This window comes from Lissotriton vulgaris, chromosome 12 (assembly GCF_964263255.1).
Source record: "Lissotriton vulgaris chromosome 12, aLisVul1.2, whole genome shotgun sequence".
Classification (NCBI taxonomy): Eukaryota; Metazoa; Chordata; class Amphibia; order Caudata; family Salamandridae; genus Lissotriton; species Lissotriton vulgaris.
Window position 1 is genome coordinate 309,593,393 of NC_141700.1, and position 72,089 is coordinate 309,665,481.

Genomic DNA, 72,089 nt, shown 5'->3' on the forward strand with positions numbered 1-72,089 from the left:
CTGTGCCAAGTTACCAGAGGGTGAACACAGGTTATCTTTGAGTGTGCATCTAGCTTACCCTGAATAGAATGGTGGTTTCCGCCTGGGTGCATCCCTCAGCAAATCAGTAGATCCATTTCTAACAAGTATAGTGACCAGGCTGCTCTCACTGGAGGTGTGGCTAGCCTTCTGAGGGTGTACACCCCCTTGACTAACTCATTTCCCACCTGTCCGGGTGTAAATGTGCCTGGGGCAGAGGGAGAGCTGTTTCCTTCCCTAGCAGACAGCCCTGATGCAAATCAAAGGGGGTGCAGCTTTTGAATCACACCACCTTGATATGCCACTTCACTAGCCTACTTGGGAGGAGGGAGGTGTGACCTCCGTCCTGCCCAAGCCTTTGTTCCTGACTCTGAGCAGTGATCACACTGCCTGTCAGTTGGTCAGAATCCTGCCTTGGTGGCAGCAAGCAGAGGAAGCGTGAGCTGGCCAGCCCGAGCACAGAGAAGATGGGGCAACCAGCTGGGCAACCTTTATGGTAGCCACCTGGGTGCATGCCACATCACCTAAGACACAATATTTTTGTAAGGAGTGAGAAGGCACATTGTTGCTACCAAATCTGACATATTCCAGCAGTGCCATAAGGGAGCTGACAAACTCGAAAATGCCCAGGTGCCAGCCTATTTTATCCTATGGACCACTAACACTTATGGTAGTTTTCGATGGGAAACCACACTATAGGGGCACAGAGGCTTTCACCTAAATGGCCTCACCTTTAATATACTGCCCCGGTCTCCAGGGTTCAGGAGGCCTTTCTTATCGGTGTCCGACATATATCATAAACAGTGTACTGACTGTGCCACATATGGTGAGGGCACAGCCGAGTTTGAACAATTAGCAATGCTCATGCAGTCTGCAATGGCAGTTCTGTTGTCAGTAGTTTACTTGGGGCACTCAGGGTGGTACAGAACTGTGCTGCTGCCCTAGAACCCCTTTACCACCTATATCATAGGTACCCATGGTGTCATATACCATCAAATCGGGGCAAAAGAGTGGGGGATCGCTGCAAAGAGCCCTGTTTTCTTACAGAGTTGAAGATAGCAGAAACCCTGAAGTGCTGATGCAGTTGCAGCTCTACTGATGAGCACCTTGCATACTATGACACAGGACTAATCTCACTTTTCAGGGGAACATGATTTGTAGGGACAACTCTTTGTGTGTGCAGATTTGATTGCCTCCATCTTCCCAGGGACCCTCTTAAATGGCCATGTGGAAGGAACCCTCTGCACTGTGCAGCCCTGGCCATGCATCCGTATATTACACCTGAGAACCCGAGGCCCAAAGTTTAGGAACTCTACCTGGCCACCTGGAAATGACCCTGGTGAAGGATTGTATTTAAGAACTTCTCTGCCACGCGCTATCAACTCCTAGAGGTGTAAAATGAATAACTCGTGCTGGGGTTTAACACACAAGTCTTTCCCTGGTGCAAATCAATCAACCAATTTTTAACGCAACTCCAGTGCAACCTGTATTATTAAAAGGGGTTTGCTGGTGTCACAGCAATGCTGCAACACGATTGCGCTCCACTGTCTTCAACTATGGGAGGTTGTAAAATTAAAGAGCACATTTAAAAACTTGTTATCAAAAGAGGATGAACTAAAACATACTTTAGACTTGGAAGTGTCCCAAATTACGGCATACACCACAACACAGAAAATGCATAGGTATTAACAATCGAAAACCATGTACATCTTACTTATATGTGATTCTGACTTCCGAATACGAACATTTACGTTTTTTTGCCAGTCTGTTTATGACATTTACAATTAATGCAAGTGTAGTTTAACGCCATGCGTTTACGTCCATTTAATGCATGGGCATGTTGTCTAGTCTTTCTGCTTATGTGGATCCACTCAATCTGCGGTGCTTGACTATTCAGGGATATCCCAAAAACGTGCAAGCAATTAGTTGCAGAATAATTTTCGGCCCATTACATCGTCTACATTTTAGCAGTGCATATGTTGCACAGTGGCAAATTGCACCCTTTTTGCCTCCAAATCCCTACACATTTTCTCACTGTGCCAGATGGGTAGCCGTCTATTTGAGGCGCCAAAAACAATTTAGGTATTGCCTTAAACGTCCATTTTGTATTTATATTGCAACATGTTTGACCGACTTCCAAGTCATTGGAATGAAACACTTGAATGTGATTGGTATGTATTAAGAGATGCTTATCGTTGATTGGCGGACAGAGCTATATCTAAGATGGCACTGACTTTTATTCTTTTTCTTTTTTTCCGGAACTGTGTAAGCAAAAAACGTGAACTTCGCTTACTAAAACCCAACACTGCCTGTGATATGTGTAGAGAGCAGACCTTTGGAAAATAGATGCAATGAATTACGAATGGCCGTCCATGCATTTCAGTCCTAGAATGCAGCTTCACTAATCTCAAAGCTTGTTCATCGATATCCCAACGAGGATCGGCGACAGTCTCAAATATTCATACTGTGGGTAAGCAATGTTTTGTAGCCTGTTTGCATTTAAATTAGAACTATCATAAATTATGGTGACACCACAACCACTTGATTGGAGTATTTGAACAAAAAATCGTGTTTTACCGTGAAAATATGCATATATGTAAATATCTCCTGTGCCCTTGTTTTGAAGTGTAAAGACGTAAGTTTTCGGGGTGGACCGGCTATAAAGAATTATGCGGAGTATCCTTTTCTATGCAGGTATGGGACCCGCAAACGGAGTAAATTCGATAACCCTAGGAAACTGTGCAGTATACATTTAACAAAACAATGATTCATTCGGGGGAGAGGAGTCGAGGGTGAGGGGAGAATTAGGAAACAATGTTGCAGGAAAGTTAAAACATTGTTACCAAAAAACTAGGCCTAAAGAATAGAACAAATCGCCTGCTCTTTCTGCTTTTTCTCCATTTGGTGCCTTACCTTTTATATTTTTACATCTATTACTTTTGAATGAATGGTTTGCTATATTCTTTTGGTCCTCTTTCTTTTCCATGCACAGAGCCATCAAAAATATAAGTTCACCCTAAGTGATATGGCAAGAATATGTTCGCTTTTTTTAGTTGACTCAGGTGATACAACAGATTGCTGTCAGCATAAAAGCACCTCACAAATTGAAAATAACTGTCGAATTGGAACAAGTCAGCGTAACAAATGGCCTGCTCTGCATCGTTAGTACAGCTACCATGTTGCAAGTATGGAAAAGGTGTGCCAAAGTGAAGAAAGTGTGCCAAAGGGAGGACAGTGTGCCAAAGGGAGGAAAGTGTGCCAAACTGAGGAATGTTAAGCTTGCACAAGACTATGACTTCTTTCTAATCACAAAAGTATCTAATTAATATGACTAATGTGCAAGTAAATCCGCACTGGACACCATAGCCCAGAAATTGTACATGTTACTGTATTGTAATACAATTGCATGTGCAAGGTCAAAGAGCATATGCATCCCGGTGCTTACTTGACAGAGCTTTACTTACTGTGTTGTGCACAAAATACACATCAAAATGAACTCAGAATGAGAAGATGGAGGCAACACCCATCAAGAATAGAAATGTACTTTAACCTACTCTACACTACTGTTACACTCTATGCTGAACTCTTCCATCTTCCATCTGTCTCCTGACACCCTTAGTGTGGCACACAAGCAGACCATGTGGTATTAACTCATTGATTGGGTGAGTACAATGTAAGTCGTAGATAGCAAACGGCATGTGAATAAGAAATACACCAGTATGCCTGGTAGTGGAACTGGATCACTTTGCGGACTAATAGGGGGCTCTATCTTAGTTGCCAACATACTCCCTTGAGTTAGGTATCTCGGACCGGCTACCACTGCTTGGTCTTTTTCCGGTTGACAGCTAGAGACGCCATTTTGGGCAGTGTGCTCTCTAGTTGTCAAAGAAAGAAAGAAAGAAAGAAATATTATTTATAACGCGCAACTATGCCCAGTGGGCGTCAAGGCATATCCCCATAAGTATGCGCACTGCACAGACGCCAGTGCCTTGAGGGGTTTCCTTCTTTGTGTTATTTTGCTTCTTTGCACATGATTCTCTGCCTATTTGCATCATAATTTTGCCGCCATTACTTTAACACTATTTTAATCCGGTTTTAATGTATTATTGGTCAATTACTGTTGTGCTTATACATTGTATGAATTTGATGCCTAAACTCTAATAGGGCGGCTCTATCTTAGTTGCCAACATACTCACCTGAGTAAGGGACCTCGGACCGGCTACTACTCTTTGGTCTTTTTCCGGTCGATAGCTAGAGACACCATTTTGGACAGTGCGCTCTCTATTTGTCAAAGGCATTTCCCTATAAGTATGTGCACTGCGCAGACGCCATTACCTTGTGGGGTTTTCCTCTTCATGCTATTTTGCTTCTTGGTACATGATTATCTGCATATTTGCACCTTAATTTTGCCGCCATTATTTTAACACTATTTTAATCCTTTTTAATGCATTATTGGTCAATTACCATTGCGCTTATACATTGTATGAATTTGATGACTGAACTCTAATATGGGGCTCTATATTAGTTGCCAACATACTCACCTGTGTTAGGGACCTCGGACTGGCTACCACTCCTTGGTCTTTTTCCGGTCGTCAGCTAGAGATGCCATTTTAGGCTATGCGCTATCTAGTTGTCAAAGGTATTTCCCCATAAGTATGCGTGCAGCGTGGACGCCCGTGCCTTGAGGGCCTTTGCTCTTCATGCTATTTTGCTTCTTTGCACATGATTTTCTGGGTATTTGTCCCTTAATTTTGCTGCCATTATTTTAACACTATTTTAATCCGTTTTTAATGCATTATTGGTCAATTACTGTTGCGCTTATACACTGTATGAATTTGATGCCTGAACTCTAATAGAGGGGCTCTATCTTAGTTGCCAACATGCTCACCTGAGTAAGGGACCTCGGACCGGCTACCACTCCTTGGCCTTTTTCTAGTCGACAGCTTGAGATGCCATTTTGGGCAGTGAGCACTCTAGTTGTCAAAAGGCATTTCCCTATTAGTATGCGTGCTGTGAGGACGCGTGCAGCAGGCATGCCTAAAGCAAGCCTGTCTGCGCCCGTCAGTGCCCCTGAAGTGGCCGGTGCCAGCCATGCTGCCTGTTTTCCCACCATAAACCTAAAGCAGGCTGATCTATAGTAGCAATGAACTGTGGAGACTATGCCTGCGCACCTGCTCCTATTATAGCAGATGGGAGGTGTCAGTGGACCCCTCACCTGTCTGCCATAAAACCAGCTACTGCGTGAGTTCTGGTTTAGTCTGCTCCTCTCAGCCCAGTTCTTTACCTTGCATTGGTAAGAGGGGGACCTTAATCCATGCTGCCTTGATTAACACTTGCTCATTAAGGAAACACTACCAGGACATATCTGACCTCCTTTCGGACAAGCCGGTTGATCTCCTGTTCATAACCAAGACACAGCTGAATGAATTCTCCAATCCAATAATTACAATGGCCATTCCAGAAGGTTATAAGATCTTTAGAGCAGACTGCACAGTCAGCAGAGGTGGGGTGTGGTAGTTATCCATATAGATAAGTGAACATTCCACTGTGGCAAAACTTTATTGCTGGAAGATTGTGAAGCTCTTGATTTCAGCATCTGCATTTCGTCACATTTCTCACTGGGAGGTACTCTGGCCTACAGGCCCCCTGGGCCAGAAGGGGCTTTTTTAAAACATTGGAGGAGGTCATTGTTCCCCATGCCCTACGGTTCTCCCACTATCTATTTCTGGGGTATCTAAATATCCATCTAGATCAGGTGGAAGCTGGGGATTCCCGGGAATTTCTAGATGTGTTGAACCTTGCCCAGCTCACTCAATGGGTTAGCCTACCTACTCATCAGGGTGGCCATATTCTGGACCCCATTTGCTCTAACTACCCCATTATGGTGGAGAACCCTCTTCCGGTGCCTGGGTCTGACCACTTCCTGTCCTATTTTTCCTGGGTGGGGTATGGAACTAACACACCGGGCCGGATGGATCAAAGCCCTGCCCCTGCTAAAATTGACCGTCTTATCTGCAGTCATACCCTGGCTAGCTCACATCCAGCACTTTCTAATGACCTAGAGGGGGTGATCGCTAAGTTCACCAGATGGATCTCGCAAACAATGGATCTCCTTTCCCCCTCGACCTTGCACAGGCAGTCCCGGAGACTCACCTTCAAAGTCCTGGTTCGTGCCTGAACTCAAAGAACTTAAACAGTAATGTAAGAAATTGGAGCAATTGTGGTGCAGGGAATTTTGTCCTTGGCAAAGCTTATTCTGAGGAAAAAAAACCAAATCTATTATACCGCTACAGCCCATGCTAAAAGCCTTTACTACACAGATCGCATTGATCCAGCCAGAAATAACTCTAAAGACATTTTTTATATTGTTCAGAGCTTTCTGACCCCAAAAGCTCAATCTACTTTGCTCCCTTCTTCTAATGCCTGATACGAGAAACGTTCAAGTTTCTTTATTGTTAAAATTCGCACTATACAGGCGTCTTTCACTACTTGCAGCAAGGCCACGGCCGCTACCTTGCCATTGGAAATTTATGCCCATTGATTTGCCTAACTCACTTACGGTCCTTAAGGCTTTTGAAATCAGGCTCTCTGTCCGACCCTTGCGCAGCTAGACTATTGGCTTCAGTTGCAGAGACAGTCAATCCAGAAGTTAACAAGCTTTTCAACCTGTCTCTCCAGGAGGCTCTTATTCCATCGTCCTGGAAACAGGCCAATGTTTTGCCACTGTTTAAAAAGACACAGCTAGATCCTCTGAACCCTGTGAGTTATCACCCCATTTCTCTTTTACCAAGTGTGGTGAAAGTTTGTGGAAAAGTTGTCAAAGCACAGCTCTCTGACTTCGTTGAAAGTGCAGGCCTTCTACATCCCGCCCAATCTGTGTTCAGATCCTCCTACAGCACAGAGTCAGCTTTAGTGGAAGTTTCTGAAGCCATACGGAAATACTTCGATTCTGACAGAAGGGCAGCTTTGATTTTGCTAGACCTCTCTGCAGCATTGGATACCATTCACCACACTATGCTGCTAGCCCGTCTGGTTGATATGGGTATCTCAGGTACTGCTTGGAGCTGGCTGAAATTATTCTTAGCGGGACAGTCACAACAGGTTTGGCTCCCCCCGTTTGCTTCCTCCCCACAGAGGGTGTCTACAGGTGTTCCGCAGGGATCCTCCCTGAGCCCCCTTCTTTTTAACATCTATGTTACCCCCTTGGTCCAATTGGCTGCAGATCTGGGGGCCAAAATTATTGCATATGCCGATGATACCCAGCTTTTGTTTACCTGGGGAAAATCTGAGTGCGACACCTCCTCTGCAAAAAACTGCCTGACAGCAGTGTTTAATTGGCTGTCCACTGCTCAGTTAAAATGTAATGAGGACAAATATGAAATCCTCCTTTATGGAAGTTTCCCCCCTCAGTTTAGGCATACTCTTTGGCTGGTTGACTATCCACCAAGAATCTGGGGATCTGGTTTGAAGAGAATCTTTCCTTTTCCACGCAGATCAAGAGGCTCACTGGGAATTGCTTCAGAATCCTGAAATCCCTCAGGAGATCTCTCCCTCTTCTCCCTAGAGCAGCTAAAGAAACTGTTAACCAGGCCTTTCGCTTATAGATTATGCCAACGCTTTGTACATTGGCATATTGGGCTACTTGCTTACCAAACTGCAGGTAGTCCAGAATGCGGCAGACAGACTTCTGTTTAACATCCCAATCAGAAGCAGCATAAGATAGCATCTGCGCTCACTCCACTGGCTGCCCATAAGCGAGTGAGTTAAGTTTAAAGCTCTGGTTATGGCACATCATGCCCTATATCATTCTGGCCCAATCTACCTGCGGAAACCCTGTATGTTCTATACTCCAACCAGACATCTGCGTTCTGCCTCTCAACTCTTAGCTCATGTTCCTTTCTTTCATTTGCAAAAGATGGGTGGCAGTTTTCTTGCTTTTAAGGGCTCTCCGGCCTGGAATTCACTTCCCTTGCCCCCTAGTTGCATCCAGGACCCCTCCCTTTAAAAAAAATAAATCTGAAAATGTACCTTTTTTTAAAATCCATTTCTCTTTCCCCCTCAAGGCACACGCCAGGACACTCTTTGGAGTATCTGTGTGAGGTACAAATTCCATTAACATAATAAAACATAACTCATTTCCAAAGATCGGCGCATCATCAACATCACGCACCCTCACATGCTGCATGGACTATCTGTTAAAGAGACATGGCTCATAAGACCAGGGAAGGATAGAAACTAATGCAAACCTCAACTTATACCTGCTCATGTGTCTGCCCATGCAAACAGTGTTACATCATCTGATTAACATGCTCTTCAACTTGACTCATATTACTGGGTTTCACTCACAGTCCTCCTCATATTTTCTGGCACAATATTATCTTACTACCTGCCTCTTGCTTAAAATGGTAACACATATGCCCAATATAACAACCTCATCAATAAAAAAAAAGACCATTGGGAATACAATGGACACATGTAAGATCAACCAACATACTGGATGTGACGATTGTATGACCTGGAAGGGCAAGAAAATCCAGAAAGACCACACACAAGTCCCAGATATAAATAGTTGTGCATGTTCAATACCGCACATGCTTCACACATATGTCATGCAAAACCACATTCTCATCTTCTAAATAACATCTTCTGAACTTATATCACTTCTCTGAGTCCATTTTTGTTTTTAAACATCATGGGCCAGATGTAGGTAGCCCTTTACCAATCGGAATCGGCCGAAAATACCGATTTTCGTCCGTTTCCGATCGGTAAAGGGCTAGGGAGATGTAGGTGCACATATTCGGTAATTTTACCGAATCGTTATTATTACCGAATCGGTAATAAGTACCGATTCGGTAAAATTACCGAAAATGCTATGTGGGTAGCCAATTTTCTATTGGCACATGGCTTACAGAATCGGTATTTTACCATGGAATACAAATCCATGGTAAAATACCGATTCCTGTGTACATGCACATCTGTGCATGTACACATGTGCCATGTGACAGACAGACGTGCCCTTAGGGCATGTCTGTGTGCCACATTGCACACATGCCCGTTTTGGGGGTGCTAGAGGGTGTCAAAGTGACACCCCCTGCACCCTTGGGAATTCTTTAATTACCGATTCGGTAAATACCGAATCGGTAATGCCTAATCATTCCTATGGGCTTCAAAGCCCATAGGAATGAATGGGCATTACCGATTCGGTATTTACCGAATCGGTAATTAAAGAATTGTTAAGGATTCGGTAACGAATCCAGATGTTGGGACCTACATCCCATTTACCGAATTTGAAATACCGAATCGGTAGAATTCGGTATTTCCAAATCGGTAAATGGGATTTACCTACATCGGGCCCCATATCGTATATTTTGTTTTCTGTCCTCACAGAAATGCATGCTCTTTCACATGCAGTTATTCACAAATCTGCATTCAATTGCAGATCGAGTGTTGCAACCACAACTGCCATCTACCACCACATTCATTAGTTTTGTTGGTAGTGGTACTATGCTACCAGTGGGTCTGGCCACACAGACTACCCAACAAATAGGTTATAGGGTTTCTGAATCATGTTTGATACATCCGATTCCTGCCTATAATTCTCATCATAAATTAATTGTGTGCTAGGTGTCTCATCCAGGCATTCATGCAGTGACACCACTTCCATATTGCCCAAACTCATAACTCCTCTATTAAGCATCACTCTTAACAGACATCCAGCTCAAACCTGCTTACCATGGGGGATGCACTGAGATGTCTATATTGAGATAGCCTTTTGTCATTGTCTGATCAAAGTCCCACAGAAATGGTATCCTGTAGAAGTGGGTCTTATAATATATTATTTAGGAATGTAGAAATCCTGAGTGTCTGCTTCAGTACCACCCACTTCTCTGTCCTTGATAACGATGTATTTACATTCTGGTACAATTTATGGTGCATTCACCTCTTTTGGGAAACACCAGTTGGCTTGGGAGGCCTCAGAAATAAAGAAATTGCATTTTAATGGCCACACTACAATTGCGTTTAAAATAGGATACCCTCTGCCCATGAGTGACATTTAGTGTTGGTTCAGTGAGAAGCAAACTGTTAACTGTAAACATGCATTGACGCCATACCCCAACTGGATGTAGGACCATAGCAGAATGTCACAGGAGTGTGCCCACTTTTGAGTTTGTGTCCACTAGAATTAAAACTCACAGAGGTTGATTTATCAAGGCTTTGCAAAGGTGCAGTGCCAAAAAAATATTTTCTTTATACTGCGAAACTTGTTTTGCATAGTAAAGTTGTAAAAAAGTAACACAAGTGGCGCTCCGAGCTACTTTGTGCAGTGGCGGCCGCCACTAACAAAGGGTGGTGAGGCAGGTGGGGGGGGGGGAGGGGGGGGGGGGGGTGAGAGAGCATGGGCGGTTGGGTGGGACACGTTAATAATAATAATAAAAAACTTACCTGAAGGCGCCAACCGCCTCCAGCGCCACTCCTCTTCCTTGTCCCCGCAACCCTGGAACACAGAACCAAATCCTATTCCCATGCTGCAGCATTGGGATTGGCCTGAGCAGGCAGGAAAGACGCTCCGCTCAGGTCTTTGAGTCTGTGGGGTTTCGCCATCCCGGCAGCTGAATGCATCGGGCTGTAAAAACCTATGTGTGCATGTGCGTTTTGGTCGCTGGAGACGGAAGGCCAAACACATTTACATACTTTGGAGTGAACAAGCACTCCTCCTCCCCATGCCCCACCCCTTTCTGCGCGATCTAGCTCAGAGCTGGCAAACAAAAAATAAAACGATGCTAAAGCATCGTTTTATTTTTTGTTTGCTGGCTCTGAGCCAGACAGTTGGGCGACGCTCCTCCGCCATTGCAGAGGAGCTGCCACTGACTTTGTGTTACTTTTTGCAAGGAGGTGTTCCATGTGTGATACACAGGCACTCCTTTGCAACCATGCATGGGTTTTAATGCAAAGCCCTGTCTACCAACAGTGGTGGAGTGGACTTTGTACCCAAAAATAATGTTTCCTTGAATTAGATATGTCAAAGGAGAAATTTTATTTCTCTCCAAACATTTCCAACATTGCATGTGTGCCGTACTGTAAATCACCTGTGCAATGTGAGAAACATTTTAAAGGTAGTCTATGCATTGGATTGTGTACTAGGAAAGTACACTTCCAGTACAAATCACATACTAGACATCACACATATCTTTGAAATATGGTGCAAGGGTATATGTGTGGTACAAGCCATCCTGAAAGAGTGCCAGGACAGGGGAAGAGAAAAACAGCACCATATCTATAGAGCATCATATATCTATAGATATTGTGCTGTCCTTCTTTCCCCTTGTGCGCAATGCTGAGGAGCAACTTTGATTACTGTGTTGTGTTGTATGACATATTTGTAAATCTACCTTACAGGATTCCAGCCATGCTGACATATCAACTCACTAACTTTACTTTTCACACAAAGATAGTAACGCAATTTGTAATGCCCCGCCCTAAACTGCTCACAAAACGTTGACACACACATTGACAAATGTAATGTACACAGATATCCATATGACATAGGCCACTATTTGATATCATCCTTTGTTGTATGATCAGTCTGCAGTTCAATTTCAACTTTTTCCGCCTGAAAATTACTCATGCCCACACTACCTTTACACATTCCGGCCCATGATTAGAAATCCTATATATTGCCAGGCTTGAATTGTGTCTCTGGTGGAAGGTAGTGAGAAAATGCATTATATCAAAAAGGAAGGAGAGAGAGGAAATCACTGCCAAATCCTTCTGCCAAATCCTTCTCTTCCCATCACAGTAAACACACATCACAAGAGATTTGCTACTATCATTAGTATTGCCTTTTGTCTACAAGGAGACCTCTCTGAGAAAAGCAAGGCCCTCATCCACATCTGGATGTGACAGGCTTCATCATCCGGCTTCCCACGCCCTGGACCCAAAAGAGTCCAAGGCAGGCTCTACCGCACAGAGTGTGGGAGCAAGGGTTTTTAAAGATTTTGTTAACGTTTTTTGGAAGTGGATTATATAATCCTTGTCAATCAGAGATGTAGCAATAAAATGTTAAATCTACGGACAGCTATTTTAAACTACTATTTTTTTGGGGTGGATGCCTTGATAGTATTAAAAAAAAACAGGTGGATAAAGCCAGGGATATTAGTTACCCTGTCATCATCATGGTCAACATGTTTCAGCCTTTCTAAATATGCCTACCAAGGTTGGTGGCCTTCTTCAGAACCTAAACTCTTTGGTCAATTAGTTAACAAAACTCCCCACTAGAAGATAGTGCACTATCTGCATTTCTGTCCTCCATGAATGCCAATGGGACTGGTTACTAAGGCCCACATGCATCATTGGAAGATTTTGCGATTCTTTATTTGTGAAAAATACCGAATGGCAAATAAAGAATCGCAAAATGCAATGCATCATTTTTTTAGGAATTTTATTGCGATTCTGTAAAAATCACAATTTTTACCAAATCGCAAGAAAAATGCGATTTTTTAAGTGCAATTTGCAATTTGCGATTTCGCAATTTGCGAATTCACAATTTGATGCATATCAATGAAGACACGCCTCGGAAGCCAGGAGACTGATTACACACACCTAAAGCCTAGTTCAAACTGCAGGAGTGGCTTTTGGCAGTTGGAGCTCTGCTTGCAGCAAGAGGAGGAGTGTTTTTGGTGTGCTCTTGAAGGAGAAATGGCTACCGAGAGTGCTGTAGAAGACCTGCATGCCAGAAAAAGGAAAATAATGTTTAGTGACCAGGAGCTGGAGATTTTAATAGAAGAGGTCACTTTGAGGCATGATCAGCTTTTTGGCAAATATTCCCTTAAGGTCCCTGAAGAAGTGAAGAGAAGACTGTGGCTGGCTATACAATCAAAAGTTAATGCTGTGGGGGTTGCCCACCGAGATATCACCAATCTCCAAAAACGCTGGTATGATTTACGCAGCCGTGCCAAGGAAGAAATTGCTAGCAGGATTAAAAGTTCCAAAAAAACTGGTGTTGGCTCCCTAAAGGATAGACCAAATACCTCACTGGAGGACATGGTTGAGGGGACCCTGGTCACTGAAGCAGTCATTGGAGTGATTGACATAGACACCTCTGAGCATGCTGGCACATCGCAAGGTAAGTGTGTAATTTTCATCATTTCTCTAGTAAATATGTGTCAGAGTGTAGCTGCCTTTTTAATCTTCAAAGAAGGATTTAAGTAATCCCCAGCATGTAACCTTAAGAGCATACAAAGAGGGTGGACAAATAGTCATTATATAGCAATGAAGCAATGCATTATGGGAGATGTAGTTTTTTCACCATATGAATAGGTGCATTCTGATAAATATGATTTCCCAAAGCAAAATTAAACATCACATTTGTCAGTGTACGTTTGCAAGCATAATGGATGTTTATTTGAAAACACAAATGTATATTTTCTCAATAGACCCAAATTTACAAAAAATAGGAAAGTAAAGATTACATACATTTTATATTCATAGAAAAAGAAAATTAGGGTGAAACAATTGATCTGGACAACACTATCGATACTGAATTTGAGAACACACTAGCACAAAATGATATGACTTCATCACCCACTGTTTCAAAGAAAAAAACAAGGAAAAGAGTGCAGCGACTGCAAGACTCAGACACTGAAGAAGAGCCCAATGCTCATGCATATAAGCAGCAAACTGTTGAAATGAATGCTATTCAAAAGACACAGATAAAACTGCGTTTTTAAGCGATTCATATTTGCGTGCGAAGGAGGTGGGTAAGTCATAAAGGATACGAAGTTCATGAAAAGATAAAAAAGAGGAGTTGGAAAAAAGTTGGGAAATCCGTTGCAGACCTCGAGTGTGCCAAGATTTCCAGAAAAAGGGTCTATCCCGGATGAGTAAAGAGGTGTTATGCCATATGGGGGAGGATAGGAAATCGGCAATAGTGGTAGGGGGTGAATGAGATGAGGAGAGGAGTATTTTTGTGGTGAACTTATGAATCGGGGTAGAAACAGATGCAGGTTTGCGAGAGAAGGAGAGGTATTCGGAAAAAGAGAAGGGAGATAGAAGGAGGCGTTCAAATTTGGCCCATAATGGACATGGGGTGTCAGGGTCTTGGAGCCAAAAAGAGGCTTGTCTTAATTGGAACGCCTTGTGATAAGCTGGGAAATCAGGGAAGTTAACCCCACCCTCTGATTTAGGACGAATCAAGCGCGCCAAGGACATTCGTGGTTTCTTTTTGTTCCAGAGAAAGGAGATTAGAATGGAGTTGATCTGTTTGAAAAATTTGGATGGGATAGGGACCGGAATATTAGAGAGCGTGTATAAAACAATGGGAGATAGCATCATTTTTATAGTGTCTAAACGGCCCCACCAGGAGAGGTAAAGAGGATGCCATTTGGATGTGAGATCTGTCAATTTTTGAATACATTTGGACATACACAGGGAAACGGTATCTGGGATGGCGGGGGCAACATGCATTCCAAGGTACTTGATATGGGAAGGTTTCCATGTGAAGTTGGAGGCGGCAAAATCTGGCTTGAATGTAAATTTGGTTAAAGGAAGGATCTCACATTTGTCATCATTAAGTTTATAACCAGAGATTTGGGAATAGGCATGGACTTCAGTAAGAAAAGCAGGAATGGAGATAGAGGGGTTGGAGACAAATAACAGAATGTCATCCGCATAAGCAGCTAGTTTGATGTGGGAATCTGATAGTTGGTAACTCTGGATGGAGGGGTTTTGACGAAGTTTGGAGAGGAAGGGTTCTAAAGCCAAGTTAAAAAGAAAGGGGGATAGGGGACATCCTTGACGGACACCTCTTTTTAAATCAAAAAATGAAGAAATTTGACCATTGGCACAAACCGCTGCGCGTGGGTTAGAATAAAGCAGTGAAATTAAAGATGTAAAAACAGGACCAAAACCGAACCATTGGAGGGTATGAAACAGATAAGTCCACTCAACCCTATCAAACGCTTTTTCAGCGTCCAAAGCAATGGCCGCAAGAGGGTGAGGTAAAGAGCGGGATTTAGAGAGAATGTTAAATAGGAGTCTGGTGTTGTCAGTAATAAATCGGCCTTTGACAAAGCCGGACTGTTCTTCACCCAATAAGTCTGGAAGAAGAAGGTCGAGTCGAGCTGCAAGAGATTTTGCAAAAATTTTGTAATCAATATTGACCAGAGAAATCGGCCTGTAATTTTTGCAGTGTTGAGGATCCTTCCCCTCCTTGGGTATGAGGCAGATATGAGCGTCTGAAAAGGAGCCGGAGGAGGAACCCAAGGAAAGGAAGGTGCCAATAAGGGAATGGAGTCTGGGTATAAGAAGCTTTGAAAAGTGGAGAAAGAATTCCACCGTAAAGCCGTCGGGCCCAGGGGCTTTGTCTTTTTGGAGGGTTTGAAGTGCTTTGAGTAATTCTTGTTGGGATATATCATGTTCTAATTGAGTCAGGTCTCCTCACTCACCCCAACCCTCCTTCTCCCTCATCCACACCCACTTCCTCACTCCACTCCTTCTTATGCACTACACCAAAAGCTACTGCTATTTATAAATACCTTCACGCTAGTGAGACTCCAAGACCTAAATCCAAAGTCGAGGAGTCCTGGGAGCATGACTTGTCTGTCTCTTGGTCAGTTCCCTTCTGGGACAAAATTTGGACCAAACTCCGCAAATCTTCAAGAGCAGCAACACTCGCTCAGACTTTATTTTTTATTTATAATAGACTCCTCTTCACACCCTCCGACCTACACAAACGCTTTCCTAACACTCCTCACACATGCTGGTCTTGCTCATCTCCACAAGCTGACTTATTCCACATGTTATTTTTGTGTACTCATGTTCGTAGTTTTTGGTTACAGGTTTGGGCTCAAGTTAATGTGATTTTCCATACTTCTATCCCTTTCTCCCACACACATATTTTTATGGGTAGCCTTTCCCCTTGCTGGGATGATGTTGACTTAAAACCCCAGATTGTTGACCTTTTACTTGCTGCGGCTTTCCAACAATTAACAGTTAACTGGAAGGATTTCTCCAAAATTTCTTTCAAAGCGTGGTGGTTTAATGTCTGCCATAACCACAGGCTCGATACCACTCATGTTTTCCCGGCATGTTTGGCTGTTAAACGCATGGACTTATGGACTCCAGTTACACTTTATTTGGACTCTTGCAGTAAACGTTTGTTCCATCCTCTGCCTCCACAACAAGAAGTTCCCAAACCCCCTTAATCGCTCGATACATTCCATTTATCCTTCACTGTATCACTCTCTTAAATTTTCTCAATGTTTTTATGATTGCCATATTTTACGCACATGTATTTTTTCCTATATCTCTTCCTTATTTTTCACTTTATACCCAAATTTCTTTCTTATTGCAAATGCAACTGTATACTTATGTTCTTTTTATTTTTTTTTTATTTTCTTGCTTAAGAGTCTTTAACTTTGTATTCCATTGTATTCTGCTTTGACACCTGTTTTTCTCTTTTTATTATTATCAAATAAAATTCTTTTGAACTTAAAAAGACACAGATAAGTCGTCGTAATAGACTGCAACAATTTTATAGAAGAAGGGCACATTCAGCAAACCAGAGATCATCCTCACAAGATGAGTGCGAGGCCGGTGTAGTAGAAATGAAGCTCCTCAAAGTCCAAAGGCTGCAAGGGAAAGATATGAGGGTAATGAAGGGCAAACTCAATCATATCAGTCAAGACATCAGTACCATGAGTAACAGTCTAAGTAAATTGACAAATGTGATTGAAAGCGCACATATGCGTCAAGTAATAAACTGGACCGTATGGCAACAGCCATGGAAATCATGTGTGAAGCAATACAGGCACAGAACATTGCCAATTGCAATAGGCACTTGAGATTAATGTCTAGCATGCACACTTACACCAGAGCAATACATCGCTTGTGCAATAGCAATGCTAAAATAATGAAACATACAGTGTGCATGCAGAAGGAATTAAGTAATTGTTGTACTAAGCTTTCTGAAGGGATGATGTCCCTAAAAATACAGAGGATGTCATGCAAGCAGACATAAGTGTGCTTCAGTCAGTACAAGGGGGCAATAGTGATGAGAGTGCTAAACCCAGCTGTACTTCAAAACCTACTCCAGTTGTTGAACGCCGCAGCTCAAGACATCTTGAACAAAAATCTAACACATCTACAGTTCTGAGCAATGTAAAAAGCAAAGCTTTAGGTGTGAGAGGAAGAAAATAAAGTTTTTGGAAATGATTGGACTGCCTTCTGAAGGATTGACAAAATGAAAATACTGCCCAGAAACTGCCGAAAGTCAAAGCAACATGTTTCTATCATTTAAACTTGTCAGGCATTAATGTGACCTGTGTTTCTCATAACTTCATTTTATGTTCCAAAATAAATTTAACTCAGATTTACTCAAAATTGACATGCTTCTTACCTCTTTTACAAATAATGTTCAGTGATTTCTGCCCTCCTTCTCCTTCCTTCTGCTGCATCTGGTCCATGAAGTCTTGCATGTGGTTGTTGTGGCTGGTTGTCAATGTTTGGTAGCATATCCTCAAAATCCAGTTCTAAGCCTCTCCTGTGGCTATGTTGTGCAGCATGGCACATGTTGCACCTATTTTACAGCACACCTCAGGACGATACTGCAGTGCTCCACCAGTTTTGTGCAGTATGCGAAACCTAGACTTCATTTTACCAAAGGTCCTCTCTATAACATTGCGGGTGGATATATGGGCATGGTTGTAGTGCTGTTCTTTGCGGGTTGCTGGAGTAAGATATGGTGTGAGTATATATGATCTCACAGCATATGCACTATCACCTATGGGGTGGGAAAATGGTAGACATGCAGTTAACATATCATGCCACTGCATGGTACAAAATGAAATGTTTTGGAAAAAGAACAGTATTTACCAAGCAAATAGCCATCTCCAAATTCTCCTGACAGCAGTCGAGCATGGATGGCACTATGTTTGAAAATGTAGGAGTCATGGGCACTCCCAGGGTAACTTGCAACTAAGTCTGTGATGAGTGATTTTGAATTACAAATGACTTGGATGTTTAAAGAATGATAACTCTTTCTGTTGCGAAAAATGTACTCATTCACAGATGGGGGACAAATGGGAACATGTGTGCCATCTACACAGCCTATGACATGGGGAAAATTAGCCATGTTATAGAAGTCTAACTTTGTTTCCATCAATTCCTGCTGTCTTTTTGGGAAAAAAAATGTGATTACGTATCCTTTGCAGCATTGCATTTAGGAAATCATTTAAAAAATCTAGATAGTGCACTCTGTGAAACCCCCCCAGCAACAGCTATGACTCCCTGGAAGGACCCCGAGGCTAGAAGGTGTAGAGAACATAACACCTGCACATGGGTGGGTATGGCTAGGGTCCTACGTGTTTCTCTATGCAAAATAGGGTCTAATTCAGCAATGAGATCTAAAATGGAGTCAGCATTAAGCCTATACGTATCATATATTTCAGCCTGTATCTGACCAAACAAAGAGATGCGCAATCTGAATATTCTTTCACTAAGCATCCTCCTCCTCCTTCCTGCTGCTCTCAACCTCCACCTACGTGCCAGGACAAGGACTGCTGCCATCCTCAAAGAGGTCTTGCTTAACTGTGGAACCCCTTAGGTACCCTCCAAATTGGTTTCACATGTTTTCCCCCCCAAAAAAATATTACCACCTGCTCTCAGTACTTCTAAATTTAAGAATTCTTAAAAGCGATTTCTTAGAAAATCGCAATTTGCGAATTTCGATGCATACACTGCTTTTGGTAAAATATAGCGATTCCTTAAATTAGTGATTTTTTAAGAAATCGCAAATCCAATTGCGATTTCTAAAATTGCGAAAAATGATTTTTCACATGATGCATCTCAAAAAAGGAAATTGCATTCGCAAACGGCCGAATTTTGCGATTCGCACCGTTTGCAAATGCAATTCTGTTTGATGCATGTGGGTGTTAATCCTAAATTTTAAAACCATTGAATGTGCAAGGTAATTACTCTTATATAAATATACTCTAGAGAACAATGGTTTGTGGAGAAAAAAGAAAAAGTAAAAGCCATGTGAAGGCTCAACACCAAAGACAATAGCATGGCTTACAATGAATACATGAAACATTCATTAAAACACACACCACTATAGTTGAGTGGTTGAACATGCAAATACACGTATGTTGGTGATCAGGCCATAATCTTAATGCAGGCAATAGTGATGGTCAGCATTAGTATTCCAATGTGATTGCAACAATACCACCAGTGATAAAAGCGTCACCACGCTGTGTTATATTAATGCTTATGCTCATTTCATGGTAAATATTGTAAATGAAGATATTTATCTAACCCAGGTACAGTAGGAATATAGCCCAATCCGGGGAATCCAGAGGAGCATCGCTCTGCTGTCCCACTGTAAGAAACATGCCAGGCATTGAGTCAATCAGTGAGCATCAAATTAAATATGAAATGAGAAAATGTTCACACCCTTATAACCTTATGAAAATATGTCATACTCTGCAGTAATAAGGTGCAGGTGTTTCAAGTATGGTTCATCCCAGAGGCCAAATTAGAAAGGCACAGAGTTGGAGAAATTAAAAGCTAAAACCAACCGCAGTATTTTTTAAAAACCCACTTGCCAATTCTAACTCCGAGGTACCACCGCAACCAGTCTTCAGTGCATGGTAAGGGTCAGTCATTGAATCACTATATACACTGAAGTGGAAATTGTACTCAGAGAGCAAACAGGTGCCTTCCAAAAATCAGCTGCTTTAGGAAGGCTAAACTAAATAAGTTAATCCATTGGGAGTCATACTGAAGTGGGACATTCATTGGATTTATGAACCTCTTGAGGCACATGGAGCACAATCAGTGTTTGCTGCACTTTATCCAGAAAGCCAGGGTCTCACAAATCTCTGCAATTTGCAGTTGCTGAAAAGGCCTTTCTCAATGGCTCTTCCAATGTTGTTTGGGTATACTCACAATAGCCTTTACAACAGAGTTAGTGGTAATCCAAGGCAATCTAATTGCACAATTGACTCAACTACTGTTTTGTGTTCATTTGTGGATATTCCTTTTGTTAGAGTAATTTGTTTTCATAGTCACCCGTAGATATAAGCCCAGTAGCATGTAAGACAAATCTGTCTGATGTCATCAGAAAGACAAAGGCCGCTGGGTGACAAAGGCACCAATGTCATCCTTTTTCTATTTAGTGGTAGTAAAACTTTTAAATTGTAACTCAAGTATAAAAGACGTGCATGGCTCAGAGCGCTCCTGGCACCACACATTGCACCATCGAACTTATGGTTTTTGCAGTATTATTTAGCTAATTTCTAATGGTACCCACATAACCTGAACTCCAAAACACAGTGGAGTAAATGGTATAAAAGGCACTTTATGTATGATCCAGTGCAGTCTCACACCTCCATCAACTCTACTGCACCACAGTACAAATGGGCACATAGGCCCATGATTGCCATTCCACAGGGTTTGACAGCTTCCTTGACCCCACTGAATGAGGTAACTAATAAACTTAGGAAGTCTAACAGACCATTCACTCTGATCCTTGAGAAGCAGTGGGTAGATAGCCCTGAAAAAACATACAACTCTTCTGTCCTTCACTACTCTCATTTTGCAACAACCCCCAATTCCAGAAGTATTTTGGAGCTAACAGCCTTCTCTGATCCAACAAATCCTTCACATATGAACCAGTAGGTTCTGATTACTTTCTTGCCTGCCTTACAGGAAAACAGAGCTAATTACCTCGAAATCTGCAAAGCGCCTTTTCTATATGACTCTTTTACCTTCTCTATATACCAACCCTGCAGATCCATCTCCAGTTCATACACATTAAGCATCATATAAACCTCAATTGAATACAGAAGACATGAGGACAGGCCCAAGTAGACAGTGGCAAGATAAACCCAAATCTGAGAACAGAGGGCAAGTGCAAGATAGCACAGCACAAACATAGGCCCATTGACAAACATATCACCAAGTTCTTGTTCAACTCGTTGGCATATGGTGAAAGTAGCATGTAGGTCAGGAGAAAACAGGACATACAGGCAGTGCATAGGGAAACCCTGATCATTTGACCACACCACAGGCCTCCCTGTATCTCCAGATTAATCCAGAGAAGCACCACAGGACCAATAATAGACTACATTTGGGCATGCACCATCTCCCGGTTCTGCATGGAGAACCAGGGAACGTAATTCTGGGCAGCAAAGCCTCACGAGGCCAGTGGGGTAGTATGGCCCTTCAGTGAATAAACTACTGTTAGAGAGGCAGTGACGCACACAAGACAATAGTGAAACTGTTACACCATCACTGCCACCAGAAATTGCCAATCTGCAACAGTTGCCAGTACATGTTGAAAGACATCTCATAAATTAACAGTGATAGGATACCACTGGGTGGTGTCCTCAGGATTAGCAAGATGCACAACAAGGCCATAACTATTACCCACTAAAGAGTGGCAGTATTTCTTATTGAAGAATGGAGCATATAAAAGAACAAGGCACTGATCAATGATGAGCAGGCTGAGACATCCATAGAGCCCTCCAGGGAAACAACACTTGCATAACAGAAAATCACAAACAATCCACAGGGTTTGTGCTTGACATCCCAGCTTTAACATTCTGATGTGCTATCTGATGCCACCACTTGAACTACTGTTGTGTAGTTCCTATATACCCTATGCAGGATCTGCACGTTCAGATAACATAAACTGTGGGTTTGGTGGCAGACTGGTTCTGAGCACCCCCACCGGATATGTTAGCCTAATTGTTTTAGCTACCTCACAGTGCCAGTAGAATCTCCTCTTATCGGGGAGACGGTTGTTTCTGGCAAACTCAGGACATGACAACTTTGATCCCTCAGAATCATGGAAAGAATATACTACCTTTCGCTCAGTCACTCATGCTCACTTAGCTTAGTTTGTCTCAGAGATACACAGAATAAACATTCTGGGCATTTCAATAAGAATTTTATTGAACAGGTGTTATTCTAGTGTAAAATAGATGTGCTGTAACAACCATTATACAGTAGCAGAGATATATGATTAGCAGTACTACAAAAGTAAAGAAAGTAAAGGGATGGTGCAGTTCCTCCATTTTACAGTGATCATGAATATATACAAGTACATAAAACACAAGTACTCCTACATTGCTTCCCTAACTAGATGTTCCTAAAATGTACCTAGCATCTGTGTAGGTGTTATGTCAAGAATCCCTCTAGGATGTAGTTAACCCCATTACTTGAGAATGAGATAATATGGGACCCCGTCCTGGTCTCGAGTTGGACACCCCGCGAGGGATGTTAGACCACTGCAAGCTGGAGTGTCTGCATGCAGGAACCTCAGCGTCTCTGGTCAGTGTGTCAGCCCGGAAGTCACGGTCTCCTCTGTCTTTCTAAGCAGGACATGATGTACATATACACCCACTGGTCTCCCCAGGGATGTTACCTTGCTGTGTTACTGTGTTGGGCTAAAGGATGACATTGGGCTTGGACTTTGTACATAGATATTATACAGGAGACGTCCGTCCTGCTGTCAGTCCTGCTGCGCTTCCAAGAAGCCTCATGCATAATGTATGAGTTTTGAACTAAGGAAAAACACGCGTTCTGAATGCAGTGCATATCTAGGTAAAAGGACAGCCCCTATGAACCGTTATGTATGTAACGTAGGGAAGGATATAGGTGAAAGGTTGCAGTGTTACCTGCTCCTATATAGGGTACCTATATGGAATATAACAAAACAAGATGTCCAATGAACAGAAAAAACCTTTGCATGCAAACTATTTCCAGAAAGCCAGGGAACACACATGACCATCACAATACACTGGACAACTATCCTCACATTCCACCAATAATCTTGTCCCCCAAAATCAGATTCTAAACCCCTAGCAATCGTCCATTCTTCTGCATACCAAGACTCCACTCACACACAAACAGAGCCTGGAGCCCAAATTACAGTAGCGGAGCCTAAGAGCCACTTTGGATACTCACAAATTGTCTATGTGCTTTCTAAAGACTCCTACACATGCACAGAGCCATCAGGCAGTACCCCTTGATACCTTTGAGTAAAGCAATCTGGTAAAGGAATGTGCAACTTGAGTTGGTAAAAATGAAGAAGACACACAGCACTGCCTAAAACCTGTTTAGCAAAGGCAAGAGGAAAGGAGTCCATGGAGAAATCCAGCATTAATGGAAGAAAGAGGACATTCCAATGTGACTGTCAGTCCCCAATGGTGCCTAACATTCATGATGGATAACAGACATTAATTGCATCTGTCAAAAGACCCCCACACATGCAGAGAGCCATCAAAAAGTACCCTGTCATAGCTTTGCATTAAGCAACCGATAAAAAGAAGGTACTAGTCCAGGCAAGGAAGTGATAGTTACAGGCACAAAGGCACAATGAAGAAAAAGGGAGAAGAAAAGAGATCAGGTAGGTACTCAGCCTCTATGGGGAAAAGATTAAAGCCCGATCAGAGGGAGGTGACAGCGCGGAGGCATTTAAAGTCACACACTTTGTTGAGTTGGAGATGCAAATCATGGAATATTACTCTAGACTAGGGCTTAATGTTCCATATACCAAAGCTCTGGTACCATTCACATAAATCACCCCAAACTTCAAGAGGGTAGTAATAAACTCAATACCCTAAGCCCGGTACAACCAAATGGAGCAACTTGCATTGCCTGGTGTTTATAAGATCTTTTTCCTGGGTTTGGACCACACATGTATATAACCATCATACTAAACTGCAATAACTTTGCAAGAAGAAAATCTAACACAATATTGGCTCCAGTTTGGCTGCCCTTTTTAAAGTTTTTTACAGTTGTACCTCTTGCAGTGGCGTTAAAATGCGAAACTGGTGTGAGGCACAATAAAGTCATGACTCGTTCAGATTTCTATTATTAATACTTGGAGTAAAGAACAAAGGCATTGAGGCATGGAGAAAGTTAGAGAACCCCCTCTAGGTCCTTTGGCATAAACCTCAACTTTCTTTGAATTTCCCGGGCTTCTGCACGTAGTCCAAATTGGTCTGTAGCATTCAAATTCTTACAGCAAGATATTATGATGGATGAGTTGCAGGATTTCAGAATGCCACAGTCTTGTCCCACACCTGGAACACACCATTACTCCACCTCTAATGTACAAATCACCCAGACTGATCACAACCACAGATGTCAGCCCTCTGGCAATAGGTCCGAACATTTGTTGGAAGCTGCAAATAGGAATTGGGAAAAAGGCACCGTCGTGGGCACACGTGGTGAGGATATTACAATGTTAAAGTCAGTCTCAAAGCATTATATAAATGCAGTGGTCGACACCAGTATAAATTCGAAACGTTTTTTATCTTGCAGCAACGACTATGTTGATCAAAACCAAACCAGTCGACACGTGTTTCGTCACTAAGAAAGGTCCCGTGGCTGATCAGGGCTGTATTGCGAGTGGATGAGAAGGTCAGCAGGCCCCATAAAACCGGCGATATTTCCAACCCGGTTGGGGGCGTGTGGAAGAATCAAGGTAATGTAACTATCGGCACTGGAATGCGCGCCGTGTTGAGAAAAAAGAAGCGGGAGGATAAATGTGGCCGTGGGCTAATATTGTGCGGTGCGGTGCGATCAATACGACAGGCCGGTATGGGTGCGCCGAGGTGGAGAACCGATAGATAATGCCTAAGGGTTCCAATGGGTGGAGATCCAGTGTCAGGCAGAGAAGCAGCGAGAAGAAGCGTTAGAGCCCAGGAGCGGGAACTTTTAGCGACGACGTAGAGTGCGCTTGCAGGATAGTGTGTGCTCCTGTCATCAGTTGCAATCAAAGCCGGAAGACATTGGAGCCGTATGGGTGATCAGGAGGGCAGCCAGAACAAGCCAATCCTGAACAAGCCTGCATGCCAGACCAACAACCACAAGCCTTGAATATATAATTACCTATGACACAGTCTGATTTTTTTGAAGAAATGTATATTTTGTAATCTACACTAAAGTTGGCTTCATGTATGTGAGAAAGGCAGCTTACTTTCAATGATACATTTATTAACAGGCTACTCTTGCTCTCCTAATGGTCAAGAAAGTGCTGAGATTAAGCATCAATTTTCAAACTAGCTAGAGCATACTATTTTAACTCAACTGCTGCAGTCTCTGATAATATGTTACAGTTGCAATCAAATTGGTGGTACTGTAGTTTTAATATGACTTGAAACATTATCCAACTTTCCTTTGGACCAAGAAAGAGATTTTATGAGCACTCTGTAGGCAAGGAACCATTTGCACTCAGACTTTGACAGTAAACAGCAATCCTTCCTACGATAACCCAATGTCCCTTCACACAGACAATGATGCTCTGCTGATTAAGTAGGTAGCTAATCAAAGAAGATTTTAACAGGTGGACCTGAATAAAATTTCTTGGTTCAGACACACAAATTCAATAAATATCATCAAACTTTGCAGATTCTTTTTTCTCTTCATTATGCTTCCAATCATAAGACTGAATTTTTTTATTTAGGCTGACGTAAAGTCCCTTGACGTAACGTCCTAAAGGTCTGACTCCATCTTACAAAGGGCTGATTCCATCTTAGGTCATGGAGACAGCGGCCATCTTACAGACAATGAACGCTGCTGAATTCCCTGATTTATGTAAAATCATTGTTATGTCTATCTTTAAATTCAGATGTCGCCATAGCTTATTTTTTAAAGGAACAGTCATAGCATCAAGTTCATTGACTAATGACATAGATACAACATCTATTGCGACATTGGCTGGGTCAAATGTCTCCTCCTCACCATGTCAATGTTAAATAAGAATACATACAGACTTGTAACCAAAATAATGTAGTCTGAATTAATATCCTTTTTTCTCATATATTCATAAGGAAGCATCTGGATTAACCTTGAGCCACATAGTCTACGCCTGCCATTTTAAACCTATGTCAGAAGCTCCAATTTCTGATAAGATTAAGTATATAAGACCTGCCACTTGATCACTTGTCAGGAAAGGTCCTTTACCCAGGTTATCGTCCAAGATTCTGCCAGAGACGGTCTCACCTGCAGCCAGCAAACTTCACACTTCAGAGATAATGCATCTTGCTTGAAGACTGAACCTAAAAAGCCAAGTACTAAAAGAAGACTGACCGACTGCAACCACATTGGATGTTTTCCCTTGACAGGGAACACTGTCTTCACACCTCCGCTCATGCAGACAGCCTTTACTCTCAACAAGGTATGCACTGTGTCTCTTCTCCCTAAGAAACTCTAGAATGCAAGTTGTTCTGCCTTTCATGCTGTTATAGTATAGCGCATAGAAGTACGCATTAGGGTATTAGGTTCTGGATAACATTTCAGCAATGCTGGAAATGTTAATTTTATTCTCGTTATTTATAATATTCTATGTAGTTGTTTTAGATGTACTGGGAAACAGACCATTCCTGTAATAAAAACTTTTAAAGTAAAAGTGTTCATTCTTCTTAGTACAGTGTGTGTGATGCTGTGAATAATGAAATACGTCTGTTGCTGTTTCCAATGTGCCCCTGATCCCTTTATGGGTTTGCTACTAAACCAAAAGCAATATTTTTAAATCAACTGCACACTGAAAAGTATCTTACAAGGCTACAATAACTTGTCTTTCACATTGATCAGTGGTGCATTGAACCAAGTTCAACCGTCTCACCCGTAGATGGGAAAGCACACCTTGTAGAGTTACTCCAAAGTCATAACTTACGCAACAAGGCAAACACCTATATTAGGTTGCTTTTCTAAGGGGGAAACACATAATGAATTCTGAAATCATTGAAAAGCTTCTACTTCCTGGAGCCTAGGAAATATTAAAAGGTGTAAAACGTAAGCACTTCAGTTGATCATAAAAGTGTGCATTCTGTCAATTAGTTGGGTTCTTTGGGGAATGCTTTGGTCCTTTCCTTCAATATATCAAAACTATTTTTTTTCTTAATAAATCATTACTCAGGATGGTGTGGAGTCATTCTCTTTCAGAGCTCTTTGATGTGTCAGTGCTACAAATATGGGCCTTAACTCCTGGCACTTTTATCTGCCTTAGCTCCTCATTCCTATTTCACGTCAGTTATTATGTGATTTTGTGAGTGGAAAGGGGTGATATTCTTAGTGATGGGCAATTGTGGTTCTATGATCCTGGCAGGAGAGGTGTTGTGCAGTGGCCAGTGCGGCTGATTCCAGAGAGTGGGTCTCATTGTTCGATGAATGGCAGCAGCTTAGCCCAGCATCATGTGACTCTAGGCGATAGCTCACTTAATCTCTGTGATGGCCCCAGTCGCGGCTCCTGGAGGGAGTGATGCCGGGTGGTGACACAGGGTGAGGGAGGGCAAGGGTGGGGGGTAGTAAACTCCGGATTATGGCCTATCAGAGGTAAATACACAAATAAATAAAGTGAAATTTGTTGTGCGCGCTGCATCACCAAATGCGATGCAGCGCGCAGAATGAAATTTGTTTTATTTATTTATTTGCATACGTACCTCCGTTAGGCCATAATCCTGAGTTAACTACCCCCCACCCTGCCCCTCCCCCGCCCTCCCTCACTGCCCGGCAGCAATCCCTCCAGGAGCCGCTACTGGATGGCCCCCAGCGCCTTGAAACCCTCAAGGGTGTGATATGTTCATACTTCCCAAACAGGAATTGTCAGGAGGCAGCTGACACATGAAATCTTTCCATGGTTTTCGTCCTTAGACATATGTTATGAAAGTACTTTTATAGCTGGCCTGGAATAAAAATACTGCCTTGAAACCTCCTCTTTTTACATCGCGGTTACAAGCACTTTTTTCTGTCTTTAGATTTAAATATTGCTTCCATATGCATACCGTATACTTAGAGATGGCTTTTATTTAGCCTATTGCTCACTATTGGATGGCTTTGTTGTCTAGCCTTGATTAGATAGCTTATCATTCTGCTCTTCTACTTGTTTTGCCTAAGAGCATTTCCGTCTCAGAGTTTCCTGAGTGGATTAGTTCCATCCTTCAACTGCACATTTAAAGTGATTCTTCATTTATTTTCAATTTAGCACTCCATAGAGTGAATGTTTTTCCTAGTTCTCTTTTCATTCTCCATACCCCTTGCAGATGCTGCCTTTACCCGTTCCCATGATAAAATTACATTTAAAAAATATTATTTCAACCCATGTGCTCTTTCTTCCATCCTTTCCTGACGACTCTGCTCCCTATTATGCTTCCCATTTTAAGATTATTATTTTTTATTTTATTATTTTATTAGGGTCCTACAGCTGCACTGTGCTCCTGATCCACTTGCTCCCCATGGTGTGCTTTACGCACACTTCTTTGGAGAATACTTTGTTTACACAGTTTTTTTGTCAAAAAAGTCAATTTTTGAATGGTAAATTAACAATGCTCACCTGAATCACAATGCATGTGCATGCACAAGTCTTGATGCATGCCAATGGGAATGTAATGACACACATATGCACATATGATACAAATTATTTAGCATTTGTCACGATGCATACATCCAAATCAATGGCCATCTTGAAATCTTTTAATTAGGAGACCTATCCCAAAATTGCAAATCATGTATCCGCATGCTTTTTGATGAATGCACACTTGTAATACTCGGTAATTGCGAGAAAAAAAACATTGGCTTAGGGCCGAGACCTAGTGGCATTGGCAATGCTTGTTTAAAAATATCCTGCAGAGATTGGGAAACGGGAAGCCTCAGCGATGTAAGTTGAAGTAATTAAAACCTAAGACAGGCTAGAAGTACCATATTTCTTGTTTGAGATAGGGTCATAGACATGGTTTTAATAGACAGGATCCCGAAATCGTAAAGAACCAAAAGGAATGATTGCACCAGTTTGGAGTAATAATAAAAGATAGAAATTTTGAATGTCGCTTGTTATTCAGCAGGAACGTTACGTAAAGTTGACAGCCAGTGGAAATTGCTGTGGATATGGCAGGTGCCCACTTAAGTCTCTGGTTGCCAGTCTCATCTGGGAAGAGGACAACCTCTTCCTATGAGATTTTTTTTTTTAGAACAAAATGGCTTCTACCAGTTTTTTTTTACTTCCCTGTCCATTCTCCCTTAGGGCCTAATTACAAATGGGTCAGTTAATTCAGACCCATATAGGATGTAATCGTATTTTAATTCAAATTATGATGTATTTACTTTTATGATACCTTGCTATCGAATAAAGTACTACAACAAAAAAAAAAAAACTCAACCTTCTTTAATTTTCGGCAGGTCAATCATTCGGATTTCTGTGTAATAAACACCAAAATCTACATGTTCTTCCCCAATTACTAATAATAGGTGTTACGTATTGCACCCAATAAATAGCATACCCTAGATATAGTTATTTATCAGGTTCAATAAATAGCACCTAAACTCGTATCCAGGCCCTCAGGCCCACATGCAACATTGTAAGATTTTGCGATTCTTTATTTGCGAAAATTACCGAATCGCAAATAAAGAATCGCAAAATGCAATGCATCATTTTTTTCGCAATTTTATTGCGATTCGGTAAAAATCGCAATTTTTACCAAATCGCAAGAAAAATGTGATTTTTTAAGTGCAATTTGCAATTTGCGATTTCGCAATTTGCGAATTCACAATTTGATGCATATCAATGAGGACACACCCAGGAAGTCAGGAGACTGATTACACACACCTGAAGCCTAGTTCAAACGGCAGGAGTGGCTTTTGGCAGTTGGAGCTCTGCTTGCAGCAAGAGGAGGAGTGTTTTTGGTGTGCTCTTGAAGGAGAAATGGCTACTGAAAGTGCTGTAGAAGACCTGCATGCTAGAAAAAGGAAAATAAAGTTTAGTGACCAGGAGCTGGAGATTTTAATAGAAGAGGTCACTTTGAGGCATGATCAGCTTTTTGGCAAAGATTCCCTTAAGGTCCCTGAAGGAGTGAAGAGAAGACTGTGGCTGGCTATACAATCAAAAGTTAATGCTGTGGGGGTTGCCCACCGAGACATCACCAATCTCCAAAAACGCTGGTATGATTTACACAGCCGTGCCATGGAAAAAATTGCTAGCAGGATTAAAAGTTCCAAAAAAACTGGTGGTGGCCCCCCAAAGGATAGACCAAATACCCCACTGGAGGACATGGTTGAGGGGACCCTGGTCACTGTAGCAGTCATTGGAGTGATTGACATAGACACCTCTGAGCATGCTGGCACCTCGCAAGGTAAGTGTGTAATTTTCATAATTTCTCTAGTAAATATGTGTCAGAGTGTAGCTGCCTTTTTAATCTTCAAAGAAGGATTTAAGTAATCCCCAGCGTGTAACCTTAAGAGCATACAAAGAGGGTGGACAAATAGTCATTATATAGCAATGAAGCAATGCATTATAGGAGATGTAGTTTTTTCACCATATGAATAGGTGCATTCTGAGAAATATGATTTCCTAAAGCAAAATTAAACATCACATTTGTCAGTGTACGTTTGCAAGCATAATGGATGTTTATTTGAAAATACAAATGTATATTTTCTCAATAGACCCAAATTTACAAAAAATTGGAAAGTAAAGATTACATATATTTTTTATTCATAGAAAAAGAAAATGAGGGTGAAACAATTGATCTGGACAACACTATCAATACTGAATTTGAGAACACACCAGCACAAAATGATATGACTTCATCACCCACTGTTTCAAAGAAAAAAACAAGGAAAAGAGTGTAGCAACTGCAAGACTCAAACACTGAAGAAGGGCCCAATGCACAGGCACATAAACAGCAAACTGTTGAAATGAATGTAATTCAAAAGACACAGATAAGTCGTCATAGTAGACTGCAACAATTTTATAGAAGAAGGGCACGTTCAGCAAACCAGAGATCATCCTCACAAGATGAGTGCCCGGCCAGTGTAGTAGAAATGAAGCTCCTCAAAGTCCAAAGGCTGCAAGGGAAAGATATAAGGGTAATGAAAAGCAAACTCATCATATCAGTCAAGACATCAGTACCATGAGTAACAGTCTAAGTAAATTGACAAATGTGATTGAAAGTGCACATATGGCATCAAGTAATAAACTGGACCGCATGGCAACAGCCATGGAAACCATGTGTGAAGCAATACAGGCACAGAACATTGCCAATTGCAATAGGCACTTGAGATTAATGTCTAGCATGCACACTTACACCAGAGCAATAAATCGCTTGTGCAATAGCAATGCTAAAATAATGAAACATACAGTGTGCATGCAGAAGGAATTAAGTAAATGTTGTACTAAGCTTTCTGAAGGGATGATGTCCCTCAAAAATACAGAGGATGTCATGCAAGCGGACATAAGTGTGCTTCAGTCAGTACAAGGGGGCAATAGTGATGAGAGTGCTAAACCCAGTTGTACTTCAAAACCTACTCCAGTTGTTGAACGCCGCAGCTCAAGACATCTTGAACAAAAATCTAACACATCTACTGTTCTGAGCAATGTAAAAAGCAAAGCTTTAGGTGTTAGAGGAAGAAAATAAAGTTTTTGGAATTGAATGGACTGCCTTCTGAAGGATTGACAAAATGAAAATACTGCCCAGAGACTGCTGAAAGACAAAGCAACAGGTTTCTAGCATTTAAACTTGTCATGCATTAATGTGACCTGTGTTTCTCATTACTTCATTTTATGTTCCAAAATAAATGTAACTCAGATTTACTCAAAATTGACATGCTTCTGACCTCTTTTAAAAATAATGTTCAGTGATGCCTGCCCTCCTTCTCCTTCCTTCTGCTGCATCTGGTCCATGAAGTTTTGCATGTGGTTGTTGTGGCTGGTTGTCAATGTTTGGTAGCATATCCTCAAAATCCAGTTCTAAGCCTCTCCTTTTGGCTATGTTGTGCAGCATGGCACATGTTGCGACTATTTTACAGCACACCTCAGGACGATATTGCAGTGCTCCACCAGTTTTGTGCAGTATGCGAAACTTAGACTTCATGACACCAAAGGTCCTCTCTATAACATTGTGAGAGGATATATGGGCATGGTTGTAGTGCTGTTCTTTGCAGGTTGCTGGAGTAAGATATGGTGTGAATATATATGATCTCACAGCATATGCACTATCACCTATGGGGTGGGAAAATGGTAGACATGCAGTTAACATATGATGCCACTGCATGGTACAAAATGAAATGTTTTGGAGAAAGAACAGTATTTACCAAGCAAATATCCATCTCCAAATTCTCCTGACAGCAGTTGAGCATGGATGGCACTATGTTTGAAAATGTAGGAGTCATGGGCACTCCCAGGGTAACTTGCAACTAAGTCTGTGATGAGTGTTTTTGAATTACAAATAACTTGGATGTTTAAAGAATGATAACTCTTTCTGTTGTGAAAAATTTACTCATTCACAGATGGGGGACAAATGGGAACATGTGTGCCATCTACACAGCCTATGACATAGGGAAAATTAGCCATGTTATAGAAGTCTAACTTTGTTTCCATCAATTCCTGCTGTGTTTTTTGAAAAAAAATGTGATGTCTTTTGCAGCATTGCATTTAGGAAATCATTATACAATCTAGATAGTGCACACTGTGAAACACCCCCAGCAACAGCTATGACTCCCTGGAAGGACCCCTAGGCTAGAAGGTGTAGAGAACATAACACCTGCACATGGGTGGGTATGGCTAGGGTCCGACGTGTTTCTCTATGCAAAATAGGGTCTAATTCAGCAATGAGATCTAAAATGGAGTCAGCATTAAGCCTATACTTATCATATATTTCAGCCTGTGTCTGACCAAACAAAGTGATGCGCAATCTGAATATTCTTTCACTAAGCATCCTCCTCCTCCTTCCTGCTGCTCTCAACCTCCACCTACATGCCAGGACAATGACTGCTGCCATCCTCAAAGAGGTCTTGCTCAACTGTGGAACCCCTTAAGTACCCTCCAAATTGGTTTCACAAGTTTTCCCAAAAATAAAAAATTACCACCTGCTCTCAGTACTTCTAAATTTAAGAATTCTTAAATGTGATTTCGTAGAAAATCGCAATTTGCGAATTTTGATGCATACACTGCTTTTGGTAAAATATAGCGATTCCTTAAATTAGCGATTTTTAAAGAAATCGCAAATCAAATTGCAATTTCTAAAATTGCGAAAAATGCATTTTTACATGATGCATCTCAAAAAAGGAAATTGCATTCGCAAACAGCCGCATTTTGCGATTCGCACCGTTTGCTAATGCAATTCTGTTTGATGCATGTGGGTGTTAGTCTTTCTCTCACCCTTTCCCGAAAATTATAATCTGCCTCTCAGTTACCTAGGAACCAAAATATAAAAAAGAACAGGATGAACAGACTATGAATTAACATGTTACTGTTTTTGGATGTCAAGAAAAAGTACATGCATCAACTCGTGTATGTATGCTTTTTGGAAATTGGAAATAATTTATGAGTGGATCTGCTGATTGTATAATATAATAATAGTCATCAGAGAGCATTGTCTTAGATAAGCATTTCCAAAGATGCATTTAGTATATTACAAACTATTCCTAATGATATCATATAGTGATGAAACACCTGTGAATTTTCGGGCACAGCTGTGAAATCAACTAGTATCATCAATCCAGGGTCAATTCTCTGTATGTGGTTGTATCATACTGAAAAAGTTCACAGCAATAATATTTTTAAGGTCTCTACAAGAAAGCATGAGTAGAAACATTTAGACAGCTGTTTAAATTATAATACTCTTGATATGCAATAGATGATGGGTGCCTGATTATTACCATAGCTTGGTTCGATAACATATCCCTCTTATTTCAAGGCAGATATGTAAAGGTTTAAATGCTTGTGTATACAGTAAGCACAAGGAGTACTAAATGGAATACTTTCTGAAATATGATACACAGGAGAACTCTGACTCAGGCATAGTCCAATTTGTCCATCGTCAGACATAACATACCTCAGGTGTATGCAACATGAGGCCATCCATGGTGTTTCTTTTTGTGACATAATTGTGTATTGTTGCAAGATTTCAAATGCAGGTATACAACAGAATGTCAAACATAATTGGAATACTATAGTCAATCACAACAATGGGTGATGCCAGGTAGACGAACTATTGGCAGGGGTAATAAGAGACATGATGAGAGGGCGAGGGGAGGGAGCATCTGTAGTGTAAAGGGGATAGCATGGGACAGGGGCGAGGGGCTGGTATCTGATCCTTTGTCCATTCTATCAGCGTATGCCGGGCCTCGTCCATGGGTCGGTTCGGGCGCATAGGGTATTGGTGCTTGTCTAGTACCAGCAATGTGGTGGCCCATGTAGGAATGTTGCCTCAAGTGGCGGGGAGGGAAGGAGTAGTATGTGCCAGGGGCTCGTGGGCAATGCAGGAGTAGGGACGGGGGAGGGGCTTAAGTGGTTGGAGGGATGTAATCGTCCATGACACTGATAGGGTTGGCTACGAGTCCCAAGTTGAGAGCTGCTCTTGGGGGAGGAGGGGAAGGGCAGTGTGGTGGGTGCAGAGAGAAAGGGCGGGGGGTTGACAGTGAAGGGGACTTTCCAGGTGCTTAGTACTTGAGAGTGCTAAGTGTGTAAATGTACAGTGTTAGGGGCCTCTGCCAGTGGGGAGAACATCCATTCACCGAGTGCCTGGTGATAAAGAGGGAGGGATAGGGTGGTAGGGGAGAGGAGAGCAGTGGCTGGAGGAAGGGGGAGGTGTAGGGCAAGTGGGGTGGGGGATGGGCGGGTCCAGATGGGAAAGGAGGAGGGGAAAAGGGAAGTAGAGTGTGGTGTTGGAGTGGCAGGTGGGCGAGGGCAATCGAGGTGGGTATGAGAATTAGAGGTCCAGCCAGGGGAGAGAAGTGAGGGGGATCGAAATTATTGTGCCGGGTAGGGGACTGTCCATCCATGGTGTTTCAATGAAATTAATTATCTTCCATCCTGCCTATATAAATTGTCCTATGTGTATTCAATCCTCCTCAGGCCTGAATGCATGCCTAATCCACAGTTCATTTGCCATTTCACCCTATGTCTAACACACTTTAGATATGTAAAGATGCACACGCTGTATATTGGTGAGTGGGACAGAAATAAATTGATGAATCCATGTAACTTCTGTGGATATCCTCAGCGTGAGACTCCTGGTTATGGGTCTAGATCGATACTAATGTGTCTTCTTTGCAAAGTCATTTTGCATGCTCCAGACCTCTTTCTATTTCAGTCCATTGCATTGCCATCTGTGTTTCAATGAAACATCAATTATACTCACAACCAAAACTATAGCTCTGTGATTTCCTATTCATTGTGACTAAATTGAATTCTGTTGGGACAAAAAAGTCGCTTGCATGGTAATGGACTTGTACTCCTGCCCCAAGTGCCCCAGCAGAAGTGATCTCTGGAACCTTGTAACAAATTGTTGGTCACAGGAGAACACAGATCAAGTGCATACCCTATAACCTACTCCTGTCTAACGGATTGCTGTCTTGCTAAGTCTGGCTAAAGTCTACCTAAAGTATACCCTCAAGTGTTGGAAAGCATCTGCCTACACTCAGAGTTAAGTAGCATGAGCAAGGTGGTGGCATCATACTGTGTTTCTGCAATTGGGTTCAGAAGGGTGAATGGCCCTTTTTTACTCATGTCACTGGAGCTGTGGTGTTTGCCTCACTTGTGTAAAGTTCTGCTGCAGTGTGCAACTCGCCTGTTGCCTGCACTGGGTGGTATGCAGCGCCAAACAGCTTTCATGGCTTTATATATGCACTAGAATGCATGTGTGTCTTTGAAGTGGTGCAATATATGACAGTATGTGCGCAAGGTTGCATGTGCTAGCTGGGATGTATGTGTATGCTGTTTGCTATGCATGCAGAGTTGTATGTGTTGCTGTGAAGTGGTACACTCCATTAGAATCAGCACGCATAGTAGCATGTGCACACTAGAATGTATGTATGCCTGTGAAAGTGCAGAGTCAGCGTGTATGGTTGCATGCATTTGCTGGGGTGTATGTATGCCTGTGAAAGTGCAGAGTCAGCGTGTGTGGATGCATGCATTTGCTGGGGTGTATGTGTGCCTGTGAAAGGCATGATACATGGAAATATCTAGATTGCACTTGGCTGAACCAGGACTTGTTGGAGGAGTGTCTAGTGGTAGGGGAGCCCACCACAATGATTTATGGATTGGTACATTCCTGAGAGCTGCGTGGGACACACATACTAGAGGAAGGAAGAGCCAGGCTTTTCAATACCCTTCAAAATGGGGTTGTTGATTCTCAAGAAAAATCTCTGGCCAGAGGGGCCTTGGCACACCTCAGAAAGTAGATGGGGCTGATAAGGGATTCATAAGGAGCAAGGGGGCTGCCTTTGTAACCCTTTGATACATGTATCACTGAGGATGATATCCATATGTGATCCTCTAATCACTCCGATGGCATGTGTTTGGGGTTATCAGTTTTAGAGGCACTCCTGCTGTAATAGACTGCTCTATAGTGGAAAAGCAAGACAGGGGAATAGGCAATGCAAAGTGGGGAACCCCCAAAACAGGAACTTCAAGGACAGAGACACTAAATCATATTTTTATCTTGAAAAGGTTTAGAAAAAGTGGAGCTTGAAACTTCCAAATTGTCAAAGCGGAAGCTGTACATCAGTGCGGAGAAGCTCAGCACTACTTCTTCATGTAGTGACAAGGACTGGGGACTAAGAATCTGCCATTCTCCTATGCTGGATGAGGGGACATCACCATGGAGATTCTACAACCCTCGGCAGCTCCTACTTGACCCAAGCCCGGTGCACGATTTGAGGAGGAGATCACCTGGAGCTATGGGTATGTGCTGTGGTGGCCATGTATGTGGTTTGTGATCCCTGTCTGCCAGGGGTGGGTACAGTGAAGCTTAAGGGCTATCGACCTGGTGTAGCATTGTGGTGAAGAGAGGCTGTCACCCTGTGTAGAGCTGTGAGCTGAAGTGGGACACCGCCTTGAGTGTGTGGAGCATGGCAGCTGTGTTCCAGGTGGGGTCCATGGAGGAACCTGGTAGCCATTGCTCATGATCAGTGTGCAGCTGTGAACTCAAAGCCACTAAGTCATCATCAAACCTCAAGTAGCGATCAGGTCTGCCATCGGAGACCAACAGCACTTGCTGTGACAACAGAGGAGTGCCATGGAGGTCTGAACCCTGTGCCGGTTGTAGCAAGACTACTGCTAATTGCCGACATCAACCGCCGTTGACCTCAAGCCAAGATCACTGAACACTGCTGAGCCTTCTGTCTTGTCTCCAGAAAGAGCAGGTAAGACTGAACACCAAGTCGCCGAGACCTTTGAGGGTGAATAATCTCTCACTAAAGTGCAGAAAGTGCTGGGCCACTTGGACTTTGAATAGCCATAGTGGGATTTCTAAGACTAGTATTCTGTAGTTGGGCCTAGCCTGGATGTTGCCTCAAATAAATGCAGAATAATACCATCCCATAGCTATCAGAGTGGGACTCAGGAGCCCGTGCATACAGTGGCAGAATACAGTCCTTTTGAAGAGTATGTTATTTTTGAGTGTGTACGAAATTTCTCTTTGTGCGTGTATAAATTCTACTTTTGATAATAGCCAGTATTTGGCGGGACATTCATTATTGAAGTTACTGAACGTACTTGAGGCTACATACTAATTGCATCTACCTCCTCCCTGAGAAGACTTGGACTGCTTGATTTGTGCTACAACTGACAGTCATGCACCGAAGGGGTACTTGGGCAAGCTGGCCATAGACGGTCGGACCCCAGGACCGCAGGAGTCTAAAGCCTTAGCCCCCACAATTAGGCCCAGTAACAACAGCTTGTCCCGTTGCTCTCTGAAAGGGGTTCTGGCAAGTTTTTACAATGGATTCGAAAGGAGAAGGTATCTTTTCAATGTACATAAAAATGTCAGGCTTTTGAGGTAAGGTGACTCACAATATAAATCACATCTTTGGGCAATATTACCTGCAGCTTGAATGAGTACATCTTTCAGAACATCTTAGTCTCATATTTGAACGTGATGGACATACCTGGCTTGAGTGAGGACACAGCAACACTGGTATTTATTGATGAGAACACTTCTACAACACTTCTTTTTTACTATTCTGTGAGGATAAAATAATGATGGGATATTTATGAACTTTAACAAACTAATTTCTATCCCACAAGCCCATGCGAGCATAATTATTGTTTTACAACCATTTGAAAGTAAATATTGGTTTGTGTGTGTGTGGGTGTGCACATGAGAGAAAGAGTCCATGTGAGGTTAAAGGGAGGACAGAGAGCAAGTGAGAGAAGAAGAACGAGATGAAATAAAGAAACACGATAGAGAGTGTGAGGAACAAGGCAGCTGGAGAAAATCCCAGTTTGATTTTTATTTTTTGATATTTATCTGACTTTCTCGTTATCACCAAGTGAAATGTAAAATAAATTAAAAAGTTTTCCCCATCAGAAATAGGAAATCAAGGTTGTGGATGGAAAGCACAGAGTTTAATTTTGCACCTGTCACTCACAAGAGGTTTTCTTGCGCCTGAATTTGAATGTAGTTATTTGTAGGCACGTGAGGCTACTGAATGGCAAAGTCTTTGATTCGATGTTGCGATCGTATGGCAATTGCATAAGTGCGTGTTGGTAATAATTATTGAATTTGGTCTCTTATAGTTGGATGACCATCTTCTTAAAAGCTTTACATTGTTTCTTTCTGAGGTCCCTCCTCTCATTTGGGTAAAAAATTATGCATTTTTAATATCAGGATTAGTAAACCTAAGGGCAGCATTCACTGGAAAACAATTGGCCAAACTTTATCCAGCAGGTTACCACGACATTTCACCTTGAAGTTTCTTAACACGTGATTATTTTCTAATTTCAAAAGACAAAGGAGACAGTGGAAACTTCCTAATTTTAGCACCTAACACATGTCACCCCCCAAATTTTGAATTGCCCCTGGTGGTTTGCATAGGCAAGGTATGTGCACACTGGTTAACACCCACTGTCACAATGATAGTGCATCCAAGAACTTATAAAGTAAATATATAAATGCAAAGGTGCACCACACATTTGTAGAACTACAATATTAATGAACACAGACGTAGGTTTTCTTAGTCGTGATTTTACAGGCAAAACACGGGTGTTCGCAGCCGACGCGTTTCGTCTTCAAGGGACTTCTTCAGGGCAAATTGCTTTGAGTATTTATAATCGTCATAATCGATAGTAAGTTCTTTGTAGAAGTGCGCTTCAAGCGATCTCCTAGTTAGTAGTATTAGGAAGCCATAGCATTATCTGTACATGCGAATAAGTAGTCAGAATGTGAGTCGTCTTCGAGAATTTTTTAGCAATATATCTATAGACAGTCCTCTTTTTTTACTATATAGATTAGTATTCAAAGGAGGATGGATAGAAAAACGATTGTTCAATCAGGGATGCCTCTTAGTAAAGTCCTAAGTTCCCTGCATCCTCCTGTCTTTAGAGAGGTGGCCACCTTTGTTGAGTCATCTGGTGCTCTCCACCCTGTCCAATCCAAATTGAGGGCACCTTACAGCACAGAGACTGCTCTTGTTGAAATGTCGGAGGCAATAAGGGAATGTCTGAATGAGGGCAGCAGAGCGGCCCTGATTTTGCTGGACCTCTCTACTGCCTTCGACACGGTCCCCCATCAACAACTTCTTGCCCATCTCTCTAGCATTAGCGTGCCTGGGCGTGCTTGGCTGCCACCGTTTGGCTGCCCCCGTTTTCTTCGATCCCCAGGAGGGTGGCTAGAGGGGTTCCGCAGAGCTCTACTTTGAGCCCTCTGCTTTTCAATATCTAAATCACGCCCCTGATCTATCTTGCAGAGGAGCTGGGATCATGTCCTATGCGGATGATACCCAGCTTCTCATCACTGTGTGAAAATGATTTGTTCCCAGCTGCAGCTCAAAACTGTCTCTCTGCCGTTTTCAAATGGCTCACATGGGCGCAGTTGAAGTACAACAATGGCAAATCGGAGGTCCTCCTGCATGGATCTTTCCCTCCAGCTTTTAGGGAGTCCCTGTGGCCTTCTGGGTATCCCCAGACAAATTCAACTGGCAACCTTGCTAAGAACTTAGGAGTCTGGTTTGGGGAAGACCTCAGCTAGCGCTGGGACGCTTCCGGGTATCCATGCCCTTTATAAATCTGTTTACATTACATTACATTACAGGTTCTCCACGCAGATAAAGAAACTTGCCGGGGTCTGCTTCGACACATTAAAATCACCCAAAAGTTTCTTCCCTTGCTACCGAGAACAGCTAAAGAAATGGTGACTCGTGCCCTAATTTTGTCTTGCATCGATTGTGCCAATGGTCTGTACTTTGGTCTTCCAGAGTATCAGCAAATTGCAAACAATGCAGAACGCAGCAGCTAGGGTTTGGCTGCAAATCACAGGAAGATCGAGCATGAAACAGTATCTGGGTGAGCTCCATTGGCTCCCCGTGGCCCACCAAGTTCAGTGCAAAGCTCTCACTTTGGCTCACAGTGCCTTGCATGGCCTGGGGCTGGTATATCTTCAGAAGTGTTTTGCCTTCTATGCCCCTCGCAGAAGTCTCAGTTTTGCTTCGCAACGACTGGCAGTGGTTCCTCGTTTCCGCAGGACTGGGCGTGGGGGCAACTCTCTTTCTGTCAAGGCAGCAGTGGCCTGGAATTCCCTTTCTTTGGACCTGCGAATATCCAGGGTCTTAGACTATTTAAGAAACAATTAAAGACGTATCTTTTCACCTAGCCACCTTATTTCTGACCCTTTCTGTTGTCACGATCTCCATCCGCGCGGGGCACTCCTGAGTATTTTTGCACGCTACAAATACCACATAACATAACAGGAGTCGTACAGTTAGGTATACTGACTTCACTTCTCCTAAATGCCTTTTGTGAATCTCTAAAGATGGTAAGTCATGATTTCGTCCAATATACCGTTTTTGTGCGGGCACACTATTCTGCTGCAAATAAGAGGGGAAATTTAGCGTTGCTCCCTGTAGTCCCAGTGTCATAGCCACTTCTCCCAGTTGTAACTTTTGGCATTGGCTCATGGTGATGCCACCCTTGAAATGGTGGTACTGCATCTGACTATTTGCTACGTGCAGTGCACCACACATCCCTAGACACATTGCCCTATCCGGTCACAGTGGTCACAGCATGAGAGATTTCCTAATATTGCAAGCATTGTTCATCCACAGGAAGGGGCTGACTGTCGCCTTGCACTTTGGGATGAATCCCTATTGCCAACTCTACTTCTCTGAGGCAGACATTGTGGTTCCAATTGTTGCTGGTAGACATGTACCCTAACGAATCTTCATCAATGAGAATATGGTGTGCATCATCTTGGGATGTGACATTCAATGTGCACGTCACATCAGGCTTTGTCCATCCCGTAGAGTTTGAGTAGATTTTTAGTAATTATAAAGGGTGACACTACTTGTGGCCCGCAACAGACTTGGACATTTTTGCAAACATGCTTATTTCCTTAATGGACGTAGGCCTAAGTTGGGATGTTGCTAGATTGTTGTATTGGAGCAATGAAGGCATAGCTACTTCACACATAACCAGTCATCACAGTTCCTAACTGGGTCACAGTTAAACATGTACATTTCCCTTATTTCCCTTGGTGGATTCATTGGGCCTACATTTTTAGAGACCCCTAAACTTTATTGATGATGGACAACACATATCTGTATGAGTTCAATTTTTAATTTACAAGTCTGTTGACATTGGTGAAGACTGTACCAGTTCTTGGCCAAACAAACCCCACTTTCCATCGATGCCCAGTGGAGGGCCAGTCAGAGTTATTTTGGTGGGAAATTTCCTTACGAAGAGGCAGAGTTCAGTCTGCAGGCTCATTGCAGTCATTGGGAACAAGACATAATATGGCAGTCCATGTCAAGGTCCAAGGTGAGTGTCACAGAGTGTATTAGGACTGTGGAAGATGATGTTACTGGCCATGAGGCTGAGCCCAGATCCAAGGAGAAACAGGCCATTTGGCATGGATGAATGTTACCACTTTCTTCTTTGCAAAAATGCAGATTCATCCACATCATTGTCCTCTGATGTGTCATGTGCCTTACATGGGCTTGGTGGTAGATTGGCTGCAGCACTGTGAGGCACTGACACATCAGGGGGCGGGAATGTGGATATAGAAGCTGCAGAAGCATTCATCTATGCCAAACCTTGCTGCAGCAATGCAGTGATAATTAGCTGTAGGGCATGGAAGATTCCAGCTACATTGCATTCATGTCCAGCCATGGCAGCCATTTGTTCCGCTTGCATCTGCTCCATGTTCTCCATTATTCAATGCATGCAGCCCAACTACTGGCTACCATCGCTGGAGACACTCTGACTAGACAGTTGTTATTGTCACAGTCATGATTCCAGCAATGTCAGCCATAGAATGTCGGAAGGCATGGAGAAGACTGTGGGTGTCAGTGATGTTCTGTAGGTGGTCCCAAATGGGACTCAGACACCCAGATATGGCATCACGTTTGGCTGCCAGGCTGTCAAATGCCACCCGCACCAGATCAGCCATCTCCTGCTGGACCAGTACCAAACAAAGTTGAAATGACAGTAGTGGGTCCTCAAGGTCCTGTAAGACAGCTGACGTGGTAGGTGCTTGCTGTTGTGTGGTTTGTGCAGGGGGTGGAGTTTGCACACGCTGCTGGATTGCCCTGTTCCTGGAAATGGGATGCTGAGTGAGTGTCGCAGCTGTTGGAGGGTGTCAGTGTTGATGGTGGTGAATTCTTCTTCTTTATCAGTGAAGAGTGGGACAGGATGCTCTGTTCAGGGGCTGATGTTTCTCCCTCTGCAATGTAAAGGGGGAAATGCATTTTAACCATGCGTTTCATGTATGAACATGCATTGTATGAGTTTACAAGCAGACTGCATGACAATGTCCATAGTGGCAGTTTGGGAGGAGAGGATTATTTTTTGCCGGATGGTGATAATTAGTGCAACATCACAGATATGACATTGTAGTTGTACATTGTCATCTCACAGTTTACAGCTATGACACATGTGAATGACTAATTTCTACACACAAGCAGCACCAGTTGGGTCCTCTGTTGAGTTGTGAAAGTGATGCAGTTTGTCCCACATTGTAGTCAATGTTGAGTTTCTCAGATTGATATGTGTGTGCGCACTGCATTGTGGTAGAGTCACCCCAGCAGCCTTGGAATTGCTGCCCCTTATCCCTTTCAGGCAGTGGACCTTTCACTTGTGTCCCTTTACAATGGTGAGATGTTGCAAGGTGGGGTAAATATGGGTATTGGTCAGAGTTGGGACACTTGTGCATTGTTTTTCAGCTGGTGTCTTGTTTACATCAGGGGTTGTATCTATACAAGGAAGTGTCAGAGTGTGACCTGCTCATTTAAGGATGAAGTCCACATTCAGGCACTTCAGTGACGTGGCCTGCACCATATTAATATGTTGGGGGGGGGGGCAGGCCTGCTATTGATCATGTGCTGTCACTTGCTTTGTCAGTGTGGCTCACAGACGGCTAGCTTTGCTGGGCACTGCACATGTGCATGAGTTTGGTGCAAGAATAGTCTTATGTGAGGAGGGCCCCCTTTATGTACCTTTGCAACAAAGGCCTACTTACTGTTTCTGTGTGTGCTGCACAATGCAGAACACATGTGCATCCAGCTAGCTTAGGCTATTGTGTTTTCTCTTGTGTGCATGTCGTCAGTCAAGTTTTTTCTTACATGCATTGCTTACTGCCCTCCTGTTGGCTTACCCGTTGTGAGTATGGTGCAGGTTGAGTTTTCATTGTTTATGCTGGCTGTACAGTGTCAACACCTATCACAGTTAACATTGACCCCATGTGTAGTGTATGAGTGGGCCTGGATTTGATGGATGTGGATTTACCAAGGCGTATTAGGGGTGCACAGGCCCTGTCTCCGCCTCCTCCTAACAGATGCCAATGGCAGATTGATGTGTGTTTGTGTTATTGCCACGCAGATGGTCAAATGGATGATATATGCTGTAATGGCTCAGAATATTGGATGCTGAGCTTTGTGTGTTGATGTTAAAGACCATGACTGTATATCTTTTCACTAACACTGTTGACTTACCAAACTGATAGGTTTAAATGCACATAATGGTGTAATGGGCAAATGACACCAGGACTTATGTGGAATGCAGCTTTCTGTATGGCCGATGTGTACACTTGATAGCAGAGGAGTGCTATTTAACCTAAGGGGTGATGGTGCCATTTAGCTACTTGTCATTATTTGGTGCTATTTTGCTATCCTTTCTTGTTGTCATACTTACATTGTCATACATCTATACAGGGACATTGTAGTTCTGTGAGTATGGCACACAGACAAGTAATGTGGGTCATATTTGGGTGACACATTCCGGAAATGCATTGTCCATGCACTGTATTGTTGTAGGCATATCCCCCGTGCTCATAGTATTACATCACATTTTTACTCGAGTCTGCTGATTGTCTGCATTGTGGGATATGCACCTTTTAGGCAGTAGGTTACATGATCACTTTGTTGTGACAATGCATGTGTTTATGGTATGCAAAATCACTAGATGCTTTCTCACTTGGTGTACACAGGACTGCATCTCCGTTACGGGCAAGCTGGAACATTAATTGGAGATGTGGCAGGATGTCTACATGGACCCTTGCCTAAACACCACGCATATATGACTGGTCTGCACCAGCCGGCATCTCTCTGACACAAAAATGATGCTGCAGTGTGTATGTGACTGATCATGTGCATGAGTGGGTATGCCACCAGCAATGTCAGCACACATGCACCATTGTGCCTGTGTGTCTGGGTTGTTTGCAAGGTTGTGCATGTACAGTAGTGTCACCTTTGATGCACATGCACAATCTTGAACACAACTCAGACATACGGGAAGATGCATATGCCTGGTATTGAGGCAAGGGGGCCATTTAGACACACTGCCGCATCTCAAATCAATGTGGCCCTTTGCTCTTTCATGTAGCCCTTATTTTGTGATCTGATATGGAACTCAGGCTGTATTTGGATGACATTTCTGTGCACATTTCCAGGTCTGTGAGCCCACCAATATGTGTCCTGCAATGTATGGGTCTATGCCACCAGGGCCAAGGGTATCCAGGACATGATCCACAGTCATTGTGGTTGTGCACTGCAGTATATTTAATTGTGCATGAGTGCCATTAGGCCCATCTATCCCGTAACCCCAGTCACTGGTTGTTACTCATCCTGTTGGTGTTGTGTCTTGTCATGTGGATCAGTATCCTGTCCCGGAACTCCAACAACTGACTCCTTGCTGATGACTTGGGACACCTGTTCCTCCAACGCATCCAGCTCCTCCTGTGGCGCTTGACTCCCACCTCCAGTCTGTATTGCTGCTTTCAGATTGGCTGTAAGTTTCTCTTGGTCTTGCACTGAACATCATGCCAGCGCTTCTTGCAGTCGTCCACTATCCTCCTCAACTCTCTGATAGCATTCACCTTGGCTGCAATGGACTGCCATATTGCATTTTTTGTGCCCAATGACACTGTGGTGCTGACAAAAAGTTGTTGCTGGTTTTCTATCACCTCTGCAATCAGGACCTGGTTTTCCTGCGGACTGAACCGGGCCTTCCACCTCCTCTTCCCCTTCTCCTTGCCCTTCCCCTGTGTCTCTACTGGTCCACCTGAGTGTTTGGGGAGTTGTTGTTGGCTTCTGTACTAGGTCCAGCTTCCTCCATAGTTCTTCTCAATTATTTCTTTTTTTTGTGTTTGGGCTGCTTAGCGGGCGTTTTATAGTGGTTTTTCCCACCTAACATGCAAAAAGGTGCGCAAACTCTAATTAGCGTTCAGTGCAGTTCCTGACACTTTTTTCACGTTAGCATGACCATTTTTATCATCGTGCCGCTAATCTTATCGCTGGACATTTCACCCGGTAGTAGTGTTAGCAGCGTGTTGTGAATACGCTACTAACACAGCGATAGTTTCCCATGGTACACAGTGAAAAAAACACACATGCTAACTGAGGTCAACAATAGTTTTGGCCATTTATTGAGAATATCCCCCTCAGTCTTTTATTGCCCTGTGTTTTAGGAGTAACTGCCCGAAAATCCATGCCAAATAACGGCACAGAATGACAAAATGGCCACTGTATTTTTTTAATTTAGTAAACATTTGATAAGATTCCAAGATTTTCTAAGCGAAAATAGGAGTTAAATTGAAAAGTTACCAGTTTTGGACCCTTCAATCATAAACTGTGAACCATGAGACAATCTCCACCAAATGCAGTAGGCTTGTCGCTTTTGTTTTACTTTGTATCCCAAAATTTGGTGTACAATGATTTGTCAAGGGGGGAAAAGGTACGCGAAAAGCAGACAAGCAATTGTTAAACCGTTGTTATAGTTCTTTACTCAGATGAGAAAAAAACATTACAAATATATGCAAAAATATGTTCTGATGAAGGGATGTTAAGATTGTGATCTAAAACATGTAGGCACTGAAATATGCAGGTAATATGAGAAATGCACCCTTAACCCCACCAATGCATTTGATACCACCTCGCACAATACTTATTTCTTAGGTTTTTTATTATCATTTATTTGAATATAATTTATTTTATACTCTTTTATGTCACTTTTAAATTTCATTGTTCACTCATAGAGTGTGTTGGCATTTAAAGTACAAAACGCAGTGCTGTAAATGGTCACATGCTAAAAGTTATTTAAATGTATATATATTGAATAACCAATTATTTTAATGCAGTGAAACAGTTCTGAGATAAGTTTACCCACATGGAGTGGGGCTTGCACACATATTCTGGCTGCATGAAAATGAGGGCTCTAAATCCGCATCTGCAGAGGCTTTCAAATAGTACAGTGAGAACAATACCTTCTTAAGTTCAAATTGTGGATGTAGGGTGAACATTCACTGATAGAACAATGGTCCATGCTCATAGAATTAGAAATAATAATTACCTTAATTAGCAGCCAATGCCAATCCTCTAACAATGGGGAAAAGAAAGCAAATGTAGAGACTCTGAAAAGAGAGGTTATTTTGTAGCATTCTAAATCTGGCAAAGGCTCTTTATGCAAGCCCAAAATGTAATGCATATCCATAATCCAAATGGGAACCATTGTTATGTTATGCAGAGTTGTAGAGCACACTATCACACTGGTGGGTGTCTTGGCACTGAGCAGGTCTGAGTCTAGCCGCACTTACGGTGTAGTGGGACTACTCTAAAAGCCAGGCCTACAGCTTCCTGTGGAATTCAAGAAGTGAGGAGGCACTCTTATGTGTATAGAAAGGTAAGTTCCATACTTGAGTTGTGATGTAGGAGAAGGCTGGACCACCAGATCTGGCTTTCCGTGTGCGTGGGATGAGTGCAAGTAGGAGTCCAGACAAGTGGAGGTGTCTGTAAAGATGCAACTGTTGAGGTATTCTGGGCCAGTGTTATGCAGTACCTTGAAAGTGTAAGTGAAGAGTTTAAATTGTGCTCATTTGTGAATGGGACCCAGTGGAGCTCCTTCTGGTATGGTGTGATATGAGTGCTGCATGGGAGGTTGAGAGTGATTCTGGCCACTGATTTCTAAATGGTATGCAGCCTTCTTGTGAGTTTTTTTGTGTCCTGGCATAGAGGGTGTTCCCATAGTCCAGCTTGCTTTTGACAATGTCCTGCATGGTGGTTTTCCGGGTGTTGATTGGGAGTCATTTGAAAGCCTTCATCCGTATCTTCAGGGTTATGGAAGCCTAAGGCGGTAGCGGCATTGACTTTGGTGGTCATTTTAAGTTTACTGTGCATGATGATCCTGAGGTTCCTGGCATGTGAGGTGGGGGTGGGATGCTGGTACTAGCTCTGTTGACCACTAAGTGGAGTTCTACATTGAGGTGCTCTTCCTGTAGAGCACAAGTTTTAGACTTGTCAGTGTGCAGCTTTAGACATGTATTCTTCATCCAGAGAGCAATTTTAGTCATGCAAGACTTGAACTAGCTCGTACTCGGCGTTTTGTCCATGAGGGAGAGAATGAACTGTGTGTCATCAGCGTAGGAGACGATGTTGATATTGTGACTATAGAAGAAGCTGATAATGTATGGATTGAAGAGGGTCGGGCTCAGAGATGTCCTTGCCTCATTCAGCTGCCCTCATCCTTCTTGCCCTCTCAGCAGCTTTCGGCAATGCATCACACCACACACTGATCAAGAGATTTCACTAGATCGGAATACAAGCTGTAGCCCTAAAGTGGATCTCATCATATCTCACAGGAAAAACACAGAAGATCATCCTCCCTCCCTACTCCCTAAGAACATCAGCTGAGGTGTACATCAAGGTTCATCCTTCAGCCCATCCATCTTTAAAGTATACATGACACCCCTAGCCAACATCGTCAAGAGTCAAGTACTCAACATCATCTCCCGTGCTGATGACACCCAATTCATCCTCTCCCTGACAAATGGCCCAAAGACCATCAAAGACAAATTCTATAGATGAATGAGAGATATGGCCGTCTGGATGAACAACTGTCTCAAATTCAACACCAACAAGACAGAAGTACTCTTTTTTAGAAAGGCAAGGACACTGTCTGGAACAACTGATGGTGACTCCCAGAGCTGGACCCAACTCCCAAACCAAGTGAAGATGCATGCAACCTCAGCAGGAAAGTATCCTTTGCAGGATAGAGATCAAAATCAACAGGGCTGTTTATATAAAAAAAGTACAATTCCAATCACACTGTGTCAAAGGTGCAGCGCTGATATGATGGTTTGCCTAGAGGCCTAGCAATGTCTCCACCTGAACAATGTAAATACAAGGGCTTCGTGTTCTATGTGCCTAGCCTTGGACAGCGTGTACGAATAAAATGATAATAATACTTACTAAGAAATGAACTACATGTATAATATCTTCCCAGTGCATTAGTCTGTAAATGTAAAGCATCTAAAAAGTCATCATTAAACAAGAAGCCAAGCAAAAAGATAAAAGAAATTGGAGTCTCAGAGCTGGCCCTCGTGTATCTCACAACAGAAGTACTGCGAAATTTAGGAACATTTAACAGCTTTTTTCTGTTCATAAACTTGTTTCTGACCTTCACCTACCGTAGAAATAGATAGAGATTTGCTGCTGATACGGATAAGAAGAAACAATTTTCGAGAGTAGAAGTGCATTTGGGTAAATTTTGGTAGTGCTTCCTGCACAGGAACAGTAGATATCCCAAGAAAAACAATTAAGAAAAACTAAAAAGTGCAATTGTTGTAGCCTGAATAGTGTTTGGAATGAAAAGGTATATGCTCTGCATACTTTAAAGTCGGATTTCTCAAACATTTTCTAGGAGTACTTCTGGAAATCTGTGATTGCCTCAAGATTCCAGGTGTACTTCTTGAAACCTTTGTCAGTGTATAACATTCAGAAATCTACACTTATCCGAATATTAAAATTGGCATTTCCGGGTTCCAAAGTTCTGGCAGTTTGGGTCACAATATAAATGTATGTGTGCATGGTTTGAGAATTAGCATGCTGTCAGAGTGATTAACAGGGCTATGAACCATGCTTCAAAGAAAGAATAAGCAACGGAACATTAGAAAGCATTACTAAGTCAATACAAATGTAAATAAGGAACAGATTAAAAATGGACATTCATGATTCCACATACCACTAGCTATGTGAGAACATTTCTGGCCACTTATCAAGAAACACGTTCTCCTACTAGGACCTGACAGAAAAAACATAATTATTCAGTGTTTATTGGGTATGGGCTGGGCATGACCCACACAGGGTCATGCCCAGCCCATACCCAGGTAAGGTGTTGAGTAAGAGAGGGGTTCAGGTTTCGCCATATATACAAATAGCAATGTAACAACAATTGTAGTAATGGTTTCTTCATAACATGGCTAGAGTTTGGACACAAAATGTAGTTATTAGGTTCTACACATTGACTATGAAAGGTACAAATTAGGTTTGATTTATGCCAAAATATATTTTACATTCAATAACAGGTAGGGTACTGCATGCAATTTGTTGACTTAAGTTAATTATATAAGTAGTACAGCAATGGTGCTAGCATTAGTTGTACATTTTATATAATATGAAGACACATCAATGTACTCATATAGAAATTTTCCACACACAAGAGGGGAGAGGGTCTATATCCAATTCAACCACCCCGAACCCTCTAAATAACTATGGTCAACACAAATTAGGGGTGGAGTACAACAAAAAATATAATAAAAATTGGGGCACCAAGGAGGGGCACGACTGTAGCTGGGGGACTCTATCAGAACAGTTGTTTTCTTTGGGACTCCACCCCCCATGCGCCAAGTCAAGTGATTTGTCTCAATAAACTCGTTGTGTCACCGTGTTGATGGAACTCCCTCCACATAGCCTATTATTGATGGGCAAGAGTGACCTACAACAACCCTGGTGGGCAAGAGTGACCTACAAGGCCCTGTTAACAACCTAATTAAGGTAAGGGTAACACTATAGTAGACAGGGACAGTAAGACGTCCTGAAGAAGACCCAGGTGACCCAGTAATCAAGGGCGACAAGGGGTCAAAACATGTTGACTACAGCAGTAAAGGAGGGGCACTAGGGGGTCCTAATACCCTTCCCTAGTACCACTATCCAGTCTTTTTTAATCCTGACCTTGGAACCCACTAATACAATTTATATCTGGTATCCAGGAGCCAGTTTTAATCATTCTCTACTGCAATTTTTTGTCTATCACTGTGCTCAGTCTTGACCTGTTGGTTTTTGTCTGTGAACACTGTTGTCACTTTCAGTTGTGTGTGGCACGTTATCCTTGTGTATATATAAAAAAATGTTCTTTGTTCCCCCTCCCTATGCTCTGCCCGGAGTGTGGCTACACCCGGCCGTTGTAGCAGACCCGATGATGAAGCATGTCACACACATTGTGTGTGAGTGAGGGCAGTTTTTCATCACTCATGAGTGTGCCATTGTTTGTACACTCGTGAATTTTGTGTGTAACAATTTTTATTATATTTTTTGTTGTTCTCCACCCCTCATTTGTGTTGACCTGATATAGAAAATAACATGCAACGTAATACTTTTCTTTTGCATTAGGGCACTTTAACCCCTATGGGGGACCAAAATTGGTTGTCAATGCACGCTTGTGTAGTGAAAGCAGTTATGGCTATATTAGATAATACTTTACTCTTAAAATGTCTATGCAGAAAAACAATGACAATAACAAATTTGATTCAGCCTAATAGGACTACTGTACTACAGGTTTTCTTCAGGGCAAAAACATTGTTAGAAGGTTGAGTGGTCGAATAGAGTAAGTCAGTGCTAAACTCACAAATGAAAATGAGATAAAACGCATTTTGGTGGCTTGGTCTTGACAAATGGTAGTAAAAACAGTTGTATAAATAAGTCTTTCATATCTTTGTTAAAATGCTTAATATGGGAAAATATTAAAGTAATAAAAAAATTATCAGCGATATAGGAACAAAATAATGGTAATTAGTTAAACGTTAGATGGGTTGGATACTGTTAGGTATTACTAGGTAGGTGCTTGCCCCAACAGAAAACATAGCCTCAAAAAGCTCAAATATCTAACACACCCCTTTTAGACTGATAAACAATTAGAATGCAAGCAGAACAAGATAGCATAGTTGCATTTGTTAAATTTCCAAAAGGAACCAAGGTATATCAAACATTGAAGTTTTGTAAGTGGGCGGAATGAACACTGATTACAATAGTAGTTTTTCTTTAGTACAGTTCGGGTATTAGTTTAGATAACAAGGAGCTTGAAGAAATGGCTTGGAGACAGCAAGAAACACCAAAGTGATAATCCAACATGGGTGCTGCTCTCAAATGCATTGAAATATACAGTTGCTTCATATTCGTCATGCTATTATGCAGAATACATTATAGATAGGCTTTTGTGCTGCTGTGATGTCTTGCCAGAAAATGAGCCCACTGGTTTTGAACCAAATATGCCCAATCAATTGGTCAAATTATCACATACATAAATAAAAGTACTCCTCGTATGCAGTGACATACCTTCTTCAGTGGTATATTTCATCACACATGATCTTTAGCCCAGCGTTTGAGGTACATCTATCCAGGGCCATCTTATCAGCATTATTGTCCCTCCGGCAAAGCAGTGCACTGGACCATGCATTCACAACCACTCACATGAATAAAAATGTTTAATGGAAAAATAGTGTTAAATTTGGTCTGCATGGGCCCTCTATGCTCATGGGGTTCCCGGGCAACTGCCCTGGGTGCTCTTGCTTCAAGACAGCACTGCTTCTATCATCCACCATCTTCACACATTTGGAAGCTGACTCTATCATCCACATGCTCTTAGTGGCTCCTTTATAGCCATTGTAAATTAATCGATCACTACCTTAATTGTGACTCAGGCATTAGCCCTTCAACCATATGATTCTATTCATATACATCTCCCTGTCACACTTAAAGCTCCTTACTTTGGATGGTACACCTGAAATGGTGCAATGCAGAGATTCTCCCTTTGTCAAGAACAGCTGTATTTTGTGTGCCACTGTTTGTATAAAATCTACAATTTTTCCAAAATGTGAGAGGAAGAACTCTTTTGTGAATTAGCCCAGAATATTTATGCCTTAGATATATAGAATCACTGCCACAGTCATTGCCAAAGACTAGCTATTGTTGATCTCTCTAGATATAAGAGTTTGATTCAAAACAAGTCTAATATTTTTCCTCCATGGCGGAACTTGTAACTTGGCATGTGCATAAACATTTTGCTTCAGTATTTCACGTTACTTTTCTAGATGAGAGCATGCATTGTATAGAAAAGTAACTCAGGTTACTGCAGAACATTAATTGGAGTAGAATATATCTTACAGCGGGGCTTGTTCTTTCCCACGTCCAACAATGCATTTCCTGTTATTCTATACAGCAAATATTTTGCACATTTCAAATAAAGCGAAATTTGGGAAATGCGTAGAATTACTTCTAGGTAAAGAAAATCATGCACAGATTCACAGTTTTGACTCAAAATATGTTCCCCTTTGTCGAATTTCGCCAACCTTGAATAGCTGAATTACTTTTCTTTTTAATTAGATAAACACTTCCCTGCAATTTCAGAATCAACACTCCCTTCGAAGAGTTTTCTGGTTCACTTCTCATGTGCTATTACTTACTCCATGTTCCTTTCAGCCTTATTCATCAAGGCCAAATCGGCTCGCAAAGGGCCAAATTCTGAGAATCTGGCCCTTTGCGAGTGCGATTTTTGCATTTGGGATTCAACATCCCAAATGCAAAAATCGCTATTTGCTAATTCGCATATTTGCGAGGATTTACATTTAAGGAATCTCTATTTGAGATTCCTTAAATGTAATTCATCATCCATTTTACAATTGCGAAATCGCAATTTCGGGCCGCAATTTACCGCGAGGTCAAACCTCGTGGTAAATTGCGAAAACTCAGAAAAATGCATTTAAATGCATTTTTCTGAGTTGCACGTTACACATACACATGTCCTTTGGACATGTGTGTGTGCAACACCTGTGTTAATTTCAATTGCAGGGGTGCTACAGGGTGTCCTTTGGACACCCCTGGCACCCTTGTACTCGCAATCTCATTTGCGATTAGCTAATTGCTAATCGCAAATGAGGAATGACTCCCCATGCATTCCTATGGGCCTTTTGGCCCATAGGAATGCATGGGGAGTTATTCCTTATTTGCGATTAGCAATTAGCTAATCGCAAATAAGGAATCAGTGGGAATCGCAATTAATATTGCGATTCCTACATGATTACCGTTTTGCGAGTCTCAAATAGCGATTCCTTATGATTCGCTATTTGAGCCTCGCAAAACGGCCCGTTCATGAATCAGGCTGCAAATATGCAAGTAAAGGTGTTTTATTGATGCTGAAATGCTAATACATGTTTTAAGAAGTAGCTGCAAGCCCCATTATCAAACTAAAGTACCCTTAAAACACATAAATAAATAACATATATTACACCTGGTCGACATCTGTCTACTCCATTATGTTGAAATCGGAGCGAGCACAATTCCAAACCTCTTAACATCCACATTTTGACATGCCTTCATTTTAGAAATGTCAGTAGATTACTCCCAGTATAAATACAAAGGCCTTGCTCTGAATATGTGCGCATCTGAGGGTGAAGGTAAGCTAATAAAATGAATTGAAAGATAATGCTAGGCAACAACATTGTGCGCATCTACAAAGTTAGTTTCACGTTGTCTTCCTACCTACAGAATATCTGGATTAAAAAAAGTTGCATTTATTTATTCGTATGTATTATTGCTGCACAGCCCTACCGTACTTTCGGTACCAGATTATTTATCTGGCAGGTCCCTGGATTCAGAGCGCTTTTAAATGGGGATTTAATTTGTAAGAAAATGTTCTTAGATTGAAGTGAACAGGGGATTTGTTATTGTGTTTCTACTTCTTTTTTCCTCTATATCCCTCCATGCTCCTTCTTACAATGAAAGGCTGATCGGGCCTAGGCACGGTGGACTGTGTTCTAACCTAAACACAAGGGGGGGAGCATAGGCTGCACCCACCTGCTTACCTGATTGACCCTGAGCCTGCTACTGGGGGGAGGAGGTCATGTACCGGGAGGAGACCCACTAGAGTCAGGTAATGGTCTAAGAAATGGAGGCCCCTAGAAGCACCAAGCCCTGCACCTAGGAATCATTCATGCATAATTGTACTGACCTTCCTTTGTATTTTATTTAATAAAAGTATTTGTCTTTTCCTACAAAGAGCAGCAGTAAGGTAGACATTGATCTTTTTGACCTGCAGAGATAGTGGATGATTCTTGAGCCTGAGAAACCTCCACTCTAAGATCCATGAGAAGCCTGTGACTGCTCACTCACATTACCACTCAGTCAAGTGCAGAAAGGATTGTACTTGGCCTAGTTTGAAGAGCCATATTAGGGCCTGAACTGGGACAGAAGAAGTTACTTAGGCCCCACCCTGACAGTTGTGGCCCAGTAGCCCCTTTCTAGCCCATAGTTTCCTAAAAGAGTCTGACACATTGATACTCAAGCAATAAAACCTATGAGAACATTTCCAGCCGCTTAGAGATTGGTGATATATAAAAAGTAGATATATATCTTAATCAAAAAATATAAGCTGATATATTACGCAAAATAAAAGTGAAACCAAAAGAAAACAGAAACAATTACTGTTACAATGAAAAAATATAACTTGAACTGTGCTGAAGGATGAAAGAGAAAAATAATTAATAGACTATTGTAAAACTGTGTCACAATAAAGATTCTTTTCAATCCCCTTTGAAAAGGGACAATCGAAGCCTTGATGTAATTCACCTGCCATTGTATCTCTTGCAGTTTTTCCTTCTAGGAGACAAACTTACATTTCAACTTTGCTAAAATTCTATAGTGCTCTGACTTCCTACGATGATATTAAAAGAACAGTGGTGCAATGTGTATATAAAGATGTCCCTCCAAGGCACAACTAAAATGTATTAGTTTTAGTTTCCACTGGAACTCTGTTGTTAGAACACGTTTGTATTTGCTGTTGTCTAATTTAAAGTGTCATGTTCCCATCCATATTTAGCTTATCACCCTGTCTCAAAAAATGACCTTCTTTGCATGATCCTGAAGATAGTCACACTTTAAATTAATCGACAGTCTGAAACCTCAGCGTGACTCCTCCTCTTCTGTCTTCACACATTGTTGCTGGATTTCTCACATTTGTGTAACAAATTACCAATTAATGAATTACAACAGACCATTTCATGGCAGGATTTGACCAGTATTGACTTGACCCACTCCTCAAAACTGTCTCAAAAAATGTATTTTGGGTTATTGAATTGCTGCACGCTAGAATATATACCCCCATGAGTATATGTAGGATATTGACTGTGTATTATCATTTGTCACTAAAGTCTTTATGGAAGAAATAACATTTCTATCTCACATGTACCGCTCTGTTTAATTTTTTTCATTATTTCAATGTATTGTACTTTTTCTCTTTCTAGCCCAAAACAATACATTATAATAAACAGTGTAAGGACCAGCTGACTTTCTAGTGGATTTTTAATTTTGTGGTAGAACTCGCTGTCCAAACGTGTGTTTGGTGAATCGTGCCCTTGTTTGCATTTTCGTTGTTGTTGTTTACTCAAAAAAGCTGTTGTCATTACTTCCCTGAAATTCAAAATCAGTATATATTAAAAGAATCATTTTTCTTTTAATTTTAGATGCAAAAATATTGCTTTCTGATAACCTGTTCTGGGATATTCTTCTAGGTTATGGGTTTAACGCACACCTGCATTGGTAGTGTTGCACAGTACATTGTCTCTCACTCTGTGGTGGCTCGCAGAGGGTGTGCTGCGGGCCGTGAGGCAGGGCGGGGGAGGGACAGGGTGGTGGGGTAGCAAAATTTTTACCCTCAATTTCATACGGCTCGGAAATTCTAAACACGAAAGACGTCATCTCCTTAAACTCAGCACAATCAACTCTCTTCAAGGCCCTGTTCTCAATCCCCCAACACATTTCACCATCCCAAATTTGTCTTGAGTATGGCCTGAGAAACCAGATCCCCGACAGACAAGGGGCATTAGCAAAATACTACTGGAGAATGAGGGACGCAGACGATAACACCTTAGCACACTACTGCTGGAAGGAAATTGAAACCCAATCCAGGCTAAGTAATTCAACGTTCAGCGTTCTGAAAGACTCTCTCGCGGCACTGCAAGTCGAGGAGGCCTGGCTAACCCTCCCTACTTACTCCAGTTTCAAATTCGTAGTGAACAACGCAATTAAAAGGACCTCCCTATTAATGGACAAAACAACTGTTTAAAAAAAAAACATGCCTGGACCGTGATTCAAGGCTATCAGCGGCTGAAACCTCAATCATATTTACTTGATCATTTCTCCCAGGAGAGAAAACAGTACTTAATGTTACTGCGGCTGGGGTCATTTCCATCAAAAGATCTGACACCAAAATGGAAACACCTCTGGCAATCTAAGGAATGTCGCTTATGCGGAGGTCAGGAAGAGTCCGTTCTACACCTGCTATGCATATGCCCCTCCCTGGCAGCTACCCGAAGAACGGTCCTTCGGGAAGCCTTAAGGAAGGAAGAAATACGGACATGTAGAGCAGCTGTCATCCAATGCCTTGGAGGGTCATCAATCCAACTGTCCTGTAGGGCAATAACATTTCTCAAAATGGCAGCAAGAGAGCTGAATAAAAAGGAAACCATTCACTAATTTAATTAGTTCCAGCATACCCATCAATGGCACAGTCTTAATGTTTTAAATTCCACTGTTTTATAATTTAAAATGTATGTTTTTTATTTAAGGTGGTTCCCCACCCTTTTATGATTTTTTAATTGAAATCAAATAAAAGTATTTCTGACTGACTGACTTCTAGGTTCTGAGTTTAACGCACACCTGCATTGGTAGTGTTGCACAGTACATTGTCTCTCACTCTGTGGTGGCTCGCAGAGGGTGTTCTGCGGGTCGTGAGGCAGGGTAGGGGAGGGACAGGGTGGTGGGGTAGTGGAGTCAGACGTACGACGGCCAAGAGTAAAGTAAGTAAATAAATTTATCAAACTATTTGCCTTGCGCTCGTTGTATCGCCAAGACTGTTCTCAAAGGGCAGATATGTCCTTCCTCGGAACTACATTATCCATGGTATGTGTATGGATTGACTACAGCCCTTCTAGATTTGTGGCAGTTATTTGTAAACATACGGGAAGATGAAATCCACTCATCCACAATAAGCTGCTCAAACCATCGCCCACCTTGCAATGCCAAAACTACCAAACATTTCAAAACAAAGCCATTAGGTCTGCAATTAGCACTCTGTGGTGATGGTTCATTTTTTTAATTCTTTTTTTATTGTAAGAATAAGCCGCAAAAATAAAAAGAAGGGAAAATCATAAACACACCACTACATGGGAGCCATATGCCTTCAATAATTAAAAAAAAAACGTTTGCACATCTTTTTAATAGAACGGTATGTGTGTTTCCCAAACAAGAGATTGTACTTAGAGTAGGTACAGAAACTCTTTTCAGTTATAATACACATCACATGAAATTATGGATCTTATTGGTGCAAAGGAATTGTACTATAGGCTTTGACTTACTGTAACTTGAGAATATTGCTTAAATAAACACGAGTGAATGAAAATATGAAACAAGCTTAAAGAGGAGAAAGAAAAAAAAGGACCTACAAAGTACAATTGGCCACCAGTCCGGCCCCTAAAGGAAAAAAGCCATCAATCACTATACAAGTGTACCAACTGCTGAACCTGGGTGACTCATTCCCTGTCCTATATGTGGCGCAAGGAAAAAGCCTAAATGTGAATGACCGTTACCCAAGGACGTTCTGTGAGTATACATAAGGTTATATTTTTTTGATAATCAAGTTTATTGGATTTAAATCACACCAAAACAATACATTGGTAGCAAAGTCAGACACGTTATGATGATTGTTTACAGCCACACGAATGAAGACAGAGCTGCATAAGGCATTCTGCAGGGTGTTATAATGCCCTTAGAAGGGTGTATTTTTAATCATTATTGAAGCTGGCGAGACAGCTATCTGGAGGCTACACTTAAAAACAAAGGCCAAAAAACATTCTAGGAATAACTGTCAGTCAATTACCCAAACAGCAAGCACGGCACCTCAAAACTTATTACTGTTGATAATGATAAAAGACCTGATTCATAATAACAGGGAGACCAAGTTAGGAATGTCCTCAGCAATCTATAATGTATCAAGGCTAGCAAGCAGCTAATGAAAACATACTTCCACTGTCTTTTAACTCACACCAGTCTATGGGAATTTTTGGTCTTTGTCAATCAATATTTCAGAAAGATTTTCTAATCTCACCATTCTTTGGGGATCTACCGCGGTCAGTAGCCGGTGTCCCTGCAGGGCAGTGACGTCGGGAGGGGGAGGGGCAGGGTGGGGGGTAGTAATCTATGAATTAAGGAGCTTTACAGGTTAGTAAACTTATGAATAAATAAAACATATTTTGTTTCGTGCACTGCATCCCCAAATGCAATGCAGTGCTCGCAACGAAATTAGTTTTCTTTATTTATATGTTTACTTACCAGTAAAGCTCCGTAATCCATAGATTATTACCCCCCATCCTGCCCCTTCCCCTCCCAACGTCACCACCCGGAAGGTACACCTACTACCGACCGCAGGTGTTGGGGATAACAGAACATGATATGTAATGCAGTTTTGCAAGAGAATTTACGCATTACAATGATGGACCAGGAAACAATACCCTATGATGTGGTGAAATTGAAGGAAAAGGGGACAAATTGCAGTTTTAAAAAGAAAGGACAGAACGTTTTCCAGCTTTCTAAACAGAAAGCATGTTTGCAAACCCTTAGTATTAATCTTTACTTCACCTCGAGTATTATTACTTTTTGCCAATTCAACTAGATTACACAAGTTATTTTGTGGCATGGAAAAGTCACACATGGAAAATAAAAAGACACACACTTTTTAACTTTTCTTATGTTATGCGTTCAACAAAATGTCTGTGCATGACAGGAATATTGCATACATGACTAACGGGATTTACTGGGTACCCTGTCAACAAAAAAAGAAGAATCAATAAATACTAATAAATAAAATACATGTAAGTACATTAATAAAGATATTCTATCACATGGTTTTGCTTCCTTAAAGCTTGAACTCGGTAAAAGCACCTGTACTGCTGCTCTTAAAGAAGAATTGCCCTAATAGATCCTTCTGGTGTGACATTACACATGACAAGGTTATCATTTAATATACTATAACTCAAGAATTGATTTATGAACTCTTTGATGGCTCGCCTTTCCCATTCACTATAATATCCTTAGATTAAGCCATTCAGAAACCTTCTTTCACATTTGATAGGTTGAATAAAGGGTAAGAAAGAAACCGATTTTCATGTAATAATATATTTAATATTTAATAGACATTTTCAAGGTTTGATACACAGAGTTGTAAAGGCGCTGGTCTTCTCCTCTTCCATCATGTCCTTTTTTAATTTTCTATTTTAGATCGTATCTAAGTATGTATTTCAATGATACTGTATCCTTTGGGGTTATTAAACAGTTTTACATTTAGTCCATGTCTCCAGTATTTCCCAGAACAGCTTTGAACATTCAATTACGTCTGGAGTATTGCTATTCCAAAATTAGAATTAGAGGGATTTAACGGAGGGGAGTTTCGTTACTTACATATACATGCAGTTTTAAAAGTATAAATTAATATACACATGCATGACATATATAAATAATACTTAATTGTAAATCAATGCATTCATTTTCATCAAAGCTTCCATTAAATTTAAATACTTTAAAGACGTATGTTTGGAGTTCTGTGATAGTATGCCTCTATTGAACAGTGTTGTAAATAAACTTATTTTGCAGTGCAGCATTTACATATTACATTTTTAAGCATTACCATTTACTCCTAAAGCATATGTTGAAAAGACTTGTTAAATTAAGTTTCATGGCACATCAAATCTTCATTCTGTCCGTTCATCTGCCATTTTCATGATCCTTTGGGAGTTGAAGGTTTGTCCTAAATATCGTTCCCTGTTTGTAGTCTTGTTTCCTCTTTAATTTCTTTTCATCCCTCTGATTGGGTTATTGGTTTCTTTTGTGAATCCCAGCATACTTGGGTGCATGCGATCCAGCCACTGAATTATATGTCTTTGAATTTGAGAAAAAACACATACTCTCACCCACCAACCCATACTTTGAAAACATAGTTTTCTGGCGCCGTTATATTGACGACGTGCTAGCAATCTGGAAGGGCCCTCAGGAAATTCTAACAGACCTCACTGCTAAAATATCACAACGTGGATACCCAACTAAGATCACCAAGAAGTGCCAACGACGAGCTAGAAACCAACCACGTCAAGCGCTTTTGGAAGAAACCATAAAAGACAGTGAAAACATACCGCTGACCTGTGTGATGACCTATAATGTGATTTCCAATGAAGTGAGCAAAAGCATCATAAAGCATTGGTCAATAATCAATTCTGGATCATTCAATTGGGAGAAACCTCTTTTCTCATACAGGAAAGCGAACAGTCTGAAAAACACCTTGGTCAACACTAGACCCAAAAGCAACATTAACACTAGTGACCTTACATTAACACAGATATGGGGTCTACCACCAGTCACTGGACATTCTCGATGTGGGGATTGTAGTGTCTGTCACCTGACAGAAAATACCAAGACCATCACCTTGGAACCTGGAAAAACATGGGAACAGAGATCCCACACGAATTGCAATAGCAATAATGTAATTTACTTGATCACCTGCACCTGCGGAAAACCCTACGTGGGTAGGACGACACGCAAAATAAAGCAACGTATTTGCGAACACAGGAGCACGATAAGATGCAAGAAGAACATGACAAAACTCACAGACCATTTTCTCACTGCCCATCACACCACCAATGACATGAGGTGGACGGTCATTGAACAGTTACAAGCGGGCCCTAACATCCAGGCTCGTTTATTTGAGAAAGAACAGAGATGGATATATAGACTTTCCACTCATATCCATGGGCTCAACGACAATATCCCGTGGAATTCTGTACTAAAATAACAAAACTTCTTAGTAACTTTGTCTGATGACACAACAATACACCCCCTTCTGAAACGCTGCCCTCTTAAAATACTCCTAATGTTGAGCCGGTCTGACACTACAGACATTCCCCTGCGTTTAACTGTATCAGCTCCCAGTTTGATAATTTACATCATATCCATCCCAACCAGGTCCATACAGTCAGTCCCGACATATGGATGTACCTCATCCCTTACTTTGCCGGTATCACAAACCACGAAGCCTCTTGATTAAAACACTCGGGTTTCTGTTATGCCTTTTCTGCTCCATTCCGTTAATAACTGCACTAGCGCAGCGTTGACTCATAACTTTACCAACGCGCGCTCCCCTTTAAACCTCGTAGTGATCACAACAACGCCATTACTACGGCGCAGGCGCAGCGTCCCGGGGTTACCATGTCAACCACCCCTCCACACGGGCCGCCGTAGCTGACACGTGACACTCCCCGGAAGTAGCCGGGCGCATATACGCCCAACGCCCTCGCTCGCTCGTTGCAACCAAGCAGCGAACAGGGAGACGTAGGTGATCCGCCTTTGCTCGCCACATCCAACTGTAAGTTTTATTTTTCCTCCCCACGCAGGACCAACAATTGGGCTGAACACCTGAACCGCCATGTAGGTTTATTCCACTATGTAGGTTTAACCCTCATTTTACAACATATGCCTTCCCTATTAGAATATGTTGTAACCGGCGAAGCCCCCACCTCCTGCTTGATGCAGCTCAACTAGAGTTCCACTCCAGTAAGCCCTTTTCTTTCCAGTCATGTGACACCTCATGAAAAGCTCTATGTTTTATGTGTATGTGAGTCTAGTTTGTCCTTATATGTTGACCACTGATCCTGATTAGGACATACTCGAAAAGTTATAATACAAAAAATATCTACCCAGCTGGCACAATTTGAACCACGACGGTACAAGTATGAGCACTCCAGTTCAGTGCACCCTAACATACGGCGCGAGCATGTATTTTTAGGCACGCACTAAGGACGCAAACCCAGAGCCCTTAGCCTGATATACCTTACTCTATAGAGTTACTACTCCCACGTTAATGAGCACGTTTATACTCCACTAGTAGACACGCTCTGTACTGATGAAGGCACTGTGTCATTCACCACTGTGGAAAGCAAGAATAACTGCACGTACTCTGCACCCTAATTCTGCACTACGTTACAGGATAGTAATTATTTTATTTACTCTCTTTCTTTCCCATAGGTTTTTATCTGCACCCTAAATCTTAGGAGTGCCTACCCAGAAGTATATTTTTCTTCTGAATGACCAAGGAATTAGGACTGGGTGCGTCTTTTAGGGGGCGCACACCACCCACTTCCTTGTTTTGGTCCTGAAGAATACCGGGGATTTCCCCATATGGTAGAAACATGTCGACCAACACATAAACTGAGATATGTAGGCCGTAACTTCCCTACTACTATCTCATCCACATTTTAATATTGTCCAGTTACTTTTTTATTAAAACTTGTATAAAAGCATTAACCAGGACAATTTTAACACTCACACTTTTTTTGTTTGCATCCCACACTTCACTACCTGCTCCACTGTAACTCAGGTGTTGAAGCACACCCAAGTGACGCTAGGCCACTTGGGTGGGCCCCGATGATGAAGCAAGTTGAGGTAATATGAATTTTTATGGTCAATTGTGTCCCCTATTGTAGACCCCAACGGCTCCATGTACGTGCTTCAAGTACATGTATGTTCCCTCTACAACCAGCTATGAAGACGCAAATACATTTGCGTCCAATGTTAACATGTCCTCTTTCAGATCCACCATGAATGGGTTGGATATTCAGTTCCTAAGTGTGCCTTGCCAACGTCTTTACATGGTGCACTTCCATGTTTCACTAGCTCTGGTGAGTTAGGCCCTGATTCCTGCCATCGAGCCCTTTCTGCCTCCTGTTTCTGAAAACTACAGTCTGCTGTATCCATGACCTTTTACTTACTCCCTGCGCGGCTAGCGGTGCCTGGCTCGGCCTGCTTGCCTGCCAAGACTGTATTCAGCCTTCAAGTTATCTGCTCCGCTCCTCGAAAATACATTCCTGTCTAGTAGTTTAGGTAAACATCCTTCCCAGCTGCAGAGCAAAGGGCCCGGCCTTTCTGTCTCTATGCAAGTAATTCATAGCTCCTGTTAACATGGTAGGCCCATGGCCCCCTTGCTTTACACGTAGACACGTAGTCGCATATGCACGCATTAGCAGTCAGTATAGAATAGCCTCTGCCCGAGAGACCTTTCCTTCTAGATAATACAGTTCCTCAAACACAAGATATTAGATATGATTTGGGATTAGGTTGTTCTGACACCCCAGACTTCTGTCTCCTCATGTAGGGCTAAATGTCAAGTCCCCTTCACCCTCCAGTTCCACGTCATTCACACGTCATGCTGCGGCGCGCGCATCTCTGCCATGTATTTCTGCTGACACTGCAGGATTCTTCTAGGGATCCACCCACTTGTGACATCTCTATGTGACGTTTCTAGCACACACCTCCGTGTACGCCCTCGTGCACGCCTTCTGTTACGCATGTGTGTTCTTATCTCGTTTCTCTCAGCTGTTACGCCTTCTGAACCCATCACCACTGTAATGCATTGACTATATATATAATGTACTGTTAATAAAACATTGTAATTCCCTTCCTGAACCCTTGTGGTGATGGAACATGATACCTGGTTCGAACCAATTCCTTTTTAAGGAATAAAACCTTCATAAAACTCAGATGCCACGGACTCTGCCTCTTCTTTTTGACTGAGTTATTCTTATTGAACTTTACCGCATAAATTAAGTATAGGTAATTTAAATTTACCACATAATTGGTGCCCGAACAGGGACCCCTCCCCCACCTTACGCGCCGGCGGTGCGTTGCAGGCCTAGCCCCCTGCCACAGCGCTGACGGACAACTACGCGTACCCGCAGGATTTCCTGTATCTCCCTCAGGCCAATGGAGGTGACTGAGGCTGCGATCGACACCCAGACGAGGCGGTGAGGAGTGCGGAGGATCCCGACCAGAGCCTAGCTGAGAGAGCAAAGTCCGAGGTATTCAGAGGCCCACCAGTTCCGAAGTTCCGAAGTGCTTACGTCACGAGTCGAGTCGAGTCCAGTCCGGTCCAGTCCAGTGTCGAGTTTCCGAGGCCTTCTGTTCTGTGCTTCCCGGTGAGTACCATTGCTGGGGACGCATCTAGATGGGTGCATTAGTTTGTGCCCGGTCAAGACGGGTTTGGGTACACAGACCCGGTCTGCACTGTTTAGCGGTGTATCTGTACTGTTTAGCAGTATATCGAGTATGCAGGTAGTTAGTTTTATTCTAGTTATTATTGTTCGTTTTTCAAAATGTTTAAATGTGTTTTAATGTCGTGGTATGAGTGATTGTTCGATCTACATTATCGTGTTTACTGTATTAGTTGTGTCCAAGTCCAAGTAAGTATCAAGTCCCAAGTAGTACGGCTGAAACATGCCGCTGTTTTCCAAACTGAAACAGATAGGAACTAGAAAAGGGATTCTAGAAGAGGCAGTGCCTGTTCCACCTAGGGACACTCCAGGGCACTGTATGTACCACAAGCATGGCTTAGATGCCGTATTATATCTCGACTTGTGGGTAGACTATACCAAAGATTTAGCAGAGAATCAAAGATGGCCCGCTACAGGGACATGGGATGCCGAGTGCATCATGAGAGTAGAAGAAGCGTTATGGAAAAAGAAAGCCAGACAGTCACAGAAGGACGCCATTGAACTATGGCGTAAAGAATCACACAGACGGACAGAGAAAGCGCTCAGAAAAGCAGAAAAACATAGAGAGGATTCAGACAAAGCCCGAGAAAACGTATTAGTTGAAGAGGGGATACGAGTAAAAGCAGAACAAGTAGACCGACAACGAAACACTCTTATGAATGGTATGTATCCTCTGCTGGCCGAGGGTTTACCTAAGGCCACTCCGGAAATACCAAAGGATCTGCCCCCTCCATTGGTTCCGACTAAATTACGCCACAAGACCTCAGCAGATATTTTCCTTTCTTCCTATCTAGACGATGTAGCTCCCTCATATTCTTCTGCACCTGCTCATGTACCCGTACCACCTGCTCCTGCTGACGTTTCCCTACCCCTACAGCATCCGCTCCCAGGTCCGCAACTGCAGATTCCTCCAGGTCCGCTGCCCGCACCTGCTCCCGTTGTTCCCCCCGGTATTCAACAACTGCATCCATCAAATCCTTTTGGGACTGGCGTGGCCCAGGACCCAACCCAGCTACAGCAAGTACAGTCAGGTTATGCTCAAGCCTCAGGTTCAGGAGGTGCTACGGGAGGTTATCAAACACCCCCACAGATACACCGAATTACGATGAGAGATTTAGCAAAGGCACGGACACCGAAAGGCGTTCCGGCCGAACTACTTAGAAGAGAGCTCACAGACTGCAGATATGACTCAGTTTTGGAAAGTGGTAAGTGTGTTTTCCACATGCAGTTATATCGTTTTTGTTTGCAGTGCGATTCCTTTTATTTTAGGTAAAACATTTTCTCAGCTGCGGCCCTCTGAATGAGACAGAACTCAGGACGCAGAGAGAGGAAAGCCCCTGAGGCTCACTGTTGTATGTTTGATTTCATCCGCAGCTGAGAAAATGTTTTACCTTTGAAGAACTATATATTTTTGTATCTGGGACATTGTAAATATTTGGATACGAGGATTGTCCATGTGACTCAACCACCCTAGCCTTGAGAAAGCCCCGGCGCAAATCGCCAAAAGGGGGCGAAACACGTGTCGGCTGTCCTTTGCTCTATGAACTAAAATAAAAGGAATCGCACTGCAAACAAAAACGTGTCTGTCCTCCATATTATGATCTGAAAAAATGGATATTAATCTTGAAAACTGATATAACTGCATGTGGAGAACACACTTACCACTTTCCAAACCTGTTTCGTATCTGAAGTCTAAGAGGTCCAGAGCTTCGAGTGTGTCTCCACCCACTTACTGAGATCACTTATTCAAGTGTTGTCTAAAGCCTCAAATTCCCTGGACCTTTGCCACTCTATTCACTGCAGATATGACTCAGTGCCTGGTACGTCAGGCCCCATGTTACTTGCGTCCCTACGTTTGAGACGCGTTACAGACTATTTAATGTTACTACCAGGAATGCCAGAACATCTAGACAAATTGTACGATTTTATTAGAACAGGAGAGGGGCCGGAGTCTGTCGCTGAAGTCATGTCACGTCAGAAAGTTGAGACTAAAGGTTTGATAATGCGATTTCTGGTGAATTGCTTAATAAGAGAACACGATCAGGCAGGTTTTCCGCAAAGTGAGATGGATAGACTGATTAGATGGAGCCAGAATATGTCGGAAGGAAAACATGATGAGGAAAACCAAATACATCATATGGTTAGAAAGGTCCGTAAAGAAATAATAGAAATACATGCCCAGCGAGCACCCGACGAAGATCTTGAATTAGACGATCCAACTTCCTCGCAAGAGGAGGAGGAAACAGAGGATCTAGCAGAAACTTCGCAACAGTCAGACAAAGCGACAATAGCATATGTAGGTAAGGGAAAATACCTTAAGAAAAGAATACGTCCAGAAAGCAAAAGACTTTTTCTCTCTGCTATATCAAATCCGAAATCTCCTGAACATATGTTTCAGGCTACCGATAAAATACTTCAAGAACGAATGGGGTGCCATGTACTCGACTCCATGGATGAACAAGAACTGGCCAGGTCAGCAGTACAATGGGCTGACAATTCTGATAAATATAGTAATGACGCCTTAGCGCAGACCTTTTTGAACCTTTCCCCTGACGAACAGAAATTAGCTGGAATATATATGATTCAGCATCTCATTACATTGTTCAAAGGCCAACATTCTGATCCAGGTCCCCTACCTGATATTTTAATAGAGCTACTCTCGAATAGATGGAGAGGTCTAGGTACCGACTTAATTAAAGTAATTCTAGAACATCGACACAGGTATAGTGCTTTTCTGAATACACAGTTTGTTCCAGCTCCACCCGTAGAAAGAAAAATGTATTACATAGACAGACAGAATCCCTTGCGAGAAGTGCATCCAGTCAAGAATGATGATAATACCTTTAGACGTGTGTTTGTGTACACGCCCATAACAAAAATGGAACTATTAGAGATGAAGAAATTAGTGCCCAGTCACGATAAAGACCCTGCAGGTTTCCACCGTGAAATCAAAGACATGTTACTCATGGGTGATTATACCTATCCCGACATTATGAAAATATTGAAAGTATTATTGCCTGCCGGTATTTACGAGAAACTCAAAGAAAAAGATTGGGAGGTGGGAGAGCAAAAGATTGATTGGGCTGCATTAGAAAATGAAGAAAATACTCGAACCCCAGGCCTAGGGCTTGGGGACAAAACTAAAGCATTACCAGGATTGTTAGTACAAGTATTGCCACGTTTATTAGCTACTAAAAAGGAGGACTGGGATGCAATCTCAGCCTGCAAACAGAAACCCGATGAAGACACTAGTGATTTTTATTCCCGATTTGAGAAATGTTTTGGTATTAATAGTGGCCTGAAAGCAAGTAGCGAGTCATATCCACATCTTTTTGTAACCAAGTTAGTCGAAAATTCCCTACCCCAAGTTAAGAACCGTGTACAGAAAGTCGAGAGCACATGGCAAGCAAATACGCCTTCACAAATGTCACAGATGTTACAGTACCACCAGAACAGAATCAGGGAAGAACATGATCACGAACAAAGACGTATGAAAGACACGAAAATGAAAATGTTAGTTGCTCAGTCAGTTCCAGCTGACGGTCAGAAAAAGGGCATGACACAGTCAAATAATTCAGCAGCTCCTGTTAAAGGGACATGCAACTATTGTAAACAGCCAGGTCACTATATAAACGATTGTGCAGTTTTGAAACATAATATAGCTACAGGTAAAACTAAAGAAAGACCGCGTCCTCCTAGACAGGACCAAGTCCAACAACAAGTATCACAGAATATCCAGCCTATGCAAGCTTCACAACAGACAGTACAGACAGTAGCGGTACCACAGCCACAACCGATTGCCGCAACACAACATGCAACTCAGCAGATGTACCAGTATGCCCAAACTGATTATCCCGATTATCAGCGATACACATGAAACAGCCTAGAGAGGGAAGTTGGCTTGCCTCTTATTGAGGTTCCTGTAGATCAAGAGGGTCCTTACGTACATAGTCAAGTATTAGGGAAAGACAGAAAGTTTTTGATTGACACAGGGGCAAGCAGAACAACGATAAGTCACGACGAGGTTCCAGGGGCACCCCTCTCAGGCTCACAGAATGTTTCCCTTGGTTTTTCAGGCAAGCCTATTATTAATGAAGTATCGCAACCACTTCCCCTTGCAGTTGGTCCATTGACACGTACTACAGATTTATTACTCACAAAGTCATGTCCAGAAAACTTGTTAGGTATCAAGACACTGAAAGCTCTAGGAGCTGTTATTTGCTGTTCTCCGGAAGGAGTAAGATTGTTTTTACGTGACTTTAAAGGTCACTATGTGTTGAGAGATATTGATCCCAGATTACAGAATGTACCTGCACATTTATGGGCACAGGGCCCCACTGATGTAGGTTGTATGCACATTACTCCATATCGTGTCACACTTAAACCAGGAGTTGTTTTGCCACGAATTCGACAATACAAGTTACCCCCAGATGCTGTAGTGGCTTTACTGAAAATCATTGACGAGCTCATCGCACAAGGAGTGGTTGTAGAAACCGACTCGAATTTATGTAATTCTCCTATCATTCCAATTCTTAAACGCACTGATCCAAATGCACCACCAGTTTATCGATTAGTTATCGATTTGCGCGAATTGAATAAATGCATTGTACTGCAGTACCCTGTGGTCCCAGATATCTCATCTCTATTGACAGCTATTCATTCTGAGGCAACGTTCTTTACTGTAATTGATCTGAAGAACGCCTTCTTTAGTGTCCCAATTGATCCGGAAAGCCAATACCTTTTCGGATTCTGTTTAAATGGACGAAGCTTCAAATTTGCACGCGCACCTCAAGGATTCACAGAAGGCCCCAGCATCTATAGCCAAGCACTGAAAAGACAACTCAACAGTATTCACATGCCTGACAACACTGCCCTACTCCAGTATGTCGATGATTTACTGATCACCGCCCGAAGTGAACCTGAATGTGAACTAGCGTCACTGACGGTTTTGCATTTCCTGGCTGACAAGGGGCACAAGGTGTCCCCTTCGAAGCTGCAATTCTGTGTTCAGCAAGTGGTGTACCTTGGGCACTTGCTGTCCAAATGGGGGAGACAGCTAACGTATCACTGAAATAATATCGAGGGACAAAATATCGACTTGCCAAAATATCGAGGACAAAATATCGACAGTCAAAATATCGAGTTTGTATCTACAAACAGGTAAGTACAAAAATATTGAGTACAAAATATCGTTAACAATAATATAGATGTAAAAAATATCGACTTTATTAAAAACAGTGTTAAATTAAATTAATATTAAATTTTAATTACTAAAATATACTTAAAATACTTAAATTAAATTATAATAATTAAATAATAAATGAAAATAATAAAAATAATTTTTTACAATCTTATTTGTTGACCCTGAACCCTAAAATATACCCCTTTACCCAAAAACCCAAAACTGACCCTGAACCCTAAAAATACCCCTTTACCCAAAAACTAAAAACTGACCCTGAACCCTAAAAATGCCCCTTTACCCAAAAACTGAAAACTGACCCTGAACCCTAAAAATGCCCCTTTACCCAAAAAACTGAAAACTGACCTTGAACCCTAAAAATGCCCCTTTACCCAAAAACTGAAAACTGACCCTGAACCCTAAAAATGCCCCTTTACCCAAAAACTAAAAACTGACCCTGAACCCTAAAAATGCCCCTTTACCCAAAAACTGAAAACTGACCCTGAACCCTAAAAATGCCCCTTTACCCAAAAACTGAAAACTGACCCTGAACCCTAAAAATGCCCCTTTACCCAAAAACTGAAAACTGACCCTGAACCCTAAAAATGCCCCTTTACCCAAAAACTGAAAACTGACCCTGAACCCTAAAAATGCCCCTTTACCCAAAAACTGAAAACTGACCCTGAACCCTAAAAATGCCCCTTTACCCAAAAACTGAAAACTGACCCTGAACCCTAAAAATGCCCCTTTACCCAAAAACTGAAAACTGACCCTGAACCCTAAAAATGCCCCTTTACCCAAAAACTGAAAACTGACCCTGAACCCTAAAAATACTCCTTTACCCAAAATGTATCAATATTATTTAATTACCAAATAATTATTAATTAACAATAATAATAAAGTAAATATATTAGCACATTAGCTGTAATTATTTTAATAATTAATATTATTTTTTCCCAATTAATTACTTAACAATAACACAAAATTATATATATTAAAATGTACTCTAATTAATGTAATTAACTAATTATAATTAATTAATTACCAATTAATTACTAATACAAAATATGTACAAAATTATATTAATTAATTAACTAATTATTATTAATTAATTATCGATTAATTATTAATTATAAATATTTACAAACATATATTAATTAATTAATTATTATTAAATTACTTCCCACCCTATTTCCCTATAAACCCACAACCCGCTACAGAATTACATTACGCAATTATTAAAAAAACAAAATTCATTTAATAAAATATTTTATAACATTAATACACACTTTTCACACATATTATTACATAAAAATACACTATAAAATATTATATATTATTAAAAATTCGATATTTTTGCTATCTATATTTTACACAGTCGATATTACTTCACTTACCTGAAAAACGATATTTTTGTAGTCGATATTATGTCCAGTCGATATTTTGTCCAGTCTATATTTAAAGCTCAATATTATGTCCAGTCGATATTTTGGAGTCGATATTTTGTCTGTGCACCACAGCTAACACCTGACCGCATCCAGTTAATTGCAAACATGTTACCACCCAGGACACAAAAGGAGGTACGGGCTTTTATAGGCCTCACTTCTTACTGTAGACAATGGATCCCTCAGTATGCATTTCTAGCAAAGCCACTCATACAGTTGACAACTCAGGAGGCAGCGACATCGACTGTCCTCCCTTGGACTCAGGAACTTACACAAGCTTTTGACGACTTAAAGAAAGCCTTATGTCAAGCACCAGTTTTAGCGACACCATGTTACAGCAAGCCTTTTACACTTTTTGTCACAGAACGTGAAGGTACTGCATTGTCGGTACTCACTCAGGATCAAGCAGGTTCACACAAACCGTGTGCTTACTTTTCTAGTACATTGGATCCAGTAGCCCAGGCCTTGCCTGCGCGCTTAAAATCAGTTGCAGCAACAGCTCTAGCAATCAGACAAAGTGATTCAATAGTGTTAGGACATCAATTGACAGTACAAGTTCCACACTCCGTGGAAGTTCTTTTAAACCGAACACAGACTCAACACTTGACTATAGCACGACTGACAGGTTATGAATTGACATTGTTTCAGCCACACATAGAAATCAGACGTTGTAACACATTGAGCCCTGCTACACTTCTGCCATTAACTGAAACAGACCCATTGGCACATGATTGTATTGAAGTCATTACCATCACGACAAAACCCAGACAAGACTTGACAGACACCGCATTATCAGATCCAGACTTGACACTTTATGTGGATGGT